The sequence below is a fragment of the Apium graveolens genome, chromosome 7 (assembly GCF_009905375.1).
Source record: "Apium graveolens cultivar Ventura chromosome 7, ASM990537v1, whole genome shotgun sequence".
In the NCBI taxonomy this organism is placed as follows: domain Eukaryota; kingdom Viridiplantae; phylum Streptophyta; class Magnoliopsida; order Apiales; family Apiaceae; genus Apium; species Apium graveolens.
Window position 1 is genome coordinate 74,665,110 of NC_133653.1, and position 72,089 is coordinate 74,737,198.

Sequence of the window (72,089 nt, forward strand, 5' to 3'; positions counted from 1 at the left end):
AAAAGTGAAGCACTCCACCGGTATCCACCAAGAAAACGACGTTAAGGAGGAGGAGGTGGAGAGAATTTGGTTTTCTAAAAACTTTGGGTTTTTGGGGTTCGAATAAAAATAGGGTCTATAATAGTATATTTATAGGCAAAATTTTCAGCTGAAATTTTCCCATAAATAATATTATTATTATCCCATTTATTATTCTCATTAATAATTAAAACACCTTTTAATTATTAATCCTTTTTCTAAACACTTTAGAAATAATTCTCTCTCTTGATTTAATTTCCAAAATTAAATCCTTTAATTAATAATATTAAGAACTTTTCTTAATTAATTTATAATCAATTAAATCTCATTTAATTAATTATTAAATTTTCCAATTAATTATTTATTTCATAAATAAATAATTATCAGCCATTATTAATTAATTCCTCCACCATTAAATCATTCTCTTTTTATGGTGTGACCCTGTAGGTTCAATATTAAGCTGGTAGTAGAAATAAATAATAATAAAACTATTTTATTATTATTTATATAAATTCTCTAATTTATTAAATATGATTAATTAATTAATCATATTTATTCTACATCGTGAGGGATACTTCTCAGCATATCGCGACTATCCGGATAATATGAATTTACTGCTTAGAATACCAAAAACATATTCAGTGAATAGTTACCGTACAATAAACTCCTTCTACCCTACAATGTCCCGATTAAATACAAAGCATGAATCTCGTGTCTAGCCTATCTAATTCAATCACTTGCTTACCGTTTACTATGCTTAGTTCTATGCAAATTAGAAACTCCTTTCTAATTTCATTCACTCTGGCCAGAGATTCCTGAACTAGCATAAGTGGATCAGCCTTGAACATTCGCTTCCTTCACTGGAAGGGGTAGATCCTTTATTGATCATACACTATCTTCGTGTACAAATTCCTATACCCAGTAGAGCCCTAATAATTGTCCCTGGAGATTAAGAACTAAACCAAAGCATAGTTCAGTGTACACAAGATGACTATGATGACCTCAAGTCTAAAGATACTTGTACAACTATCACTATGTGAACAACTGCTGACACGTGAGTGAACTCCATCAGTTTTTCAGCTGGGCGAGTCATGTTCAGTGAACTTATTCTATAATAAGCACCTACATACTAGCTATAGTGTCACCACACAAATGTCTATGAGAACAGACATCCTTTATAATGAAGCAAGCATAGTATGTACCGATCTTTGCGGATTATTAATTACCAGTTAGTAATCCTACGACCATGAACTATTTAAGTTTAGAGTTATCATCTTTTAGGTCTCAATATTATGATCTCATCATAATCCATAAAAAGCTTTACTCTAAACTATGGTATATCTTATTTAAACACTTAAATAGATAAAGCCCGTAATAAAAACAAAACAAGTCTTTTATTAATATCAATGAAATCAAAACAGATTATATAAAAGTTATTCCTAAATCCTCATACATGATTGGACTTAGGACATATTCCTTTCAGTAGTTACATTAGAGTTTCACAGTCGGAGGAAAAAGTAGTACATTTTTCGGAATAAATATACTCACTTCTGTATGTACTTCTTTTTACGTTTGTCAGGATAACAATTGGTTGCATATCAAAATTGTCTTCAAATAATTCATTTAAATGTGCAATATGATCATCCCATATTAAAACTCTGACATTTAGCCTAAGATGAACACAGAGATAAGAGTCAGCTTGTCTAACATGATTGCATAAAACATGATTTTTAAAAAAATACCTTCCATTAGACAGCCTAAAGCGGACCAAATTCCTAACACCAAAGATGGTGTACAAAGTTTGCACAGGCTGCAACTCTGATATAACTCCAATAATGTCTGCATACGGGTTTATGTACTAAAGTTATGCAGATTTAGAGCATTTTAAAAATTAAAAAATTATATTGAGTGTTAATAGTAATTGACCTGCAGATCTGGAAGGATAATGGTTTGGTATTGTTGATCCCTCAATATCAAAAAGATCTTCAAAACGAACAAAATCAAATTTATGCATTGGAATATAAGGGAAGTCATCCAGTATATGATTAACAATAGTTGACTGCTTAAAAACAATGGACAATGCCGAAGACACAGGTCTCAGGATCCCTGTTGCTTCTATCACTTGAAAATTTTGCACCGCATAGGTGTTTCCTTCATGTACAACACTATGAAAAAGATTCCAGTCTTCCGGTTTAACAAATGCATGAATATGGTAGTTCTGAAAAATGAACGCATACTGTTAACTACAAACTTGTTTTGACATAGTACAAATATTAAATCTGTAGAAGGAAAAGTTATACATCTGCATCAAGAAGGAGAAGGTTGAATCCAATGAAATCTCCATTGTTTGCGATTGACGACCATGTTCTGGTAACCCTAACTCTGACACGCCAATTAGTCCTTGTTGGAAGAATTGATGTTAGGCCGTTGAACATCTCTGAAACAAAAAAGTTTATTATTAGTAAATAACTTATAAACAATTAGAAATTGAGTATTCAATACATGTAAAATTTACAGGCATCTTAAATTAACCTGGAAGAAGGATACGGAATAGGTTAAATGGTTCTCTACTATTTCATTTATAGTGTAATCCTAGACAATAAAATGACCACTTTCAATCAATTACCGTGTTTTATGCAGCCCATAAGAAAACTTTTTGAGATAAACATTACCTTGAATTTGATAAGGAATTTGTAAATGAAGATATGCTTTATAAAACTATATTACCGGGAAGATGATGTGCTTTATATGAGTACATGTATCTAAATTAATATGGCATTTAAAAAATAAATCTATGCAAAGTAATAGAATTTTAATCTGTTTTGTATATTATCAACAAAGGCTTATGGGAATTGGATTATTTTTTTATATTTTTTTACTCTTTCTTAATATCAAATTTGAGTCAAATTTTTCTACGGGACTCGCCTAATTTGTATAGGTGAAATTAACACAAAAATAGATTATGTTTTGAGCGAGGTTTAAAATTTGAACTACAGAAGAATACAGAAAATCCAATAGCATTCACACCAAATTACAACACTGAACCTGGTGTTGTATACTACTCATTAGTAGAACATAACATGATATAATTTGTTTTATGTAGTAACTTAGTTCTATTCTAATGATGTGTTCAGTTAGTATTTTATATAGATGTCAGTGCTTACAAAGGCAATGTACTCCAAAATGTGTAATTCTATGTTCTGTTCAATGTATACTCACAAAAAGACTAATGTTTGTTCCTACATTACTTGCTGACTGGAGATCAAACTCATAAACATAAAGGCAAAATAAAAAAGCTAGTCATTCTTGCTATTTTCTCTTAAAATATCAGTACATACTAATAAAAAAATATTAGAGAAACAAACAAATTGGTCCTGCTGAAGAAGCAAATGAGAAAAAGTAAAGATATTATGTAGAAAAACAATAGGTTTTCTCAGTAATCAAAACCACTAATTATTGAGTACTGGTAAATTGTAAAAAACCTCATGAAATACTACATTAATTGTGTAATTATTCGATCTTCCTGAGTCGCCTTCAATCAGAATCTGAAGTCCATCCGGCGTGGTTACTCTTGAGACAGCAACATAGAATTGCCCATGTGAGAAAACGGGACGTGGAAGAAATAAACCAACGCGTTCCAGTGACTGTCCTTGACTATTGTTAATTGTCATGGCATAACAAATTTACAAAGGAAATTGAATCCTTTTGAACACGAAAGGCCATTTGGTATCGGTGGGCTACATCTCAATTCTGGGAATTAAATGTTTTGTGCCAACATGAGATCCTGTCAAGATTTCACACTCAACACTATTTTTCAAGCATTTGGTCAGTATCATCCTCGTACCATTGGAAAGTCCATTAATTTGGTTCAGATTTCTCATAAGCATCACCACAGCCCCGACTTTAAGATTCAACTCATGTTTCGGGAGGCATGTCATATTTATTGAATTCAAATATTCAATTGGAAAAGAAGACTCATAGTCATTCTCACCATCTCCGTATACATCATCTATTGAATCTTGACTGAGAAATGTATGTGAATTACCTGGAATCAGCTCCAGCAGGTGACAATTGATATCGTCAACAATTGCGTTTGTAGGCATAAGAATTGCTCTTTCTCTAAGGTAAGTTTTCGAATTCATGTTCTTGGTAAAATCCGGATAAGTGACATCAATTATAGACTTTACAGAATTGATGTAATTCTCAATTAAATACTGACTTGGTATGCGAATCTCTGGATTAGAATATTCTTCATCAGGATGGATATTTTCAACTTTTCCATCTCCAACTTCAAGGACCCATCTACTGAAATCAGCAATTTTCTTATTCTGGGACTCAGAATTACCAGAACCCAACCGCATATTTGTTCGTAGAACAAAAACTTTACAAAAATCCCACAATCGAGACTGGTTCAATGATGCATTCACCACTTCACCCCTTGACGCTTTAGGAATAACCGACAATGTCTGACGGAAATCACCACCAAAAACTACTTTAATACCTCCAAAAGGAATTTTTTTTCTTCTTGGATCGACAGATGACATGATGTCCCTCAAAGATCGATCAACAGATTCAATCCCATGCTGATATTGCATCGAAGCTTCATCCCAAATAATTAAGCTTGTCTGCTTCATCAATTCAGCGATATCACTTCCATGTTTGATGCCAGCTACAGAACTTTGGTCCAATTTAATGGGGATCTGGAACCTTGAGTGGGCGATCCTGCCTCTAGGTAGTAAAACTGCAGCAATCCCAGAAGATGCAACAGGTAAACATATTTTACCTTCACTGCGCAGCCCAAAATATAGAGTTTTCCACAAGTATGTTTTGCCACATCCACCGCTTCTGTAAACAAAAAACATTCCTCCATTTTTACTATTGACTGAAGAAAGTATAGAATTATATACTTTGAGCTGGTCAGAATTGAGTTTTGAATAAGGAATATCATGTTGTATCTTCATGTCAGCCTTATCATATCCAGTCTCTTCTTCGATGAGACGGTTGCATAAAATTTGCAAAAACCTCTCTTCAGGATATGGCATAGTGGGATAATCATGTAATGACTTCCCTGCCTCATTGAGCAACTTCTCCACACCTGAAATTGCAGAAAAGTTAATGTTATTTGAACATAATTGATTTGATTAAAAATGTACAAATAAATAATAAATATTCAAAAGTCTACTATTTGAATTACATGTCAAATTTTCACAAATCACTTATTATTGTCTTTTATTTAATTATAAATTTCTCTTAAAAATAATTTATAAGTAGAACATAGTTTTGATGTCAAAATTTAAGTAAAATATTATCTATATAAAAATTTAAAATTTAAAATTATATACAAACATACTTGTGCATTGCACGAATTCTAAATAAATATTCTTTAAAAAGTACATCAACAAAACTGATATTTGTAAAAATTAATTTTAAATTAGGCTCTTTAAAAAGTCAACAAACACCAAAAAAATTATTATTTTTATTAGTTAGTTTGTATAAATTATTTTTTACAATTATTCAACATACATATATAAAATTATATATACCAGACTTAAATATCTATGATTTTAAGTTATCAACCCCATTACATATATGCTCTTCATAATAGAGAATCATCTGCATGATATTTTAGTTAACCGGGGCTGAAGCTAATTTAAGAGAAGATGTTAATGGTGAATTTTTGAAAACTGTAAAGACTGCCTGGGCTTAAGCTCACCCCAGCCCCAGTGACGGTCCGCCCCTGGTTATTTCACCACATGCATCATTATGATCAAATTAGCCTTAACTTCCATAGTTTACATGTAAGACTATTGAGTTATATTAACCGGTAATAACTATATAAGTATAGCAGATAGAAAATAAATATAGTAAATAACCATGTAACAACAACAGTTAAAAAATATAAAGTGTTTCTGAATACCGGCAAGTGCATAGTTTTCGATTTCAAATGCAGAAAGAGATAGTTCCTGGTTTCCAGGTTCTTTCCTTCTTGAATAAAGAATATCGTCTGCCATACTTGCCCAATGAGTTTTCCATAATTTTCTTGGATCTGCCAGTGGACAGTTCGTCAATATATGCACAAAAAGAGCTCTAAGTTGGATAGGGAAAGCAGTTTGAGAGTTTTCACGAAGCGCATCATCCCATTGGTTATCATCCTTGAGGAGCCCGAGTGAATCACATGCCTCCTTGAATGTTCCATAGACCCTACCATCAACTTTGCGTAGGTCAGAAAATGAAGTAGCACCTTTATTACGCATCAAAAGCATATACAAATAAAAAGCATCACCACTTGATGCATGAACTTCAGATAATCTCCCAACAACTAAACCTCGTTGTCTCTCTTTCCAACTGCATGAACGTGGCTGCCATGTAAAACCTTTAGGAAATTCCTAATAGGTGTACTCTCTAGCAGAGGGAAATGTTCTATTTGCAATGAACCGAGCTTCGAGTTTACTCTTTCGGGCACTTGCCTCTGTCGCAATTTGTTCCAGATTTTTTTTTATTAACTTTAAAACATACAGTCTTCGCATCAGGCATATGAACTGGTAGTCTCTCAACAGATGGCATTCTATAGTGAATGTCGAAGCCTAGTAATCTCCAAGAAGCTTCAGAGGCACAAACATAACGTCCATCGAGATAGTGTTTAACCTCATCAACTGTCTTCACTTTATCCTTGTTTTTGTTAAAGGCACTGGTTCCTTTTTTTCCTTTGTAACAACATTGTGGCATTGTCGTGACCCTTCAAACAGTATTTGAATAAATATTTTAAGGATCGTGAACTATTGCAAACCTCCAAATTGATATGGCATTGGAATCTAATCAACAAATCCCTGTTATAAGGAACAACAAATTGATTGTCAAGTGCATTTTTTTGTTTAACAACACTCATGTTCATCTTTCGCCTGCGATACACCGGAAATCCACTATCATCGAAGAACGTGTGGCCATTATAACTACAACATTAAACGAATTTATGTCAAATTTTGAGATTTCTAATGTTATATGATACAACACATAAGAGTTTATAAGTACCTATTTGGAAAATGACGCATACATTTTCTATTTGACATGCATGGCGAATAGGAAAAATCTTTTCCGCATGGACCATGCATCATGTAATTTTTTATAGCATTGTATCCAATAGGATCAGAATCTTTATCAGGAATTTCAGCTGAAACTAACTTATCAATATCTTCAGTATTTTTTGGGCGATCATCTGGATGCAACCATACCAACATGTGTGCGTGCGGCAGACCACGCTTTTGAAATTCAATTACGTACATGACTGACATAAAACATAAATGTGACATGTTAATAAATAGAATAAACCATTTCTCAAATTATGCCTATACTATTCTAAAATAGCTGTGAACAATGCTTAAGTTTGAATAGGAACATACGTCCAATACATTTTCCAAAGTAGTTTTTGTTTTTTATCAAATCCACCAGCTGGTCAAGTTTCATCTTAAAGACCCTTGCAACAACATCCGGAGCATCAACTACATCAACCCTTGGCAAATAATCAAGCATGCGTTGTATTTCGGGCCATTTTGTATTGCAAGTCATTGTAAGGAAGAAGGTTGGATGACCAATTGACCGACATATTGCAAGAAAGTCCTTAAAATATTGGGACATATAACATTTTGACCCAATGAATGTAGCTGGTAGAATGATATTTTTTCCAATATATGACGGATCAGTATCACCCTTACGTAATGAATCACGTATGGAACTATATAAGTCCGCACGTATGGTTGTTTGATGGGTTTTAACCCAATCAAGCCTGTAGTGCTCAACAGCAGTAAAAGCATCAACAATATATTGTTGCCATAGCCTTCCACAAAGATGGGGAGTCAGTGCTGCATAAATTTCAACCAATATAAAAACACGTATTAAATTAAAAATAAACGAAATATGATACATGATTTTTTATACATGGTTTAGAGTTATGTGAATATGAATTATAAAAAAAAGCTGAATTTATTACCTTCAGAAGGCCTTATCATGAGTTTGTATGAATAATATTCACGCAATGAAACAAACTCTCTGTGCTTGGTAGGTTCAAATTCATCTGAAGGCTCTAATACCTTTTCTGGACGTCCACCTTGCTTTGCTTTTAATTTGATTTCCGGGTGAAATCCATCATCACCAAAGGGAAACATTACTGGATATTGAAGATGCATAAAATGTCTATTAGTCTCGTAGATCCTCTTCAGCTTTTTATTTTTTGTCTGGACAATTATATCTCTCCAATGAGCAGCACTGTCAAGATCACCCACAATCAAGGCTCCTACCTCATTTGATGGTCCAACAGGATTGGGCCTTCCAGATGCTGAAGAGCTGGATAACAATTTTAATGTCATTTCCTCGGGTTCATTGTTCTTGAAGCGGTCACGTGTCATGTGAAAACCATGAACTAATGTATTATGCTCATTCAGCATCATTAAAAGACCATTTACGATATCAGGATCTGTACTATCACTTCCGGGAATAGCATTTTTTCTGTTCTCTACTTCATGATCAGTATCATAGACATAAAGTTGACAGTATTTGGGTGTCTCACCTCGCACAGGACATATGCTTCCAATAAGATGGTAATTCTGACCATGAAGTATAAATGTGTAAGGTGCTCCTCCACGGTTAATCCTGTTGTCAACTTTACCACCAAGAGAGGTGAAGGCAGACAAAGAATTGTAAATCCTGATAAGTTTCTTGTACCGATTAGTTTTAGGACCACCAGATAGCAAATTAGCTAAAAAGGGAGGCGGTTGCCTTTCCGGAGGAAGTTCCACCTGACCGTTTCTACAACAAGATGAGAATGTGGGACTATGATATTTTGTGGATTTATTATTCCTCTCCGCATTCCACATGACTGCTTTACATCGAGGACATACTTTATCTGGTGAACCAATATCCATGTATCCTTTCCACATATCTGAAAAAGTATGAAGTTGAAGATTGTTAGACTAATGTAGTTGGTCGGGAATGTGTACTATTTTGGTATTCTTAAATATATATACACCTTCATTTGGTGCATAAGGTCCATAATAATCATCGTCACTCAAGTATTCATAAGGTATTGCTGCAAGGTAATACAGAAAATTTGAAATCTTCAAAATTTTAATGTTAAAAATAAAATAGTACTCTCGAATTGGTAATGTGTAGGGTATATCAACTTAGGAGCTTACAGTCCACGTCTTCATCATCAGAAAAATCTGTATCTGTAACAATGGGTGCGTTAATTAAATTTCTGCAGTGTATTAATGTTTACATACCAAAATAACCATATTCAATAATGATGCGGTTACAAAAAAATCTACCTGTTACTGTTATATTATTTTCATCTGCAGCGTCATTAAAGGACTGCAACAAATTTTTACTGTGTGAAACAGAGGGTTCACACACATTATCAGGTAAGGTAGAATGTTGTATGTTGCTGGTTTCTGCAAATTAGAAAAAAACTCAGATATGTGCAATTCACAGTTAACAACATTCAGATATGCATATAGGCTTTTCGACTTACCATCCACTCGAGGCGTGTTGTTACCACTGTATTTGTTCAGGACATTTTCCACATTATCAACACCGGCTGAGAGATTGGTAAAAAACAAATAACATAAAAATATATATAAAAAATTATCATAGCATTTAATCATATTATAATTTTGAGGATTACATTGTTTTGATATTTCTGATGCTGGCATCTGCCATATTAATTTACTCCCTGTTGTAACTGCATTGTTATTTATCGTGGATGTGCTTCCCATACCCAGACCTGGTTTGCTTAGAGAAATGTCTTGCGAGTGTTTTTAAGAAAAAACGTTATTCAAAATTAGGGACATTAATAGGCATATGTTAATTTAAACTACTCATACATAGTAGATGGGATACCTGATAAATTGACACTGGACAACCTCCTAGATGACGGAGAAGACATTTCTCTCATTATATTTCTTTTATCACTTCCAAATGTTCTTGTATAAAGGTGATTCGAACCTCATTTTTAAAAAACATATCTATATGAACTATTTAATCACAAACAGTTAGAGTACCTGCAAAGAAGAATGATTGGAGGGTACTGAAGGATGAAAATATATTTGAATAATCATTTATATTGGTGGTCATTCGTAATCTGACATGTATTCCTTACAAAAATATACCTGATACGTCAATAGTGGACAGCCTCCGAGCAGAAGGAGATATCAATGGTACAGGGACATTTCTTTTTTCACCTTCACATGTACATGTCAATGGTGAGACACATAAGTTAATATCAGGGAACAAAATTTTCCTTAACTTTTTTTTTAAAAAACAATATTTTTTCTTGTGACCTCCATATGTTTTAGAGGAAGAAGAGTTTGCGGGCCGAAGCAAGGAAGTCTGGGTCGTTTTTGACGTGAGTTTGACATTACCTAGCATATTTATTAAGATTTAAATATTATTGTTAGTCTAAATTAAATTAATAGGAAACAGTAAATATGGAAAAAGTTGTATAGTAGCACATCATGAGTAGGAAAATTACCAGATCGATTGAGATAATTTATATTGGAGCCATGTACTGAATGATTATGGGTTGGTATAGACGGAAGTCTTCTCTGCCCTGTGAATCATAAGCTTATCAACTTTGCACAATCATATTTGATTAGTTATGATTGGGATTTAAAAGATTAAAATATAACCTGATATACTTTTACTTGCAAAGTGTGGAGTCAATAGAGAATCTGGTGTACTTGTACTATATTGTGGGTTTGCTAAGATAAGGTTTCCAGATTAAAAGACATTAGTAAGTATGATAGTAAGTATAACTTTTCAAGAAACAATAATTTAATTTCAGTGATAGAGCTTACATAAAGCAGATTTACAGGTTGAGTTACATAACTGCGGCGTTTTATCTTTTGAAGATGATGGCACTAAAAAACAGAAAAAAATTCAAGTAAATAAAGTTATTATAAAATATTGATAATTTAACATTTCCATAAATGAGTTGTTGTGTTTGTTGAAGAAGTTCCTTTGTACCGGAATATAATTTAATAATCATAAAGAGAAATTAGAAGAATCAACATTATTAGAATTTTAACGACTAACAGTAATATAAAGAAATAACTGTGAAAAGTTGGCTTTGTTTGGAAAATAGGAGGAATATTTTCTGAATTGGTATCCTCTCGACATGTCTTTGATGCAGAACTGCCAAACTTCTCAATGGGATTCATATGCCTTCTAAGAACTATATAATCATGTGTAATTAATTCCTTTGACAAAGGTAATTTTATGTTAATTTAAAACATAGTGTAAGTCGACGGTAATAGAACATAAAAAAAATACCAGGTTATTTTGATGTAGGAAAAATTTGGTTAGGAAATGATGGACATTTGGACCCTATTACAGTACGAAATAGCAAGGTGTGAAAATGAAATTATCAATGCAAAAGAATTTTAGAATTGTAAGATAGCACGACAATTACCCGAGTCTGAGTCGTCATTTGACAAAGGTAAGTATTTCATATTCGCCTCAATATGAATTGCATGTGCAAAAGCATTATGATCCGAAGAAAAAAGTGGTTGCAGCGTATATCCTATCATACACAGAAAGAAACCATGTAATTAATCAAGAAGAACAGGTTGTTCCGTCAAAAAATTTGCGAGTAAAACTTGGTTGATTAACATTTCCAGAAATGAGATGAAGCTTTTGGTGAAGAAGTGATTGTCCACCAGATTCTAATATAATAATCATATACACAAATGTATCAATTGACAGTAGAATGACTCTCCTATTAAAAATGTAATGTGTGAATAATGTAGAGGACTAACTGTGAACAATAAGATCTGTTTGGAATATAGGAGGAATATTTTCTGAAGCGATGTCTTGATGATGCCGGTGAGGTGCAGCACTACTAAAGTTTTCAGGGGGATTCATACGCCTTCTCAGAACTGTATAACCATTATATGATTAATTATTTGAGAAATATGGAACTCGATGCTAATATAACATAAAAAATATACCAGGGTGTTTTGACGTGGGTGAAGGTTGGTTAGGCAGCGATGGACGTTTTGACCCTATTATTATGTTGAAGCAAGGGAGCATACAATTAAAAATATAATTCAATACAAATTTAGACATTATTAAAAATAACAACAATTGAAGAGAGTACGACAAGTACCTGCCACTGGTAATTCATAGGACAAAAATAACTGTTTTCCAATCACTTGAGTTTGATTTGCTTGTGCAGAAGCATTTTGATCCAAAGAAGTAAATGGTTGCACCGCAAATCCTAGCATGGTAAAGAACAAACCATAGAAATTAGACAGCATGAATAGGTTGTTCAAAAAACAATGTTGGCAGTATGACTTACTTAGTTTGTTAACATTTCCAGGATTGAGTGGAGGCGTTTGTTGCAGCTCTGATTTTACAATTAAATCACATACCAAGTCAACATAAATACAATTAAAATAATAACATGTATGTGAAGAACTAACTTTGGATATCAGTTGATGTCCGTATGATTGGTTGTATGTTCTCTGAATCATTATCATGTTGATGCGGGTGTAATACACGACCACCAAACTTCTCAATGGGATTCATATGCCTTCTGAAAACTATGTCATGATATATAATTATTAACTTTCGGAATACTTTGAAAATCAGGTTTGTTGTGCCATGAATATATACACAAAGGAAAAAAAAGGACATAATCAACACATACCAGCTTTAGTCGATGTAGGAGAAGAATGATTGGGCAAAGATGGACGTTTAGAACCTATTGTAATACGAAAGAGAACAATGTATATCAACATAAAAGTGTGTGGACTTGCAATTTCAACACAGAAAGAGAATAGGTGTCTAACTAACCGGATGGATGTGCAGGTGGTTCATAATCTTCTTTTTTACTATTCATTTGAAAAAATCAGACAACTACTAATAAAGTTCACCTGAGAAGAAACAGCAAATAGCCCATTGATTGTGATATAGAAATGGATACACATGTCGATAACGTAGCAACAAGATATATTTGATTCCAAGAGATTAGGAGCACGAATTACGGGGATTTAAATTTGAATACACGCGCTGACATAAGATAGATGGAAGGTGCGATGATGAAGCCAGTAGCGGCTAAGTATCGGGTAGGGGCTGGGTATAAGTATCGGGTAGGGATTGGGTCGGATAAGCCCGGGAAAATACCAAAAATGCCCCGGATTTAGGGACAAAATAGTAAAAGCCTTGGTATCTAGCACTAGCAGGAATTTAGTTCTATGATAAAGCAAGTCTCGCAGTATGACCAACCAAAAAATATGGCGCATGTACTATGGATTCGCTAATATTAAATCGTTTGTTCATTAATATTATATAGACATCGAAATATAACAAAAAAAAATAATAATAATTGTCGCGACTGTAACATTTAAAATTTAGTGATCCCAATAATAATGGTGTATTTGATTTGGGAGGAAATTTTTTATAGTCGGAATTCAAAAATTTGGATGTCATAATGAATAGCACATCAACATTTTAATTTAAAACAGGGAAAATTCTATTACTACTAAAAGCACGAAATTTGGTCATAACAATCATTCTATACTTCAATTACACATATAAAAAATGGATTCAAAATTAGGGGATATTTGTTTGCTGTGGGATACAAATACCTTGTCCCATTATAAATTTGTGAAATATTATAATCTTATATTTGAAAAATGAAAATTTAATAAAGCAATATACATTGTAAATTAAGTGAAAATAACTTAATTTGACTATGTCTAGAAGTTTGTGTTATTAATTATTGCAACTATAACATTTAAACTTTAGTTATCCAAATCATAATGGTGTATCTGATTTTGGAGGAAATTTGTGGGGTTTTCGAATGAAAATATTTTGAGGTCATAATTATTAGCACATCAAAATTTCAAATTAAAAAAGGGAAAAATCTATTACTACTAAAAGTCCAAAATTTGGTCCTGAAAAATTATTCTATAATTCAATTACACGAATAAAATTTTTGTATCAAATTTGGGTGCACATCTATTTTGGGTGGGATATAAATACTTCTCTCGTCATAAATTTTACTTAAACACATAGCCTAACCAATTTATTTCCAAATCAAATGAATTAACATATATGACTGTTGTGATATAGTGAAAAAATTGAAAGAATTTTACAACTAAATGAATAATGGCTAATCAATAATAAGAATTATATTACTACTAAAAATATTGTTATTAGGGTTAATTACACTTTAATTAACCTTATAAAAATTTTAATAATATTTTGGTAGGAATTTGTTTTAGGTGAAATTTAAATACCTTCGATAATCATACATTTGAGAAATATTGTAAACTATTGTTACAAATGTGTAATTTTAATAATTTAATATTCACTTTCAAATAAGTGCACAATAACATAATTTTGCTACGTTTATAAAGTTGCAGCCTTTTTAAATTCAGAAACTTTAAAATAGATGATTTCGTTTAAATAGTCTACGAAGTAAACACATACCTTAATTATTTTCAATTTTAATCATTTAATTAAGCTTAAAATTAAATCTAAATTATATAGATTAAGAAATAATTGAACATAACAGAATTTTGGTTCAATTGAGTCTTTAATACGTAATAAATGATAGCAAATCGAGAAATTATTTAAAAAAAGGATAAATCTTGTTTTAAAGAAAAACAATTTTAAATACCACGATTAATCTTAATTCAAGTTTTCTTGAAAGTATTTAAAATATAATAAAGGTTTCCTAACATAACGTGTCTTTAGGGAACATTATTGTGTAAATAATCTTACACCCTCAACGTGTGTCATAAAAAGGTAATTTGATAATAAATTATTATAACACAACAATATTTGTTAATCAACTGTCCTCTTATGCTTTAATTAATAAAATTTAAATTATGTAACATATTCTCGTTGGTATTTGATTTAGATGGAATTACAATACCTAATCTCCTCGAGAATTTGTTAAATATTATAATCATTTATTATAAAAACTTTAATATACGTGATTTCATTAAAAAGGACTACGAAGTAAACAAATAACCCAATTGTTGTTAACTTTAGTCCTTTGGTTCAACTTTAAATTAAATCTATACGGTACTGAGTAAGAAATAATTACACATTAAGAAATTTTGGTTCAATAAAGAACATAAGTATTAGTTAAATCGAAAAGATTAAAAAAATGACTTCAATGATACATTAATCTCAATTGTGGCATTTTTCAACTAAATGCATAACTTCAAATTCAAATCCCTTAATTTCAATTTATAACACAAAGATAATGGATCATCAATGGGCGTTTTATAATTAAATTACAAAAATGAAAACCATGTACCATATTTTCATGGACATTTGTTTTCGGTGTAATTTATATACCTTCTATAATAATAACTTTATCAAAAAAAATTATCTTATATTACAAATATTTAGTTTTAATAAACCATATTACATTAACAAATAAATGCACAATATTCCTAATAGGAGCACTTGAGAACTTCATGTTATATTTTGAATATGGTCTAGGAAATTAACACATAACATAATAATTGTTATTTGTAGTCGTTTTGTTAAGCTTTAAAGTGATACCAAATGGTGTCTAATTAAGAGTAAGATTATTATTACTAAAATACATAGGTAAAATCAAATGCATAGGGACTAATCAAGAATAAGATTATTATGCTTTATAATTATTACTATAATATTTGTTAAATATCATAATCATTTGTTACAAAAGCTTTAAAATACGTGATTTCGCTAAAAAAATATATGAAGTAAACAAATAATCTAATTGTTATTAATTTTAGTCGTTTGGTTCAGTTTTAAATTAAATCTAAACGGTATGGAGTAAGAAATAATTACACATTAAACAATTTTTTATAACATAGAGGTAATGGATCATTAACGGACGTTTTATAATTAAATTACAAAAATGAAAACTATATACCATATTTTTGTGGACATTTATTTTCGGTGTAGTTATATACCTTCTGTAATAATAACTTTATCAAATATTTATAACTTATGTTACAAATATTTAGTTTTAATAAACTAAATATTCCTAATCAGCGCACTCGAGAACTTTATGTTATTTTTTAAATATGGCCTAGGAAATTAACACATAACATAATAATGATTAAGTAAACAAAATAAAATAATGGTTAAGCAAACAAATACTTTGTCTAAGACTCATGTTTCCTAAGTAGGACAAATCTCAAAGACGTATAATAACAACGTATATTAAAAATAATACCTCTGCACAAATTGGTGTTGGAAAAATTTAAACTCGTACAAATGGATGAATAGGATAGAGGTTGCCTTAATGCAGTTTTGGGCAATGTTATAAAAATTGCTAAGCGAATCGGTCAGTCAGAGATTAATCAGAATAATTAGTCGAATGGTTAATTGATTGTATTTTAATATTATTATTATTATTTGTTTAATAAAAATTTTATATTAATATTATTAACATTAATTATATTATATCAAATTGTCCTACAAAATTTGAAATTTATTATTTTGAAGAATGAATATTATTTTAAGATATCAATTATGTATGATAAAAAACATTAAAATAAATTAAAAAAGAAGATAAACAAAAAATTAGAGGAAAAAGCCATAAATCTACGTATCTATATTGTGAGTGTGAAAGGAATAAATTAATTGAAAATATCCACCAACTACCTTACTCGTACAATATAATAGGAGTAAGAGTAATTTTCTATCTTGGTATTCGTGCTTTTGCCTATATATCTATTACTATTTCTATATAGCTACTTTTTTGTCACGCTCATCGAAAAATACCGTCAGAGAAGAACACCATTCACAGGAAGCAAAACGACCATCTTCATTTTAGGCGATTAAGTTGATTTCACCGCCTTTGACCGGTTAAGCCGCCTAAGACCAATTTTGACCGTTTTTGCCATAAAATGCCGGAGCATCCGATTACCCAGACCGTCTTTTAGCACTGGTTTCAGATGATGCATGGCAGCAGTACTCTATTTATTGAATGGATCTCTGGACAATGCACCAGTTGTGGTCATTGAACTGTTTGTCGAGTTAGGAGTGCTGAAAAATACACATTCAGTATGTAACCACATTTTAAAAAATTACTAACTTACAATTAAGAGTACTGACCGGGCCTTTTATGAGAGCGAAAATTTGAGTGAACATGAGTGTTTTCATCTTTCCACCAAATAAGGAATTTGTTAGATATTTGAAACATCAGTAACCATTTAAATTAAGAATATGGAGCGAGGTATTACCTCTACCAACATGTGTCCTAGCTTGTATCACTTCCATTCCACTTGGTTAGTGGACAGCTGGAGCTAGGGTGGTCCGATTAGATAAATCGATTAATGGTACTCTTAATGTAGCTTGAGTTGAGGCGGTTGCAGGGGTACGTTGAGATCATAAATCTGCAAAAAAAAGAGCAAACATTTATGAAGGTGACTTATGTAAGGCTCTGTATAAAAATTAGTTCAACAAATGAAGATCACCTAATTACTCTCTCATGCAATTGTCCAGCTTCCTTAGTTTCTTCCAATTATTACCTGTTATATCCAAAATTTGGTATTAAATTGACTCGGGTCAAACACGGGCTAGTTACAGTCACACTCGGCATTGCGTTGTGGGAGTTAGGACGCGTCCAAGCCTACAGGACGCGCCTACTTGAGAAGGGATATGTTACGAGGTGGGGAGAGTGCATGGTCAAGGAAGGACGCGTCCAGGCGTTATGGACGTATCAATGTTTATGAAAGTACTTGGCAGATGAAATCTATGGTGATGGACGCTCTAGGACGTGCCTTAAGTTTTAGGACGTGTCCTGTGACTTTACATGTTATAAGAAACGATTAAAGCAGAGTTGGATTTATAGGACGCGCCCACTTGGTTAGGACGCGTCCTGTGTTTGATCTATATACTTTTGATGTTGAATTCAGGGCAAAGCTTGTATGGAGAGGAGCAATGGAGGTTATTTTTACTAATGTATTTGTTGCAGGTACGCTTTGAAGAATTCCCTCCTTGAGACGGTCAAGGAGGGGGATGTCCGTGAAAAGCTTGAAGGCCTCCAGGGGTATGCCTGATGATTGAAGGCCTCCTCCTGTATTCAACGGGTGTCCTCGTTGGGGATGTGGGGTTTACTTTGGTGTGTGCTTTGGGAGCTCTGTTCTTGTATTCAACGGGTGTCCTCGTTGGAGAACTTTGGAGTCATCCTGCACTTTGCACCCAAGAGCTTGGGATCACCTGTCCTGTTATCTGGTGGGTTATCCTCATTCGGGAGACAGGGACGCGTCTGGCACTTGGGGTGAACCGTGGCTATACCTGCGTCCGTAAATCAAGGGAGATAGCTGTAGCGGAGTGTTATCCTTGCGCAGGGAGATGCACTATCCGTGAAGTCCTGCGATTACGGACGAGCCTTGGGCCTTCGCGGTTGTGCCTCATAGTTGGACATTCCTAAAGCTAGCGGAAGATGGATATCGGATGGGCTTCTACTGGGCTTAGGAGTAAGAAGTCTAAATTCATTAGACTTCCTGTCCTACGAGAACTACGTCAGGCTTGATCCCTATATAAAGGGTACGTAGGCACATTGAGAGGGTAAGAAGTTGAGAGCTGATAAGAGAGCCACCACTTACTCTGATCAATCTCAGCCTAAAACAACCACAATCAATTACACACCGCTTAAGTTTCCGGCAAAGAACCATCGTCACAGATCTTAGTTCCGGCGAGAAACCTCAATCTTTGTTGTTACCAGATTCCTCCGTCAACAAATTGGTGCTAGAAGGAGGGGCTGCTAACTAAGGTCACAATCTTAGGAGGAAAAGATGTCTTACAATCGTGATAGAAGTTCTTATGATGGAAGTGACAGCAGGTCTGAAGGAGAAGGCGGGGGGCATTATACTCGCCATGAACCTTACGTTCCCAGAAATATGGCGGATCCACCAAGGGCTCCGGATGTAGGGGGGACACCTCCAGTTCTCATCAGCAACGCTGATATATTGGAGCAATTATATTGCATGGGGGATACTCTTAACAGCTTTAACTCAAGAATAAACACGGTGGAGCGTCGAAAGACGAGGAGAGGTCGCCGTTTCCCCCGTCATGGTCATGCCTTGGGGAAAGCCTCTGTAGTTGAAGGAGATACCTAAGGGAGCCGGGAAACCCGCGAATCACTCCACGGCGTTTGGAGTATTCGGATGATGTAGAACCTATTGTGGAGCTTGCAGATGAGGACACTGAAGGTAGAGAAAGGCCACGCCTAGGCAACCAGGTAGTACCACACCCGCATAGGTCCGGGCGTACGATGGACGAGCGTCGTCGTACGGAGGACACTCAAAACCAAGACGAGGGAGGAAGGGATCTTTCAGCCTTGAAAAGGAGGCTTGGCATAAGGTTGGAGGACGACGATTTGAGGATGTTGCTGGTAGAATGGCAAAAGGAAGGAAACGCCGGAGAAGCGAGGCCCTGTGATACGACGCGTGTGCCCCCCGCATTCCAAAGGGATGACGGGATGCGGCACCGCGAGCACGAGCGTGCCCCTCCGCGAGGAAGGCCCGGGAATTTCTACCGGAGATATCAGAGAAATGGACGAGGAAGAATGGGATATCAATACGGAAGAGCCCCTTACAATGGTAGGAGAGGTGGAGCGCACTCCGCTGGAGAAGCCCCCGCCGTTATTCCCGTAGCTTCCCACAGCGTTACTGGTAATGGGTTTGGGGCGCGTCCTCATGACCATGACGACGGGCGAATTCAAATAAGAATGCAGAACAATGATGAAATTCCGAGACGCGGTCAAGATGAACCTCGCGTACGGGAAAATATCCAGGACCAAAATGGTAACGCGCCACCTCCGCAGCCTCAGGGTGAAGGGCGGCGAGATCCTCCGCCACACCCGGGGGGTAATCAAGGGGAATTTCAGCAAGTCGCAGAACAACCCCAGCAGCCTAATGTTCAAACCATTCCTGGGGTAGGGACGTTTAATGTGAACGACCTTAAGAGGTTGCTCAACCATCTTGAGGGAGGAAGAGTGACAGCAACTGCGCAAGCTCCTTCTCCTTTTGCTGCTGTTGTGAGGGAGGCGCAATTGCCCGCGGGATACCGGAACACAACCAATGACTTGCGTTTCCACGGGAACTCTGATCCTGTGGAATTCTTGGGGCGTTTTAACATTGAAATGGATGTATATCAAGTACCTGATTTGGCTCGATGCCGTCTCTTGGCAGCCACTTTCAGAGAAGGCGCTCAGCAGTGGTTCCAAAAACTTGGTCCAGGTGTAATTACATCCTGGGAACAGATGAAAACTTTGTTTTTGACACAATTCCAAGCCGCGGTGAAGTACACACCACCTGTTACCACGCTGGCTAATGTGAAACAAAAGGAAGGAGAAAGTTTGACTTTGTATTTTAAGAGGTTTAACGCAGAATCTACTTTGGTGAGGGGTGCAACTGATGAAACGTTGAAAATATTGCTTATAGCTGGGTTGCGTGTGGGGACGGATATCTGGAAGCACCTACAAGGGAAGGACCCTGTATCGTTGGCTGATGTGCTTGCGCAGGCGGAGTCGTTCAAAGCAATCGAGCAGTCGCTTGCAGAAACAAAAAAGAATGACAATACCTATAACTCCAAGGGGCGATCCAAGAGAAGGGACAGATCCGTGAGCCCGGATTATCGGCGAAACGCCAGAAGCCCTAACAGGGTAAATGCTGTGAGCTCGCGAAGAGAATGGAGCCCACCATCGAACTACGAGAGAAGAGTCAGCAATTATACACCGCTGGCAGCGTCCATTGATCATATCTTTGAGGTAAATAAGGATAGGGGAATCTTCAAGAAGCCCGACCGTCTAACATCATGGCAAAGCAGAGATAAAAAGAAGTATTGTGACTACCATGAGTCTACTGGCCATGACACCCACGAGTGTCGTCACCTGCGGGATGAGATTGAGGAATTGATCAAGGCTGGACACCTGGGAGAATGGATTGACAAGGTGAAGCGACGTAGGGGGCTTGATGACAAGGGTAAAGATGAAAGACAGCCCCCGCGGGTGGAGGATGTTGAGAAAATAGCAGAGGTCAAGTTTCAGAGGGCCGGCAGTATTAGGGCAATTTTTGGAGGACACTCTTTCGTTGATGATAGTAATCGAGCACTGGAAAGAAACGCGAGAGAAGCGAGACATCCACCGCTCACCAACATCCACAGCTTGGAAGACAGACCCCCGGAGGTCTTTAAGGGGGAGTCCGCTGATATTACGTTCAAGGAAAAAGAATCTAGGTGGGTGCATCATCCTCACAATGATGCGCTGGTGATTACCATACTTATTGGGGCAATGAACGTACATCGAGTCTTCTTGGATAATGGGAGTTCTACAAACATCTTGTACTACAGCACCTACAAAAAGCTGGGGTTCCCAGATAGCGACATGTATTTCGAAGATGCACACGTCTATGGCTTTACTGGGGAAGCCGTGAGAGTTATGGGTTCGGTCAGGCTTCCCGTCACGCTCGGGGAAGGAGCGTTGTCGGTTACTCAAATGATAGATTTCAAGGTGCTAGATTAGGATTCCGCGCACAATGTGCTGGTCGGCAGACCTTGGTTGCGAGCGTTCAGGATGATAACATCGATACACCACTTGATGATAAAATTCCCAATGCCAAACGGAGTTGGCAGTCTGAGAGGGTCACAGTATGAGTCACGCGACTGCTATCACAAGGCTGTCAAGGAATTTCGCAGAAGAAGGTATGAAGGGAAAAGTCTCCCATTTGAAGATATAGAAGATATTCATACAAAACCAAGTGGAGAGGTCCATGCCCACTATTTTGTTGAAAGCCCCGGAAAGGAAGAAACCAATACCTCTGGAAACTCTTTTTTGATGCAGGGACGTGTTTCGGAAATCCGTAGCGTAGAAGAAGTGGTGGTGAATCATACAGAGAAAATCATACAGAAAGAGGTTAACGGGGAAAAGTTGGAAGGAAGAAGTGAGATTTTGCAAGGTCTCGGCAATAACTTCAAGGTTGATGCTCCTCAAAAGAAGGATGCGCTCTTGAATGAAGTTGAGGTTGATGCTCCTCCAAACGAGGACGCGCCCTCTTCAGCTGCGTTGCACAAAGATACGTCCCGTCTGGAGGTGGATGCTCCCACTCAAGAGGACGCGCTCTCAGATACAAAAATGGAAGTTGAAGACCCCCGAGACTTTGATTTCGATTTGGATCCCAGGATCCCTATGCCCGCCGAAAAAACGGGACCAGCCGAAGACACAATATCCATACCGGTTGATAAAAGTGACCCAAGCAAGGTTTTGAAAGTGGGGTCCCAGTTAGCTGATGAAATGAGAAGAAGTCTTGCCTGCTTCCTAATTGCAAATCTTGATGTTTTTGCATGGAGTCATTCAGATATGATAGGAATCGACCCAGAAGTAATGTGTCACCGTTTGAATATCCTTCCGAATTGTAAGGGCATGCGTCAGAAACGCCGCCCGGTAAGTGGAGAAAGGGCAATAGCATTAAAAGAAGAAGTGGACCGATTGTTGGAGGTGGGGCTAATCAAAGAATCCTTCTACCCCGAATGGCTTGCAAATCCGGTATTGGTGAAGAAACCGAATGGGAAGTGGAGGACATGTGTGGATTTCACGGATCTCAATAAGGCCTGTCCAAAGGATAGCTTCCCGCTGCCAAGAATCGATCAGTTGGTTGACGCGACGGCGGGGCATGCGTTGTTGAGTTTTATGGATGCATACTCCGGTTACAATCAAATTCCGATGTATGGCCCCGATCAAGAACATACATCCTTTATTACGGACAGGGGGTTATACTGTTACATAGGAATGCCGTTTGGTTTGATTAATGCTGGCGTAACCTACCAGCGGTTGGTAAACATGATGTTCAAAGATCAAATCGGGAGAACTATGGAAGTGTATGTGGATGATATGCTAGTGAAATCTGAGGTGACGAGTGACCACATCAAGCACCTGATGGAGATGTTTAATATTCTGAGGAGGTTTCGTATGAAATTAAATCCGCAGAAATGTGTGTTCGGCATGGAGTTGGGCAAGTTTCTCGGGTTCATTGTCAACCACAGGGGAATTGAGGCCAACCCTGCAAAGATCAAGGCATTATTGGATATGAAGTCGCCCACCAATGTGAAACAGGTGCAGAGTTTGACTGGGAGAATCGCCGCGTTAAATCGATTTGTTTCCAAGTCGTCTGATAGATGCAAGGAGTTTTTTAAGGCGATTAAATTAGCTGAGAAAGACTTTGTATGGACGTCAGAATGTGAAGAGGCTTTCAAAAGAATCAAAGAGCAACTGGGACATCCTCCCATGTTGTCAAATCCGTTGGATGGGGAAAATCTAATACTGTACCTCGCAGTGTCTGAATATTCGATCAGTGCAGTTCTGGTAAGAGAGGAGGATGGGCAGCAATCACCAGTGTACTACGTTAGCAAGCGGTTACACGACGCTGAAACTCGCTACACAAATATGGAGAAACTGGTTTACGCCCTAATTCTTGCGTCAAGAAAATTGCGGCCGTATTTTCAAGCCCATAGAGTTGAAGTTCATACAGCGTACCCACTGCGACAGGTCCTGTACAAACCAGAGTCATCAGGCAGAATGCTGAAATGGGCTGTGGAGTTGGGACAGTTTGATTTGGAATATGTGCCTCGAACAGTGATAAAAGGGCAAGCCTTAGCCGATTTCTTGTTGGAATTTGATTCTGAAATTGATGATAAAGCTTTGGTAATGCTACATCCACCTCATGCCGAGGAGTCTTTGGAAGAGTTTCCGCATCCTTGGTGGATCTTGCATGTGGATGGGGCGGTTAACAATGGAGGAGCAGGTGCGGGTATAGTACTTGTGTCTCCGAAAGGTCACCACCTGATGAGCGCAATTCATTTCAAGTTTTATGCAACTAATAATGATGCGGAGTACGAGGCGCTGATTAATGGCCTGAAAATCGCTTTGGAAATGGGGGTGCGAAAGTTAATTGCAAGAAGTGACTCAGAGTTGGTAGTGAATCAGGTGAATGGGGGATTTCAAGCGAGAGGCCCGCGAACAGAATTATACTTGAGATGTACACAGCGCCTGATTGGAATGTTCAAAGAAGTTAGATTAGAATGCGTTCCGCGGGAGAAAAACAGTAATGCGGATGCTCTGGCAAAAATGGGGTCGCAACAAGAGGCTGTATTGTTAGGATCCATCCCTCTTGAAATCCTGGAGGTTCCTAGTATCCCAGAGATAGAAACTATGCAAGTGGATGAGGCTCCCAAGGAAATATGGATGACGCCCATTCTAGCTTACATTCGCAAGGGAACACTCCCCGAAGATAAGTTTATGGCTCGTCGACTCCGTTATCAAGCCGCAAGATATGTGATATACGATGAAGTCCTATACAAGAGAGGGTTTAACCAACCTCTGCTCAGGTGTGTTGAAGAAGAAGAAGGAAATTACATCCTAAGAGAGGTACATGAAGGAATTTGTGGCAATCACTCGGGGGGTAACTCGTTGGCAATGAAAGTGTTGCGACAAGGGTATTATTGGCCCACAATGAGAGAAGATGCTACAAATTTCGTCAAGGCATGTGATCGCTGCCAGCGCTTTACAAACTACTCGTCTATGCCGGCTACACTCCTGACGCCTATGGCAAGCCCATGGCCGTTGGCCATGTGGGGAATTGATCTTATCGGAGAATTACCGAAAGCTAAAGGAGACGTCAAGTATGCAGTGGTTGCGGTCGATTACTTTACTAAATGGGCGGAAGCTATGCCACTGGCTACTATCACCGCAAAGAAAATCAGGGATTTCGTTTTCAACTCAATTGTATGCAGGTTTGGAATCCCTTACAAGCTTGTTTCCGATAATGGAAAGCAGTTTGATAGCAAGGAGTTGCGACAATTATGTGAGGAATTGAAAATCAAGAAGGAGTTTGCAGCGGTTTATCATCCTCAAAGTAATGGACAAACAGAAGCTGTTAACAAGATAATAAAGCATACCCTCAAAACCAAGCTGGAGGAACGTAAAGGGAATTGGCCTGAAGAACTCCCGAAGGTGATGTGGTCATATAACACTATGCCACGATCTACTACGGGAGAAACGCCGTTTATGCTGACTTACGGCTATGAAGTTATGGTCCCCGTGGAAGTCGGATCGGGATCACTTCGCAGAGATTGTTATAGGAAAGAAGATGTTGAGATTAATCAAAGGCTTCATTTAGATCTCTTAGAGGAGACGAGGGAAAATTCTCAGCTAAGGCTAGCGGCGTATCAGCAACGCGCCGCAAGGTATTATAACAAGAAGGTAAAGGGACAATTGCTGAAGGTGGGAGATTTGGTACTTAGGAAAGTGATGCCCAATACAAAGAACCCCCAACATGGAGTGTTTGGAGCTAATTGGGAAGGACCGTACAGAATAAAGTCTATCTTGTGGAAGGGGACTTATCACCTTGAAGATATGCACGGGAAGCTAGTTCCGCGAGCTTGGAATGCGGAACATCTCCGAAAGTATTATCAGTAAGGCGTGGCTTTGGCCCCTTGCATATTTCTTTTATCATTTTGGTTTATGCCCAGTTTATAGGCTAGAATTAAATAAATTCCTCCTAGCCTAGGGGGGTAGTGCATGTACTACTTACCTTGGGACTAGTTGAAGGGTCATTTTTTAGAAATAATTTCCCCACAGAGCATAGTAGCCGTGGGACTGGTGCACTTTTGACATCAGAGCGCATTATAAATAAAATTTTGAAACTTTCCTAAGGGATATTTGCTCAGTTTGCTTGGTCTCATGACGCGTCCTATATGTAGGACGCGCCTTAAGCTAGGGTTTTATATAAATGAAACTCAAGAAAAAATGTACTATTTTAGAGGACGCGCCCAAGTTATCTTGGTTTGATGCTCCTTTAGACTGGATGTTACTGTGATATTGACAACATAAAAAAAAAAGAAAAAGTGCTTGTCAAAGACGCGTCCTGCGTGAAGGATGATTTATTTTGGATCAAAGGTGAGGCGCGTCTTGATTGATAGTTCTATGTGGATGTTAACTGAAGTAGTGGCTGCTAAAAGGAACAATAGATATTGAGTAAAAATGTAACTAGGAAGTGTACTATTTCCAAGGACGCGCCCAAGTAATATTGGTTGATGCTCTTAATTTAAAAATAAAAGCAAGTCCCTACCATAAAATATTTCTAAGAGAACATTAAGGCATGACAAACAGTTAGGACGCGCCCCATCGTGCCTTGTGCATTGGTTAAACACACAAGTACAATGTATTGCCGTGCTCATGCACTTTCCAAAACAAACAAAGACGCGTCCAACTAGAGAGGACGCGCCCACAATGGATATTTGCTTGACATGAGTAAAAATGATAACAAATTAGTCAAAGGCGACACACCCTAAACACCAGGCGCGCCCATGTAAATGATTGAGAAAAAAAAATAAAAGTGCAAGTGAATGTTCAAAAATAGTCTTTACAACTTGCAAGGCTTCAAGGGGCCCACACCCTTAAATAGTTCAAATACATAAAAGATAAAGGACGCGTCCTAAGTAGGAGGCGCGTCCTGTGTCTTGTCTTGGCCTTCTGCAGGGGGAGGCTGAGTGTGAAGTGGGGCAGGATCAGGGGACGCGTCCTCTGCTTCTAAGCCCAGAAAAATCCTCTTGTTCTTGATGGATTCTGCGGCCCTGACCCTGAAATCATTTACCCATATCTGGGTATCTGCATCAAACTTTGAGAATGTATACTCTGGATCATTGGCAATGAACCCAGAGCACCATTCTTCAAATCCAGCCTGGAAGCCGTGCTGATAAACCAGTTTTTTCTCCTCTGTCCATCCATGCAGCCTATCATCATTCAGGGTGTCAAGCTCCAGCTGCATGGTGGAATTCAGGACGATGATGCTGTCCATTTGCTTCTCCATTGCGGAGACATTGCCTTCCAACACAGCTTTTTCCATCTCCAGACGCGTCCTCTCCCCCTCCAGGCGTCTGAATTCAGCATCTTTTTCTTGGGTAAGCAGGGCAATGTGTTTTTCCAGAGATTTGACCTTGTCTTCGGCCTGGCTCTTTGCAGTGTCTGTAACAGCAAGACGCGCCCTAAGCCTGGCAGCCATGTTAGCGCAGAAAATGATTGCGAGCAGAACGAGAGTTACTGTCCATTTTTAATTTTAGTGTGGGACTTCACTAGACAACTTGTTGAGACTAGAGCAGAAAATGATGTTTATCTGGCATTTGTTATTTTCTCCATCTGGTACGATTTAGTTAATTATAAATATTGGAATTACAAAATGAAGGATGTTCGCTGGAAGGTGATGCTTAAGGTGGTGCTTGGAGCTGCAATGTTTTATGCGAAAGTGGAAGATGCTTCAATAGTTTACACAGTTGACTATAATATGACACCTGATAGGTATCTTGGAGCTACACAAATTGATAGGCTGCATTTTGACCTTCTTAAATCAAAGTCAACGTATGGTATAACAACACTAGATTCGAAATATACCAGGAAAAGAGAATTTCTCAGTGTCGTTCGTAAATGTCTTTCCAGTAGAGGGAAAGTATTCATCCGTACAATTTTTCTTGGTCAAGCTCGGGAACGTTGTACAGTTTTGGAAGATTACTGGGAGAGAATGAGTTTAAAGGTCCCGATATACTTTTCTGCAAGATTGACTTTTCAAGTTAATATGTATTATAAAGTTGTCATCAACTCGACGAGCCAAAAGGTGAAAGATGCGTATACCTCTCGAAATTCATTTGATTTCAAACATGTTTGCAGCTTTGAACGCTCCATGATTAAAGCTCCCGAACCCCGTGTTCTCTTTGCTACACCTGGAATGATCTGTGGTGGCTTTTCACTTGATGTTTTCAAGCACTGGGCTCCGTATGAAGAGAGCCTTATTGCGTTTCTAGGCATGGTGATGACGGACCACCTGACTTTATGTGTTGACCATCTTGTTTCACCCGAATCACTGCAATCACTACAAAAGGTTGATGCTCCTGAACCTACTCAAGGTTCTTGTAGTAAAGTGAATGGTTCATCTAGCTTCCCCATTAATATAGATGAAGAGGGAGACAATGGTGCTGCTGGTGAAGAAGAACCACTTATTCAGACTGTTGAATGTCGAATCTGCCAGGAGGAGGATAACATCAAAAACCTGGAGGTTCCTTGTTCTTGTAATGACAGTCTAAAGTTTGCTCATAGGAAGTGTGTTCAACGTTGGTGCAATGAGAAAGGAGATATTACCTATGAAATATATCATCAGCCTTATCAGTCTGGCTATACTGCTCCCCCTCCTCGTGCTGAAGACACCACCATTGATATCAGTGGGGCTTGGACAATCGCTGGTAGCCCATTAGAGTTGCACGACCCTCGACTTCTGCCCATGACAGCAGCAGAACGCCATCTTTTAGAAGCTGGATATGATGAATATGATGATTCAGATGCCAATGGAGCTGCATTTTGCTGCTCAGCTGCTCTTATTCTTATGGCTCTTCTGTTATTGAGACATGCTCTGACCATAGGAGATAGTGATAGTGATGATGATGATGCATGTTTCGAGTCGAATGACAAACAGATTTCCTGACTTTCACCTTGAGGACAAGGTGAAATTTTGGGCCGCCGGTATTGTAATGAATCATGAAGCACCAAATATAATAACTTATTCAAGAAAAAAATAGAAGGGCAAAGAGGTCAATAGTGAGGCAAGGTCAACACAAACAGTCAAAGGGCAGTATGGGGATTGAAAGAAAGAGAGCAGTAATAAGAGAAGGGATTTGGGGGAAGTGAAGTATCGATTGATTGTATTAGCTTTTATCTTGTCAAACCCTAGGAGTGCATGGACCTCTCGAAAGTCCTGCTATCATATTAGTACTGTACTCGTTGTTGTTCTGATTTCAAGTAGTAAACATTTGTGCTTGTTAGTTCATATTACATTGAGTCAGTTCATATCATGCTCATTGCTTGGATAGGGAATTTACCTGCTATTTCGATGCTGCTCGATTTGAGGCTCTCAAAAATTCATTGTTGACAAAATTCCGCAAATGTCTGAAATCTTTTTCTTTTACATGTCCCTAAGCTTTCATTAATTACTTTTAATAGACTGTAAGATTATAAATTTGCTTACTATTTCTTTACCCTGTATATTAATTAATTTCGGTGTTTTTGTTGGGTCATTATAAACACAATAATACACTTTGACTATGATGATTTTATGATGTCCAAGAGAATATTTAAAAGTAATTGTTGGTTATTAAGTTTGCACCAATATTTGTTTCAATGAAATTTCGCATTTGGCTATTCTCTACTTTTTACTATTTATGCTTGCCTTTTGTAAATAATTTACCTTTTGTGATGTCCATGCCGCAGAAAGACATAAATGATATCCCCAGACATCAAAGATCTCTAAAAGAGGAATGTCCCACAGGGTCTCCGTAGTTCCAGAGGACGGGAGGAGTCTTAAGTCGACATTTAACAATGAAGTATGTATGAAATTCTCCTTTTCTATGATTGATGGTGGTAATTTTATGATATCTCAAACCCATGATATGCACTTTGACACAATTTAGTAATGTAGTAATAATGCCATCTTTTTTTAGACTTGTCAATGTGGTCATGCTGTCATACTGATAAAGAATATAGATGATTCAAGGAATGGTATCGAACAAGTCAGGCATTGAGCTGTTGACTGGAGTTGCTCACGAAAAATGAAACTTATATATATTCCTCTGGTTTATTTAATAAATTTTTGAACCTTTAGACAGGAATTGTTGACGAGGCGTGTCCTCATTTTCGTGGTAGTCACTGAATTGAAACATTAGTGTGGTGTAAGAATATCTTTTTCGCATCTCCGTAGTCCATAGAGCTCACAGTTGAAGTCCACTTCTCAAAATAAATGTAATTTCCATTCTTAAGTCAGATTTCAGACATATGTAAGTTGGAGTTTGAAGTTTAAAAATTCTGCCAGCCCTGTCTGCATCTAATCCTCGACCCCTTCTGCATTGGGGCGCACACACACACACACTTACACTTCATCAAGCAATTCCAAGATTTTGATGGCTTGTTATACTCTTACAAGGTTGAATTGCAGAGTCATTTACCACCTATTTCTATAGGTTATAGATCCTGTGTTCCATCAACGGCGAGGTAAAATTTCCTTCGTTTAAAAATGACTATTGTTTACCAATCTTTTTAAAAAAAGGATAGAGGCACGGTTATCTCATACGTGCTCGGCCTAGAACTTATGTCAATTCCTGATATATTCGAAACTAGCGAGTATCAATCGTATCTAGCGTGGTGCGTTGATTAGTAGTCACATATAACCTAACAAGAATGTTATCTCTAATGCAAATAATGTTCAAGGTAAATGTTAGTTATATTAAAGTTTCTCTACTCGCTTTGCTCTGAACCTCTGATGAATTTTTTTTTGTTTACCTTCTTTGTATTTTTGGCAAGGTCAATTACAAAAAATCTATATACTAATGGCTAGCCATGTATTTATGAAGATTATAAGAATCCTTAATAAAAAATATGAAAATCCCATAAATCAGCTCTCTGATGAATTTTGTTTGAACGTAGGTGGTTGTATTTTCTGACTAAAAGTCGATACAGTATACTGAATTTGAAAGGTTGTATTTACTAATATAGACTTCTCTGTCAGTCTGTACATTTTTGAAGCAGCTATGTTCACAGTATTGTTAGAGCATATATTCTTGTACATACTAAACCTCAATTCTGGAAAAAAGAGCATATGAACTGTGTGTGTATGAACTTGATATTTTGTCTGAGGAACATTCAGGGCACTTCGACTTCTGAGTGAGAACTTGATGAATACCTGCACAATATCGGAAACAAAAAACCAGAAGCAATAAATTATAGTTCCTAGTAATAGTTTACTATAGATTTTTTTAAGAAGTCAGTAAATACAGAACGATAAAGGTTTAATAAGTTTGCAATTTGGCAATCATGTGAGGAGCCCATGCCTCTGCCAATAAGAAACACACAAGAAGTCCCGGGTGGAGGGTTCAAACTCGTAGAAAGAAGAAAGATATATACGGCAACTCACATCTTTCACAAAAGCTTTGGTGGCAGCAAGGTATTATCACAGCCTCCCTTATATACTTGGTGCAAATGAGACATCTAAGTTCCGATGGTAAGCAAGCATTTTTTTCTGCTAAATCGAAGAGGTCAATCGCTTTTCTGATAACAATTTTTATAAAAAAAATTGTCAGACCTCTGAAACATAATAAATATAAAAATAATAAGGGCGGTAAAAAGGATAAACTTTTACAATTTCCCAGCTTTACATTCTCTTGGACTCTTGGTACCATCATTTCTGGTGGTAATTTTCCTTTGGTGCAATAATGACCAGAACCTACATTGGCATTGCAGCATGGTAAGTTTAGCACAAAAAGAGTGATAGAAGAATCACAAGGCATCATACCCACCTTTAGGGATAGCCTCAACAGGGTCATCAGCTTTAAGCTTTTGCCCCCCTAACCTGGACACCAACCATGCAATCAATCCCAAAAAACTTTCACTAATACTAAGTAAAGAGAAGGATCATATATCAGATCCAAGGGCATATAGATATATAAGAGATATGACACAATAAGACACTCTTCGATTCAAGGAAATATGAATGACGCATAATTAACTGAGAGTATCACATAATCATCAAGCAAATAATTAAATTATTAGCGATCTATATACACATCTACTTTAGGACAAAATATAAGATCTAAATAGAGGACAAAATGTGCTATCGGTTTAAGCAACAGTCAACTGCAGATATTGGAGGATGAGAACAGTAATACCTTGGGACTACAATATTTGCCTTCTCAGTATAGCAAATAGACTTCCTTTTTCATTCTAGATCATTATATGGGATGATTTTCTCAGGAATTGGACACAATTTGATACCAAAAGCATTGAAGTCGTGCATTTCTCCACCCTGCCAATATGAAGGCCGTCAAGATCCTTAAAGATAATTATAAGAATATCAAAACATTACTAAACAGAAGCATAGGGAACGAACGTATTGATATGATACGGAACGATCTAATCAACTTTATGATGATAAAGCTTAACACGTAGAGTTCACAGTTGAAGTCCACTTCTCAAAATAAATGTAAATTCCATTCTCAAGTTCAAAAATACTTTATTTTTAACTTGGCGATACAAATATCATTTTAAAATTTTAGACGAAAAATACTTTTTTAATACGCATTTTAAAGTTAGCTAACACTAATACGTATATTAAAAATGGGTATCTCGTTTTTATACAAAAAATATATTTGCAAAAAAAAAAAAACTGAAAAATGGGAGTAAACTGCGTATTACTCTTTTTAAAAAACACGCATATCAAAGTGTTAATATGTTTATAAATTGTTGTGTTATCTTAATAACAAGCCGATTATAATGTATTTATAGCTATTACCTATATTGTTTCACATAAGTCAAATATTATAACATAACAAGGTGTTACCCATATTGTTTCAAAAAAGTCAAATATTATAACATAATTAGGATTAAGATTTTGTGCCCGCTACGTGAGGTTTGGATAATATTTTTGTTCAAAGAATTGAATAAAATTGACAATGAGAAAAATAAATAGCCAGTACATGTTACATGCAATTTGGTGTGTTTAATTATTGTTGTTGATCGGAAAGTCAATATTTTATGTTTGTTGAAGAGAATAAATAAATATAATAATAATAATAATAATAATAATAATAATAATAATAAATTGATGATTGTTGGGAATTTACAAGGCTAATAATTAGTAGTAAAATTTACCGGAGCATGGAAATTGGTATTTAACGAAAAATGAGTACAACGTTTTTTAAAACAATATCTTCCATCATCAAAATTATGCAACAAAAATTGTGGTACAAAGTAGTAACTCGGCGTTTTAATGTGATTCTTGAACTAATTTTTTTGAAAATGAAGAAATTAAAACAAAAATTTGAACCACGCGTAACGGTAAATAAATTTGGATTATTTTATATTGTAAAATTTGGAAAGAAATTAATGTTGAACTGAAAAAAGTATCATTAGCAAAAAATTAGAAAATTATAGGATTAAAATAAAGTGACATTAATGTGAATTTGGTTGGGATGTTATATTAGGTGACCAAATTTTATTTTTAGTTGGACTTTGTTCAAAATGGGCTCTTTATGTAAAATTATATCTGAAAATGTAAAATTGTGCAGGTTTTCTTAAAACCACAATATATAATTGTTCACGCCCTTCTCCTTTTTTTGTAACATTCTAAGGCTGAGGGGCCGTTACTTTACCAGTTTTCCGAAAAACTTTGTTTAGAAAATAAAAAAATTTGAATGTGTTCAACTTGCATATTTTTTAACAGGAAAATTAGAAAAATGGAAAACACGATTTTCTGATTTATAACTAGGAATGAGAAAATTGTGGAAACAACTTTTTATTATTTTTTAATCTCAGAAACCAGAAAAAACCCACGGTTTAACCCAAATATCTTAAATTCACCATGTTCCCCACTTTCTAATCCTAATATACACATATTCACTACTTTTTTATTCACTACCTTTTTATGTAAGATATGCATAATATATTAATATATTGCTTTTTTATGAATCATACATGAATACATAAATATTATAATTAGTAATACAATTAATATTAATACATTTATTTTAAAATAAAGACAAAACAAATTCGCATAAAATTTAAAACTTTATATTAATGCAGTAATCACAAATAAATTGTTAACATAATAATTCATAAAACTTGATATAAAATACAAATATTGAAAATTATATAAATATAATTAAATAATTTAAAAATAAATTTTCATAATATAATTTTTGTTGACAATGATATTATTTACGATTGTTAATTAATTATATAATAGAATTATATATTTCAAATTGAGATGTATTCATATATATATTTTCTACTTTTTTATTTAAGTTAATATGAAACATATTTTCTCATTTTTCAATAATTTTCTTGGAAATAGAAAAATGAGAAAATTTTTAGAAAATTATAAAAAAGAAAACTGGAAAATTTTTCTGTAAAAACTGCCCCTTAAATTGTGGCTTGTATCTGCAAGTATTATCATTTTCTCTGTTGTATTCTTGGCTTTACCATTCTCCATATAACCCTAACAAGGCAAGAAGATCCATGTCTATAAATCTTAAAAAACTTACATCTCGGTCTATAATATATACGCCACGCTACTCGCTACTGTTAACATTTCTCAGATATAAACACCTCCGAAATACCAACTCTCGGTCTAAATATATCATTTCAAATACGGTATTTTACTATATCAATAATATTAACAAATACTCGCAACAACATATTTTGTTCGGTAAAACAATTTAAGCAGTATCATGCATATATTGCAGTTATTCAAAAACAAACACAACAAAACAGTTTTGAAAGTTAGGGTTTGTAAACTTGCGGGGAGTCCAAGATATGTTTTCGACTTCCACTCGTTCCGAGTTTTCTAATCAACAAATATCATAATCATAATCAATATTCCTAATCTCATCAATGACTTATTTTACTTATAAGTATAATACTTTACAATTGTCGATATTTGTCCTACTCAAAATAACTATCAACCCTTGGTCGCGACGGACGGTCAAAGTTGTAATCTAAAGTTGACTTTACCGAATGTTATTATTACGCGACTTACACTCTAATATTTTTAATAAATCAAAAAATTAATATTTTAATACGAAACCACCTCGAGGAGCCTCTTGAGTGTTTTTAATATTTATCATAAAATTTTCATTTGAAAAATATGAATTTAAATATGAAAAATATTTAAAAAAATTCGTTAACTACAGAGTTTTACTATTCATAACACCTTTACACATAACACATAAAAGGTTAACACCTTTATACGCTTTGATTGACGGGAATATTATTGGGATTTTGCTTAATTTTACATCTCAATTTTACATCTCTCAAGTACAATTAATTTTAAGATCGTTGGATTTGCTCTAAGACGAAAAATGAACAGTTTGATGGTATATATCATTCCTAAAGTCTTTAGTGGCAGCCTCACCAATCCTGTATGGAATTTTAATCTTTTGGTTTAGGGACAAAGATAACATAGTTATACCAACAAGCAACAAGGTCATATCTTGATTTGGGCTTTTAGAATTCTTTATTGCTAAAGGTGCTAAGAGCATCTCCAATAGTCTTTTAACTTGGGTCTTAACTTGAAATTAGAGAAGGGAGATGATTCTTTTTTCTCCAAGAAACTCTTAGTAGCTCTTAAATTTTTACTAAAATTCTCTTCTCGCTCCTCACTTTTAAGAGCTTCTTTCCCACTCTTAAACAATATTATAGTATTATATATTCATGAAAACAATCTCTTTCTCTCTCCACTATCTTTTGTTCTATATGAATTCAACTTCCATTTAATAAAAAAAAATTATTTAAGAGTTCATTTAAAGAGGATTCTTGGAGAATAACACACATTAAGTTAGCAAGAGCCAATACTATATATTATATATAGAATAGAGATGAGGAGTCTGTTGGAGATGCTCTAACAATGTACTTTTTGTCAGTATCAGCACAAATTGACAATATATTTTACTCACCTCGAGTTTATGATACATTTATATATATATGAAAACACGTCAACTCTGCAATTTGGAAATTTCGATTGAATCCCATGTATGCTTAACAGATCTCTAAAACATCCAGCTCAGATGTGTGATACACCAGTCAAAGCCTCTGTTGACTTTCGCTACAAAAAATAGGAAGGACGGAGAAGTCATTTCACACACACCAAATCAACACTGAAGGTCCAAGGGCAAAAGAGGAAATAAAATAGAAGAGAGGAAAAGGGATATTAGGGAGGGATGACCTAGATTATTGTTATGTCAAGAAGATTGTAATTTTGTTATTTCATTTTATCAACTTGGAGAGGCTGGGCTCTCGAACATTAGTAGCTAATATTGTTTGATCTATCAAACGTGTCTTTTCTTCTTTAATATTAAAGTAATATTACTGTGCGTTTGTGGTGTATTTTATAAGTGTGAGGTTGAGCCATTTCAATTGGTATCAGAGCACTTGAATCTGATGGGGCCACCGATGGTAGCTCAAAGGGTGGAGACGGTAGCTCAAAGGGTGGAGTTAATAGAAGAGAAGCTGAAAAATCTGGAAGAGGTGGTAAAGGGGATGGTATCAACAGCTGTGGAGAAGGCGATGGACGCGATGCGACAATCCTTAAGTGAAATATTGATGGAAGGCCAGAATATGACGACGACAAGGTTGGGTTCAGAAATAGATGTGGTGGCGAGTCGATTGGAAGGTCGCATCAGTCGAAGTAGAGAGTACCAAGAGACATTGATAAATACCATGAGTAATGATCAACTGAAGTTTCAGACGAAGATGCGGTCAACAATTACTGGGCTACAAACACTATATCCATTAGCTCCGGGGAAGGCCGAAATGGGTTTGCATCAGGTAGCCTCCTCTTCAAAAAATGTTAGTTCTATTATTGTTGGGTTAGATGATGGAATTAAAAGTGGTATGGGTAGCAACACTATTATGAACGGACTGGGTATTGGAAGTGGACCTGTAAATGGGGGTTTTAGTGGTGGAGGATTTACTGGTGTAAATGGGGGTTTTAGTGGTGAAGGATTTACTGGCGGGGGACTCACCGAAGGGGGCTATACAGATGGAGGTTCTAGTGGTGGGCCTGATGGTGGAGGCGTGAATTGGAGATATAGGAAGTTAGACATGCCGGTGTTTGACGGGACTGATCTCGATAGTTGGATAATGAGGGTGGAATGTTACTTTGGGTTTTATCATCTGAATAAAAAATAAATGTTGGAGGCTATCGTAGTAGCTATGGAGGGTAACGCATTATGGTGGTATCAATGGGAATTAAAGAGGCACCCGATACGACGATGGGAAGACCTTAGGATGTTCATCTTACGGCAGTTTTGTTCGGTAAATGGAGGCTCCCTGTATGAGCAATGGTTGTCAACAATACAAACTGCATCTGTGAATGAATATATGCGTAAGTTTATGGAAACCGCAATGCCATTGGATATGTTATCTAAAAAAATGCTATTAGGTCACTTTATAAATGGTCTCAAGTCAGAAATAAAGGCAGAAGTGAGGTTGCTTAATCCCATTACATTGAAACAAGCTATGGAGTGTGCTATCAGCGTGGAAGAAAAACATAGGGTGATATCAAGTAGGAGGTGGAATGGGGGATCTATAAGCATATGTGGATACTCAGGGTACAGTAAGGGGTCTATAGTGAGTGTTCCTTATTCATATACCCCTCCAACAAGCCCTACAATGGTGCGTAGTTGGGGAGTGAGGTCCCCTGAATCTCAGAATTCAGTTCAGTCACCACGTTAAGCATCAAGTGGGATGATGAATGTTAAAAAATTGACTGGTAAAGAATTACAAGAAAAGAGGGCTCAAGGTTTATGTATATGTGTGATGGTAAGTGGGCTGTGGGGCATAAATGTACAAAAAAAAGAATTGAGTGTGATGCTGATACTCGAAGAGAAAGAAATGACAGATGGTGAGGACAATGATACAATTTCCCTTCCTCAAGAGGACCTGGTGACAGAGGTGTCCCTTAACTCAGTTGCGGGTTTGTGTAATCTTAAAACATTAAAGGTAAAATATTTTACTGAGAGTCACGAGGTCGTGGTCATGATCGACCCCGGGGTAACCCCCAATGTTAAATCCGTAATCAACTGTATAGGGGGTGAATACAGTTTATGCAAATAATTCGACAAAGCTTCAATAGACTCAATACTTTTTATATTAACATATAAAATTTGATTAGAAACGTATTCTCCCAAAAGGATAAACATATATCCTTGAGAGCTGCTGGATTATGCGAATGATATAACAGTGTTCGCGATTCTTATAACATGAACCTAATCTGTGCTTTATATAGAGCACAACTACACAAACAAATAAGGAATCCTATTCTATTACAATAAGGAAACATATCCATATATGATTGCTTCTGAGATAAAGTCCTTCACCGCCTTGAATTCCTTCTTTCCTTTTCCTCCTCGAATATCTGCTGAAGTGACAAATCCTGATGACATCATCTGCTGATCATCAAGTACTGATATAAGTACTGATGAAGTCATTCTTCAGTAAATACTGATATAAGTCTTCATAAGAACTTCTGATAGTTTATGTCCATATATCATCAATTATATCTAACAATCTCCCCAACTTGTGCATTATGGAAATATGTACAAGTTCCTATTGATGATGCCAAAACTATCTAAATGCAGTAATCAAGTAAACATATTCATTCTTATTTCAGTGAATATCAGACTTTACTCTTCATTCTGAACTCTAACACAGTCTGGAAAATCTTCAAGAAACTTCCTCAGCAGATTTTCTTCCATTACATCCTTTGTTTGTGTTCCTTAAGTTCATCTGTTGATTCATCATTCTGATAGATGGCAGCTCTGTGATTATGTAACTTTGAATTTCCAAGAGATAGATCATCCAGCTCCGGAAACCCAATTTTCTTTCCATCAGGATTAAAGGTTAAAACTTTAGTTCCTAGACTCATCTCTATCTTGGCTCCTCCAATAGGCATATCAACAGCATATTCAGTTTGATCAATGTACTTTGGAATGTAGTTAGATTTGTAAGGCATTCCTCTATGCTTTAACTGTATCAGGTTCTTTATGAATACAAACCATCTGACAGTTACAGAATTAGTTACCATGAGAATTGTAGCAACAAGTTCCAATTCCTGCCATGGTTTGTCTCTTAACTGTTCTTGATTCAACCTTAAGTTACTCCCAGAGTCCAGAAAATAAATTATTTTCTCTTCAACACAATCAATAACAATTTGTACTGATATGATCTTCTGTAAACCTTTTCTACTTGTTCGATATTTTATCGTACGTTCTAACCAACAAAGCCTACATTTCCTTACACAACAACGGGAAGTCAATGTGGAGTATCAGAAATGGACAACTAAGCTTTTAGGGTTCGACTTTGAGATTCAGTTCAAGTCAGGAACATCAAATAGAGTTGCCAACGCATTATCGAGAAAACATGTGAGTGACATTGCTTTGGACGCCTTGATTACAATTCCAACCATTTCATAGGAGTTGATAGATAAGGAACTGCTGCAGGATAATGATATTCAGCTAAGACTCAAGAATTTACAAGCATGTGATAGCTCAAATCCTTGGTTCTGTGTCGGAAATGGAAGATTATTGTACAAGGACAGGGTAGTGATACCTCAACACTCTTCTCTTAAACCCACCTTGCTGAAAGAATATCATGATTCACTAATTAGAGGTCGTGCATGGGAATTGAAGACTTACTTCCGGCAAGTGACTGATTGGTATTGGAAAGGAATGAGACGAGACGTTACTGCTCATGTGCAACGCTGTGTAACCTGCCAACAACAGATAGTCTCACAACAGTTACCATCGGGGCTGCTACAACCATTAAACATTCCCTTAAAAGTTTGGGATGAGTTATCTAGGAACTTTATAGAAGGTTTACCCATGTCAAAAGGAGTAAACACTATATTCGTGGTAGTTGATCGATTATTGAAGTATGCACATTTTAGTGGCCTTTGTCACCCTTTCGATGCTTTCTATGTAGCCTCTATTTTTATAAAGGAAATTGTTCGCCTACATGGGTTTCCTACTTCAATCATTTCGTACAGGGATCGAATATTTTTAAGTACTTTTTGGAAAGAGATTTTAAAAATTCATGGGACTGAGTTAAAAAGGAGTACGGCTTATCACCCGCAAACTGACGGGCATACCGAAATTGTGAATCGAGGACTCGAAACTTATCTACGTTATTTCGTGGGTGACAAACCCAAATCAGGGGCCCGATGGCTGCCATGGGCAGAATATTCATACAACACATCACCTCACTACTCCACTAAATTGAGCCCGCTCAAGATTTTATATGGGCGTGATCCTTCACATGTTATTCATATTGGTAAAGACCACAACCCAGTTGACAATGTGGAGGATCTGCTTCAGGAGAGAGATGCGATCTTGGATGAACTTCACTTCAATCTTACGAAAGCCCAGTTAGTGACGAAGCAGGCGGCAGATTCAGAACGGAGAGACGAAACATTTGAAGAAAGTGATTTTGTATACTTAAAAAGGCAGCCATACCGCCAGAAATCTTTAGCACAACAACCTTATGAGAAGCTAGCAACCCGGTTTTATGGGCCATATCGCATAATCCAAAAAATAGGGAAGTTTGCTTACAAATTGGAGCTCCCAGAAACTGCCAAAATTCATCATGTATTTCACGTTTCACAGCCGAAACGCTCCATTGACGAGGCCCCAGTATCCTCTCTTGTTCCAGCATAAATGACAACAGAACTAGAAGTGGAGGTGGAACCTGAGGACGTATTGGAAGTGTGATAAAAGAAGGAAGAATACAAACCAGGCTAGAAGATTTGATCAAATGGCGTGACCCTCCCCTGTTCGAAGCTACCTGGGAGGACGTCGAGGTATTCCAACAACAATTCCTTCTTTTCACCTTGAGGACAAGGTGACTTTTTGGGGCCATGGTATTGTGATGCACCAGTCAAAGCCTCTGTTGATTTTCTCTAGAAAAAATAGGAAGGACAGAGAAGTCATTTCACACACACCAAATCAACAGTGAAGGTCCAAGGGCAAAAGAGGAAATGAAATCGAAGAGAGGAAAAGGAATATTAGGGAGGGATGACCTAGATTATTGTTATGTCAAGAAGATTGTAATTTTGTTATTTCTTTTTATCAACTTGGAGAGGTCGGGCTCTCGAACCCCAGTAGCTAATATTGTTTGATCTATCAAACATTGCTCTTTTTCTTTAATATTTAAGTAATAATGATGTGCGTTTGTGGTTTATTTTATAAGTGTGAGGTTGAGCCATTTCAAGATGTCGTAGTTTACATGTCCCTAAATGACTCCTAAACTATTGCAATCAGATGAGGTTTGTGATGTCATAGTTTACCCGAGTCCCAGTGTACTCTTTCTCTCGGATTATACTTGATTGAATTTCTAAATCATTACTTGGAAACAAAATATGAGTTCCATAATGCTGATAACCATGGTGATGCCGTCTTTCTACTTAAGCTCCTTTTCCTAGACTCAAATTGTTCATGACTGAGCATTATTTTTCAAGTTACCTGAAAATCTTTCAGGGGTCTCTTACATAATATTATAATGTTTACCATCTGTATAACCTGCATATCACTGTCAAAGTAGACAAAAAATATTTATCTCACTTCCTTGATCCCCTTCGAGAATATCTCTTAAAAATATCACTTATTTTAATCGAAGAGATCTCTTAATCAAATATTAATTAGTTTTTTTATTTCTCCTAGTAATTGTATTAAATTGTTCCCATAAATTTATGAGTATAATATTATTTTTGTCAAGAATATCTGAATAAGGTGGATTTTACTACTTCCTGTTAAAAAAATTATGAGTACAATTTCGTTATGTGTCAAGAATATTTGAATAAGATCACATAATAACACTTTTTCACAACGATTCCATTTTTTAGTTTTTATTAAAACTGCTCATCTAATGTAATTGACATATTATTGTCATGTCTTTTAATGGATTCAAATTCTACTAGTTTTAAGTGAAAATCTCATTTTTATGAAGTATCAAAAATAAAATAAAAATAGGAGCAAAGTCATTCGATGTATATACTTTTTTGATATTGACTTAAGAAAAACTAATGTGAGTCATCTAATTTTCTAATGCATGTTATTTTAGTCAAAAAAATATATTGTCCGAATACCTTAACCAGTATTACGTTAGAACGTCTTTGATGCAGTGATATGTCATTGGCCCTGTATCATAGAATGGGGGAAAATTCCACAGTAACTTGGCCCCTAAATATTTTGGACAATAAGAAGCGATCTTTGATCTAACATGTGATATGTTTTTATCGATATTAAATAAGTTGTTTGCCAATAATTAAATTAACATATTAATAGCTACCTAATGGGTCAGTAACAAAAGATGTTTGTATAGTATATGTAATGTGCATGTTTGGATATTATGGATCATTTTTGCTCCTCTTTAGCTATTCAGGTAACATCCCACATCGATAAGAATATGAGTAATTGAGGCCTTTATAAATAAAAGTCAACAACTAATGTGTATCAAATCGCTAGCTTTTTCAGACTAGCATTTGATGGGTTGTTGTGCCCGATATGTATTCAGTTGTGGGCTTAGATGTTATAAATGGTATCAGAGCTTTGCCTGGCTGGAAGTGCAAAGGCACTGCCCTGGTTTCGTATGTGCGTTTGTGAGATCGACGAGGACGTCGATCCTTTAAGAGGGGGTGTTTGTAACATCCCACATCAATAAGAATATGAGTATTTGGGGCCTTTATAGAGTGAAGTCAACAACTAATATATACCAAATCGCTAGCTTTTCCGGACTGACCTGTCGTGGGTTGTTGAGTCTGGTATGCATTCGGTTGTGGGCTTGGATGTTATAAATGGTATCAGAGCTCTTTCCGGCCGGAAGTACAAAGGAACTGTCCGGGTTTCGTATGTGTGTTTGTGAGATCGATGAGGACGTCGATCCTTTAAGATGGGGGTGTTTGTAACATCCCATATTGATAATAATATGAGTATTTGAGGCCTTTATTGATAAAAGTCAACAAATAATGTGTACCAAATTGCTAGCTTTTTCAGACTAACCTGTGGTGGGTTATTGAGTTCGCTATGCATTCGGTTTGTGGGTTGGATGTTATAGTTCGGCCCAATATCGTTTCTCTTGACCTTTCGCTCTTTTTCACGTTTCTCTCTTTCAAATCCGAGTATACTAATTTTAGTATTTTAATTAACTTTTGAATTTATATTGATATATATATATATATATAATTATTATATACAATTTTTTTTACTTATAAGTTATGATTTATCAAATATTTTACCAACATAAATATAAAATATCCAATTATGACATATGTATAATTTATCTTGTAAATGTAATAGAGAAATTTTTTCCTCCCAACCCTTGTAATTTTATTCAAGAGTACATTGTTTTATAAGAACTATGTATTTATGCTTATGAATCAACTGAAAAGTTCTTTTCCTAATGTGTTAATGTCTACAGATGTGTAAACTTCGTCAATCGAAGTTATAAGCCAAGAAAATGACTAATGATAGGAAATTACTTATTTAGTTCTCAATCGATACAACAATAAAACTTCTTGAACGAAAAAAAGGTAGAGATATACATCATACATACTTCAGTGATACAAAGAGGAGTTTTTGTATTATAAGGCTTCATATGTGTTTTCTGTAATATTGTAAGGTCAAAGTGTTCTGAACCCTATAAATAAAAAACATTATATGTATACAAAAATAAAAGAACATAAAGAACTATATTTATGAATAAATAGAATAAGAAAAAATTAATAATCCCACTTCCATGATCCACTTGTAAAATATCTTTTAAAAGTATCACTTATTTTAATAGAATATTAATTAAATACTTTTTGATATCTTCTCATAATCGTATTAAATTGAGTAATTCTACTTTAAAATAGTATAAAAATAAAATTAATTTATGGAAACATTTATATTCAAAGCAAAATAAGAATTTTGGAAACAATTTATTTTTTGTTAATAAAAAGTTGCTGGTTAAAAAAAGGGTTTTCGGAAAAAATACAATTTTTTGAAGTTTATTTTTTACAAAAATACGAGTTTTTTAAGTTTTAATTTGCAAAATATGATTTTTCAACTTTTTTTTTGTAATAATACGATTTTGCATTCCCGATATAAGCAGATGCAATCTCAAATGGAACCAAAAGAATTTCAGCATTTTTTCATAAAATATTAAATAAATTGCATATGTGGTTGCTTTTGGTTGTAAATTGTAATTTTACCATTATTTTCAAAAAATAGTAAATCGCAAATAATTTATTTTTTTTGTAATTTCTAAAAAAATAGTAGATATGGAGAAGATGTCGGAGAAAATTATCTCGTAAGTACGAGAGCTAAGTTCCGTATCTGAAAGATAAATTTTAATTCCCAACAGACTAATCAACATCAGCTTAAAACTCCACTTCAATAAATTAACCTATTTCTCATGAAATCCTAGTCACCATCCACCTACTTAAACATACTACTATAGTAAAACCTCTATTCAATAATATCGTTGGTACAAAAACAATATTATTATAAAAAAGATTATTCTTTAGTATATTGTTAGGTATGAAGTGCAACACAGATGAGAGGAGGGTGAATGTATTTTCTTGATTTTTGATTAACTGTGATAGGTTTTGGCTTATGGAACAAAACAGTTGAATGAATTTGTAGTGATAAAATACTAGATGCAGACACACAAGCAATTTATTATAAACTCACTTGATTTGTATTAGATCAAATTTTTCTTTCTACTATCTGTGTTCTTGAAAATAAGAACTCAACTACCTCTCTCGAGATAATTACAAGATTTTTCTAGATCTTTTTATTACAACTAAACAAAGGACCCCTGATATTCATTATAGATCAACATGCACAGTTTACATAACTTGCACTAAAATAGACTAACATATTTTCTAAAGCTTATTTGTCTACTTCCATTTCTAGTTGATAAGTGGATTTTATATCCACTTGGAACGCTTTATTACAAGCTTAAATTGGTGTTTTGGACTCAAGTTGTTGGTATTTTGATGTGTTTTTATGTTATTGCATTTCAGGTATCAGTTAAATGAAGAAAAGAGCTTTTAAAGGAAATATGATGAAAAGTGATCAGAATTGGAAGCCAAGGCCATTGTCAAGTTGTAGAGAATCTCAATAGCTTCGCGTGGGCAGTTGAATCGCCTAATTCTGACGAGTAGAACTAAAGTTATGGTCAAAACAAGATTCATCAGAATATTTTCCCAGTCAAGCTGAGCGCCCCCTCAGCAGAGCTGAGCGCGCGCTCAGAGCGCAGGGCGCGGCTGGTCGCTGATTTCGCTGAAAAAGCCTTTTGTGAGTGGAATTTGACGATTTTAGGGGTCCAGGTCCACTAGGGGCGTATATATACTTAAAAAAAAAGGTTTTCATCATCCGGGAAGATTGGGATACCAAGGAGAAGACCTAGAAGCACAGAACAACTTCGAAAAAGAAGATCTTGTTTTTAACTTGTGATTCTTTGAATTAGTTGTAACTTTGGATGCTCATTTTCATTTTTGTTGAACCTAGATCTCGTTTATACGTACTTTGATTATTATTTAGTTTATTAAGACCTTGTTTATACCATGCTTTCATTGGAACCCATGGTGACGATGAGTTCAATTATGGGTTAATCGTTGTCATGGGATTCTAGCGGATTTACTTATGAATTTCAATAATTAATTTGTTTCGATATCTTGGTGTGTGGTGATTGATTAATATCCTAGTATTGGTTGTGCTTATTCGTCTTATGTGCGTAGCTAACATATAAGATAGCGTGTTAATCTCTATTGAAGCGACAGTGAATATAGAGGTTTAGAACTTGCCATGCTAGCATAGGTTCTTGTATGTGTATACATGATTCGTAGGTAACTCTAACCGTTTTACTTGCCCTATGTAATCAAGATAGATAACTTGTGCTTAAACCATTATGTTGTCAAATTCTATAGACATATAGGGTCTCAATATAATTGGTGCCTATTCAGCTTCTATCTCTTTTGTGGATGTCTGGTAGAATGGTACTCGTACAATGAAAGTTGGCGTTTATCAGTTTCGTGTTATCTGATTAGTGTCATCATCATCACATGCTAAGGTTAAGAATAATAAGGCTATTGAATGAAGTATTTAATGAAGTTAGAATCCCATGTTTGTCATATATAGTAATTCAACCTCAATTCTCTTAGTTAATGTTATTTAGTATAATCTCTTAGTTTAATAAAAACCCAATTTGTTATTTGTCTTAGCATTGAGCGATAACCATACATTGTTGCATAGGTGCATAAATTGAACTTAACCTAAACCAGTCTCTGTGGGAACGAATCTGATTTATATCTTATACTACTTGCGAACGCGTATACTTGCGTGAATATTAGCGCGTGTTTTCGCCCTAACAAGTTTTTGGCGCCGCTGCCGGGGACTCGGTGTTAATTTTTAGTTTATATGCTTGTCATCAGTGGTCGTTAAAGTTCACTGACTCGGATTCTTTTACTTTCACGGTTTATTTGTTTGTGTTTCAGGTACTCATTACAATGGGAGATCCAGCAGCACGAACGAAAGCTTTGATGGATTTTTCTCAACCCAAGATCAATGACATTCAATATAGCATTGTCAGGCCAGCTATCACAGCTAATACCTTTGAGATCAAGCCTGGAATAATTCAATGGGTGCAGAATTCAGTCCAGTTTGGGGGTTCTCCAACGGAAGATCCCAATACGCACATTAGGGATTTCATAGAGATCTGCGACACCTTCAGGTTCAATGGTGTTTCTGAAGATGCTATTAAGCTGAGACTTTTCCCATTCTCTCTGAGGGACAAGGCTAAGAGCTGGTTACACTCTCTACCAGCTGGTTCGATTACTACTTGGGAAGATCTTGCTCAGAAGTTTCTTACTAAATTCTTCCCTATGGCGAAGACAGCTGCAATCAGAAACGCTATCACTCAATTTGCGCAGCAAACGGGAGAATCGCTAAGTGAAGCTTGGGAGTGCTACAAGGAGATGCTTAGGAAGTGTCCTCATCGTGGAATTCCTGATTGGATGATCATCACTTATTTTTACAATGGGTTGGGAGCACAGTCCAGACCCATGATTGATGCAGCATCAGGCGAAGCATTATGTGCAAAGAGCTATGAGGAAGCTTATGATCTAATTGAACTGATGGCTGCTAATGAATATCAGTATCCAACCCAGAGATGTCCACAGGGCAAGGTAGCAGGAGTTCTTGAGGTGGATACAGCTACGGCTATCACTGCTCAACTAAAGGCGTTGTCTATGAAGATCGATTCTCTGGCTAACTATGGTGTTAAGCAGATAACCAGTGTTTGTGAGCTGTGTGCAGGTCCGCATGCGACAGAGCAATGCGCTATATCTAGTGACTCAGCTCAGTTTGTGAGCAACTTTCAGAGATCGCAACAGCCAGTTCCTTCCACTTATTATCCTGACAACTGGAATCATCCTAACTTCAGCTGGAGCAACAATCAAAATGCGATGCAACAGCCATTCCAGCAGTTTGCAAATAAGCTATTTAACCCTCCTGGTTTTCAGCAACAATTTACACCAAGACAACAACTCCAACTTCAACAATAAACTAATGATGCAGGTCTATCTTCGAATGAAAAATCTGAATTGGAGGAGTTGAGGCTTATGTGCAAAAACCAGGCTCTTATATGCCAAAGCCAGGCTGTTTCTATCCAGAATCTGGAGAACCAAATAGGGCAAATTGCTAATGCCTTATTAAATCGACCACCAGGAACGCTTCCTAATGATACAGAAACAAATCCAGGCAAGAGGGAAGTTGAAGAATAGGTGAACACCATCACCTTAAGGTCTGGAAAGGTCGCAAGCCCCCAAGTTCAGCAAGACGAAGAGCCTGAAAAATCTCAAGATTTAGAAAATGTAGTTGTGGCTGAAGAAGATGTGCCGAAGGAAGTAGAGGTGGAATCAAGGAAGACTACTGTGGAACACACTCCTCCTGAGGGTAATACAGGGGAGAAACAGATCTATCCTCTACCTCCTCTCCAAAGAGGCTGCAGAAGAAAAAGCCGGATAAGCAGTTTGAGAAGTTTTTGGAGGTGTTCAAGAAACTTCATATCAACATACCTTTCGCTGAAGCTCTTGAACAGATGCCTAGCTATGCGAGGTTTATGAAAGGTATTCTCTCTCGGAAAGTAAAGCTCGATGACTTAGAGACCGTTGCTCTCACGGAGGAATGCAGTGCTGTGTTGCAACAGAAGTTGCCTCCGAAGCTTAAAGATCCTGGAAGCTTCACTATTCCTTGCACCATCGGAAACTTGTCATTCGACAAGTGTTTATGTGATTTAGGAGCTAGCATTAATCTGATGCCCTTATCTATCTTCAAGAAGCTTGGTATGCCTGATCCGAAACCAATATACATGTCATTGCAACTAGCTGACCGTTCCATCGCTTATCCACGAGGTATAGTGGAGGATGTCTTGGTCAAGGTGGATAAACTCTTCTTCCCTGCTGACTTTGTAATTCTTGATTTCGAGGAAGATAAGAAGATTCCTATTATCTTGGGAAGACCATTCTTGGCTATAGGCCGAACTATGATCGATGTGCAAAAAGGAGAGCTTTTGAAGAAGGTTTACGATCAAAAGGTCACTTTTAATGTGTTCAAGGCAATAAAGTTACCCACAGAAAAAGAAGAGTGCTTTAAAATAGAGCGGGTCGACTCAGTTTTTGAAGATGAAGGAGGAGTAGAGCAACTGCAGGTTTTGAATGCACCTCCGTGGGAGAAGAAGTTGGATATGCCATTCGATTCTCTTGGGTTAGCAGAGCTGAAAATTTCTCAAGAGCGTTTTGAACCATTTACTCAAGAAGCTCCCATACTTGAGCTCAACCGACAGCCAAATCACTTGAGTTATTCATTCTTAGGTGCACCCCCTGACAAGGGGTTGGGATATATCTTTGATGATGTAAAGGGTAGTCGAACGGATCCTCCAGTGCCTATAGAGGGTTCTTCTCATGTGCAACAGGTAGTTGATAGGACTGGTGTTGGTGATGAGCAGTACAGGCGAGTAACTAGGCGTATGGAGGCCATGCACGACATTCACCGTCATTTTGCTGCAGATTTGACACATGCTTTCGGTATTGTTGTTCGAGACACTGGTGGCGAGGTTGATTGGCCACCTGATCCTCCACCCGAAGAGGGTGATCTTTCCGACGACTAGGTATGCCTGAAATCCTTATTATTACCTTCAATGAGGACATTGACAATTTTAAGTTTGGGGGTGATAATGTAAGGATTAGTAGTGTGTGTCCATATAGATTCATATAGATTCATGTTGCATATTTAGTTGTAGTTCATTCATATTTTTGTATGATTGTTCATTTAGGACATATTTGTTTATTTTTATGTAATTTCATATAGTTATATTTGCATGCATATTTAGCATGATCCCTTAAGATGAACTATGATATTTGATAAGTTGATGATGATTTCAGTGTGGTGACGATGAATAGAGGGATGTTTAAGTCTTAATGAATTTATTTGCATGCCAGAAACAAATATTTTCACAAAGTCTTATAGGGTTGCTTTTGATCTAGATCATGATCATACTTGTTTGTTGTTGAGATTTAATCACTTGGTTATATTTAGAATTTGTGATATTCTCGTAATGACGTAAAAACACTAATTTTTTTTATCTGGAGAAAAACTTGGATTTCATTGCTAGTTATTGTAAGGCTAGGTGTCAAATGGCTAGTAGCCGGCTCATATTTTTATGAGTAGTCTAGGGTTGAATGAGATGGAGCGAAACACACTCATTCAGAAATTGTTGAAAAAAAAGAAAAGAGAAAAAAAAAGAAAGAAAAAAGAAAGAAAAAAGTATATGTTTATGCATAATTGATCAAGAGTGAGCTCTTTAATACTCGAGTTATTAAGTTTTAGGGGACTTTGTGCCTAGTGACCTAAGGCTTTTATAGTCTGGGATCCACTAACCTAACGCTCGCTACATGGGTATTATTGTATAAGTCTTTTAGGACCTCATTCATTGCACGATCAAATAAGCATCTTTGCTATGTGTTCAATAATAGTGTGAATCCTTGTATAACTCTAGTAGAAAGGAGGTGTTGTGAGTCATAATGTGTTTATTGTCTATTCTGTTTATAAACTTTTGATTGTTTCGATGATAGATAAGTTATGGTTATTGATCTAGTATCGAGAGTATATCTGTTAAGCATCCACACACGCACGTTTCTGGTTTGTGAGTTGGTTTGTGGGATTTATTCGAACTCTGTTTCAAGTTATTGCATTCTTAGAGGCATTGGTTTATTCATTTGGTTATGGTTATTCTGAGGGGATCGATTGCATTATCATTTAGTTGCATTCACATAGTTGCATTCATGCATTAGGTTTGTTTTATAGTTTTGAGTCTGTTTATGCTTGAGGACAAGCATCGATTCAAGTTTGGGGGTGTGATAAGTGGATTTTATATCCACTTGTAACGCTTTATTACAAGCTTAAATTGGTGTTTTGGACTCAAGTTGTTGGTATTTTGATGTGTTTTTATGTTATTGCATTTCAGGTATCAGTTAAATGAAGAAAAGAGCTTTTAAAGGAAATATGATGAAAAGTGATCAGAATTGGAAGCCCATGCCATTGTCAAGTTGTAGAGAATCTCAATAGCTTTGCGTGGGCAGTTGAATCGCCTAATTCTGACGAGTAGAACTCAAGTTATGGTCAAAACAAGATTCATCAGAATATTTTCCCAGTCAGTAGCTGAGCGCCCGCTCAGCAGAGCTGAGCTCAGAGCTGAGCGGGCCGCTCAGGGCGCGGCTGGTCGCTGATTTCGCTGAAAAAGCCTTTTTAAAGTGGAATTTGACGATTTTAAGGGTCCAGGTCCACTAGGGGCGTATATATACTTAAAAAAAAGGGTTTTCATCATCCGGGAATATTGGGATACCAAGGAGAAGACCTAGAAGCACAGAACAACTCCGAAAAAGAAGATCTTGTTTTCAACTTGTGATTCTTTGAATTAGTTATAACTTTGGATGCTCGTTTTCATTTTTGTTGAACCTAGATCTCGTTTATTCGTACTTTGATTATTATTTAGTTTATTAAGACCTTGTTTATACCATGCTTTCATTGGAACCCATGGTGACGATGAGTTCGATTATGGGCTAATCGTTGTCATGGGATTCTAACGGATTTACTTATGAATTTTAATAATTAATTTATTTCGATATCTTAGTGTGTGGTGATTGATTGATATCCTAGTATTGGTTGTGCTTATTCGTCTTATGTGCGTAGCTAACATATAAGATAGCGTGTTAATCTCTATTGAAGCGACAGTGAATATAGAGGTTTAGAACTTGCAATGCTAGCATAGGTTCTTGTATATGTATACATGATTCGTAGGTAACTCTAACCGTTTTACTTGCCCTATGTAATCAAGATAGATAACTTGTGCTTAAACCATTATGTTGTCAAATTCTATAGACATATAGGGTCTCAATATAATTGGTGCTTATTCAGCTTCTATCTCTTTTGTGGATGTCTGGTAGAATGGTACCCGTGCAATGAAAGTTGGCGTTTATCAGTTTCGTGTTATCTGATTAGTGTCATCACCATCACATGCTAAGGTTAAGAATAATAAGGCTATTGAATGAAGTATTTAATGAAGTTAGAATCCCATGTTTGTCATATATAGTAATTCAACCTCAATTCTCTTAGTTAATGTTATTTAGTATAATCTCTTAGTTTAATAAAAACCCAATTTGTTATTTGTCTTAGCATTGAGCGATAACCATATATTGTTGCATAGGTGCATAAATTGAACTTAACCTAAACCAGTCTCTGTGGGAACGAATCTGATTTATATCTTATACAACTTGCGAACGCGTATACTTGCGTGAATATTAGCGCGTGTTTTCGCCCTAACACTAGTGTTAACATATCTATACGAAAACTACTAGGTCTGTGACCCTCCTTTGTCCAGTTCATCTTGGCCTTTGATCTTGTATTCTTCAAGCTGTATTTATAGGCTTTCCAATTTAATGATAAAATTGTTTGTTGACTGATAATCTTGGATCTTCAAGTTGTCTGTATTCTGAATTCCAAAGTTATTTGTCGAGATCTCTTTTGTTGTGTACAGATGTCACATATCGATAAATAAAATGACTTACCTATATCTCAAGTTCTCTACATAGGCTTTTGACTTGTCGAGGTCTCTAGTTCCTTACAAGTAGAATGACTTGTCAATATCTCTAGTTCTCTACATAAGCTTTTGAATTGTCGATATCTCCAGTTCTCTATATGAGGATTTGACTTGTCGATATCCCTAGTTCCTTACATGAGTTGACTTGTCGATATCTCTAGTTCTCTACAAGGACTTTTTGACTTGTCGATATCTTCAGTTCTCTACCTGCAGATTGACTTGTCGGTATCTCTTGGGATATCTCTACAAGTCATTTTATACTTCTTGACATACATCTCTGCATTCCTTGATATGTGACTTGTCGATATCTGACTTTAGACATTTTTCCTAAAACAACATTATTCAACCCCAAACTTCTAGCCCGCAAGGATTGGCTCAGTTGGTTAAATAGGGGATAACTATCCTCTTGGTCATAGGTTAGAATCCCACGGGAGGAGAATTTATGATTATGCCTCTTGAGCCAGAGCCTGTCACTTAAATATGGTTTACCTTAGTTCACGTGGTTTGCATGCTATTGCGTGAGCCCGTGGAATTTACCCAAGGCGCACCCGAAGGATAGCGGCTGCGGGTTCCCTACGTTAAAAAAAACTCCAAGCTTCTATACTTCTCTTTGAGGCATGATCATGATTGATCTTCTTCCAGAGTTTATTCTTTAGTTTGATGGATGTTCATAGAAAAATCCTCCAGTCTAATCTACTTAGCATTTTTACAGACTCAAGAAATACAATTACATAATACAATTGGATTATCATACAACTTATCCTTAGGGTTGTCAAGATGACTTAGTCTTGTTATATACATGCATGTCTTACACAACAATCTCCCCAATTTGTGAGAAGATTACTTTTCACATATTCATGCCTGATAACAAGTCTAACCCCAAGCAAAAATTAAAGAAAATAAGACTAACAAATTTACAAAGTACAACTTTTATACAATCTTGCAATTACATACAGAGTTGAGTTTACATGATCATCTGAATTTCTCATAGCCTGGTTGTTCTCTTAGGTTTTTGAGTCTGACTAGACATTCAAGTCCTTCAATAATCTCAGTTCCTCTTAGAGTTTCTTCCAGTTTGAGCCATTCACTTAAGGAGTAACTGTCTAGATGATTTATTCTGTACCTTGATAACTTGTAAGTGTTGATATACAGAAACACACCATTTGGAGAAACTCCGTTCAACTCCTTAGCCTTTAGCTCATTAGACCTTTGCTCAAGCATCTCAATTTTCTGGGCATATTTACTTTCACTTTCTTCCCTCTCAACCTTTTCCCTGGCATTTCTTTCATTTTTCTCTCTCACCCTTTCAGCTAACTCTGCCTTCCGCATTCTTGTAAAAGCATCCCTTGCATTCATCAAACTGATCACTCTCTCAAGTTCTACAATGGGGTAGTTCTCAATGCCTTCTTTGTTTAACAAATTGAAGGTGCTATCCTTAAAGTAAATTCTGACTTCTCCCAAGGATTCAACACAGACTTTGACTATTTCTTCAGCTAGCTGTGAGTGGTAGTCATCACCTGTTATATTTTCTGAGATTAGTAGAAAGTCACTTTGATTAAAACAATTCCAAAGTGCACCAACTTCAACTTGAATTCTTTTTGGTTTTTTCCCGGCAGACTTGAAATGAGTTTTAGTTGGAGGTTTGAATAAAGGTGTTTTGGAGACTTTTTTTAAGAAATTTTGGTTAACTGTGAGATGAATTTTGAGTAGAGAGTTTGCAGTAGGCTTGTACATGTAATTGGGATTTGAGGTTTGGATATTTTGAGATAGTGTTTGGCTAGGTGTTTGAGTTGGAATTGGAAAAGTTTTGGATATTTGGGTTAAAGGTGTTTTCTTTGAGTCTCTTCCATCTCCTCCATCCTTTTTCTTCTTTTTGTTGTCATCTTTTCCCTTCTTTTTGTCATCTTTGCTAGACTTCTTATCCTTATGACTGCCACTACCTTTACTGACTTGGATTTGAGCCAAAAGATTTGTGTTCACTTTTCTTTTGCTCATCATCATCCAAGTCATCATCATTTTGATTTATTTGAGTCCTTGGTAGCATAGTGTTTGCACTCTTCAGATATGAAGCAAAAATTTTGATTATCTCCACATCCTCATGAGTTTAATTCTTCTTAGTCTTCAACTCAGTCTCTATGGTCATCATCAGCTTCTTGTTGCCCATGACACAATGCTTTGGCAGTTGGAAGTGTTTGCATCTTCTAGTATTGGGGAAAATATGGATCACTCCTTTACTTAGATATAGGTAGGCTTCATGGAAAACTCCTATATGACCATTTTAAGTTCATGAAGCAAAAAAGTGTCCTCTAGACTCATCACCTTGACTTTGTTGATAAATATGTCCAGTTCAGAGGCCCTTCTTGATTACGGAAATGAGAGGGAGACCTGCATGCACCTATCAACACCAAAATCATTTACATTCACAACCACTCTCTTTTCCTTGAAGCTTTGTCTTGTCACCAGTTCAGTCTCAGGAAGTTGATGTTGTGGTCCACAACCTTCTTGCAAGAAAAATGATTGAAATTGAGGGAGACTCTCAGGTCTTCAAGAAATTCAGCAAACTTCTTGTCTAGGAAGGGCCTTCAGCTGCCATCTTGAGTCTTTCAAATCCAATGCCATCACCCATAATTGCTTCTAGGGACACAATTTTCTGCATTTAAAATTACTTTTGGGAGTCTATTCGGGACTTGATGTCCTGCACCTTTGATCCGACATGATATATTCTTATCAACTCAGCTATACACCTTTGATCCGACACGATATATTATTGCCAATTCATTTCACTTAAGTCTTAGATATTTAATAAGTTGTTTACCATTGGTTAAATTGACATCTATCTATTAGATATCTAATATTGCAACATCAATTTTTGATGAAACATTTTAATAGGGGAAATATTTGATTCGAAATTACTATTTGACACTTGTATTTTGACAAATGTTAAAAATATTGTTTTTGTTAGGAATTGAACCCATGACATCAATGTAAAAATTAGTTACTTCAACCAATTGAGCTATAAGCCCAATTGAACATACTTTCATAACATTAACTATTGAGCCTCATTGTTCAACCTATATTTAATTTAATATTTGTAATAATATATTCTATATAAAATAAAATGATTGTTAGTGTGTGCCCTAGAGACACCACTATTATGCTTATGTTATGAGACATTTGGATTATTAATTATGATTCTATGGATTATTCTTTAGTAATTTATTGTATCTTTATTTTTCGTGATAAAATGTAAGAGTAATAAATATCCTTGGAATATGATATGTAAATCTATATCTCTATGTACGTGACTTAGAAATGAGATTATGAGAATAGTATTGATATTCCTAAAGGTCCATAGTCAAGTATTGTTGTTAAGGGATGATAAGAAATACGTTGAGACTAGTGTGGTTGTTGACTGATGATCACATCCATTGTTGTGCAAGACATGCCTGTACTTTAACAAGACTAAGTCAAATTGACAACCCTAAGTAAGTTGTATTGAAATCTAAGTTTGCATTTTGTATTGTAATATTTAAGTCTGTAAAAAAGTAAATAGACTAGACTAGGGTATTTTTTTGTAAACAGTCTCAAGCCTAAGAATATGCTCTGGAAGAAGATCATGCCTCGAGAAAGTATGAAGAAGCTTGGAGTTGAATAAATCTGTTTAGTGAAAAACATTCTAAGTCAAGAAGTCTACAAGTCACATATTAAGTGTTATAGAGAAGTCATTCGAGAACTCCAGAATGACTTATCGAGAAGTCAAGAAAAGCTTATTGAGAAGTCTCAGATATATCAACAAGTCAAATTGAAGACATGAAGATTGGAGATATCGACAAGTCAAATTATCACTAGAGATCTCAGAGATATCGATAAGTCAAATATCACTAGAGATCTCTGAGATATCGACAAGTCATTTCAGCACTAGAGAACTCAGAGATATCGACAATCCAAATTGAAGACATGAAGATTAGAGATATCGATAAGTCAGTTCTACATGCAGAAATTTAGAGATCTCGACAAGCCAAATTCTCTTATAGAGAACTCAGAGACTTCGATAAGTCAAAAAAACTATAGAGTGATGAGAGGTCTCGATAAGCCATTATACTTATCGAGATGTCAAGTTCTCTATATACCAAACTAGAGATCTCGAGGTAAAACTCAAAGTACAAATTGCAGACCAGTTAAATATCCAAGATTATCAATCAACAAACAATCTAATTAGTTGGATTGACAAGTCTAGAAAAAGCAGATTGAAGAGTACAAGATCAAAGGCCAAGATTATCTGGCAAAGTAAAGTCACAAGCAAGTAAGATTAGCAAAGATACACTAAGCCAGAAATAGAAAGATTTGGTTATCCAAAAATAGGGTTTAGTACATGCTATTGCATGTTGTGTAAAAACTAGTGTTTACTATTCTATAAAGTAAACACTGGATGCTTTATTTTAGTAGTAACAATTTAGATCATAAATCTTGTATTCTCTCAAGGAAGAAGCTAAGCACTTTATTAACAAATATCCTAGAAATTTTTTACCAAGACATTCTTAATTTTAATATAAAATTAAATGAGTTTTGAAAGATCTGTGTTAACTATTTTATCTGTTTAAATTTCAGTATTAACACATTTCACTACAAGGTTTTAATTTACTTTGTTCATCACCATAAACAATTCAAGAAAAGCAGAAAAACACAAAAACACATTCACCCCCCCCTGTGTTTAATTCATTACCCAACAAGTGATATTAGAGTAAAATATGAAAGTAAACAGATTCAAGATCTTGGAAGAATGAATACACAGAAAATCAATAGCATAAAAATCCCTACATTTGATAAGACTAACTACACTCTATGGAAGAAGAAAATGTTGCTGTTTGTCAGGATGGCCAATCCACTATACATTCAGATTCTCAAGAATGGGCCCTTCACTCTTATGGTAAGAGTTGAGGAATCTACATATGGAGACATGGTCATTCCAACTAATTGTGCTCATAAAGATCCTTCAGAATACACTGAGCCTGAGAAAGAAAAGTCTCCCTAGATAGTGGCTTGCAGCTGATCTTAATAGAGTTTCTAAGTAGATCTGGGAAAAGATAGAGATAATTTGTGAAGGAACAGAGGAAGTTAGATCAAATTAAAGAAGGATGCTGATTTCACAGTATGAGGGTTTCATGGCTAAGCCAAAAGAAAGCATTACTGATGTGTTTGAAAGGTTTAACAAGCTGATTAATAACTTGCAGCTGCATGATAAATATTATGAAGCTGAAGAAGTTAATGTAAAGTTTTTTGCTCACACTCCCTGACCATTTGGAACAGAAAATTTCAACAATCATAGAAGGGAGAGACTTGAGCATATTAACTCTGGAAGTTCTATATGGAATCTTAAAAACATATGAATTGGAAATGATTCAAAGGAAATCATTAAGAGCTGGTCAAGGGCATGTTGTAGATGGTTCAAGTGCTCTTATTGTTAATGAAAGCCAGACTACTAATGATGAGTCAAGATTTCAGACTCCAAGTGTCTCAACTAATGAGCTTAGAAATAATGATTCACAGGAACAAGTCATACTGGAATTGGAAGAAGATGAGTTCTACACCCTAGATGAACTTGATGGGCTAGATCAGTCGATGGCCTATATGACAAGAAAGTTCTCTAACATTATAGTAAAGAAGCCAAGATTCTTCAAGGGAAAAGAATAATTATTCAACAAAGACAGCAGCTGGAAAGGAAAAGGGAAGTACACACCTGATAGAAAAAATGGCTACAAAACTGGATCTATTGATAAATCAAAGATAAGGTGCTATAACTGTGATGAGCTAGGCCATTTTGCTACAGAATGCAGGAAACCCAAGAAAGCAAAGAAAGACAAAGCTTATCTTGAACTGGAAGCAAAGTATGAAGCTCTTCTAAAAAAACAACAAAATAAAGCCTATATTACAGAGGGAAAGAGTTGGGATGATTCTGATAATGATGAATATGAGGAAGTTGGAAATTATGCATTTATGGACTTGGAGAAATGAGAGTCATCCTCATCAAAGACACAGGTACCCACTCTTACCACTATTGATTTAAATGTGAATCAATATAAGGAAACTGTTGAAAAGATGAGCACAAAAATGTTTCACATTCATACAAGTGTGGTTGCTGCTAATGAAGAGGTTAGCAGACTGACAAAGATAAATGTGAAGCTTGAAAATGAGAAATAAGAAACTGAGTTGCTGATGGTAGAGCTTGAAGCTATGAAACAAGAAAATGCATTCCGAAGAACAAGCTCAAGTGTGCAAATGAGATTGAAACAGTGTTAAGGGAGAAGCTAGAGAAGAATTGAAGTTAAATTGAAGTCCTTCAAGAATGCATCTGAGTTGGTTGGATTATATCATGAGAAACAAACTATGTGCTAACATAGCTATTGAATTTGATTATGAGGCCTTGAACAACAAAAAAAAGTTGCAGATGATAAAGACAAGAACATTGTTACTGAAGATGTCCCAATAATACTGAGAAAAGTTAAATCACCTATGTTCAAGGCTGGAGAAATTAACTTCAGTGAAAATGAGTTAATAATCAAACAGGAGCTAGCAGATGAAGATGCTGCAAAGACAAATGATGAAAGCTTTCTTGTTACTGAAGTTAAAATGAAGCTCATGGATAACCAAGATTCCAAGATACCTGTAAGGAAACAAAAATTAAAGATACAAGAAAGAAGAAGAAGAATCGAAATAGGAAGATTGGGATAAACAAAAGTAACAATTTTACTTATGTTGCAGAAGCTCCAAGAAAGAAATATGAAAAGTGTGGCTCTGTGAATCACCTAACTTATCTTTGTAAAAAGATGGTTAGCAAGCCAGTTGAGGGAGCCTGCAAGTATAATGAAGCCAAGACAAATGATCCCTATTCATTTTGTGATAAGTTTGACTGCATTCCCTGTTATCTAAAAGTAATGAAAAGTTGCCATAAGCTAAGAGTAGATCTCAAAGAAGTCAGTATTGGATCTACAACTGCAAGGGAGAATGCACAAACATCTATGAATACTATTCTTTCTGAGACTTCTAACTCTACTTCGACTAAATCAGTTAACAAGAAGAAAGTACCCAACACTTATTGGGTTGCTAAACACACTTTAAACTTATTGTGTGCAGGGCAAAATAAAGAAGGTCATAGGGATCATAGACAGTGGATGCTCCAGGCATATGACAGGTGATAAGGCCCTGCTATCACAATTTGAGGAGAAGGCTGGCCCTTTGGTGACCTTTGGAGACAACAACAAAGGATTCACAATGGGATATAGCAAGATTGTTTCTAGAATTGTTGTCATTGATGATGTAGCATTGGTAGCTGGTCTTGAAGTAAATCTTCTCAGTGTTAGCCAGTTTGCAGACAAAGGTTTTAAAGTTCTATTTGACAAAGAAGAATATATCTTCATCAGCAAGAAAACCAATGAAGTTGCTCTAAAAGTACCAAGGAAAGGAAACTTGTTTATTGCAGACTTGGACTCAACAAATGAGGATGGAATTTGTTGCTTCTATATCAAGGCATCCATAGAGCAAAGCAAGTCATGGCATAAGAAACTCTCACATCTAAACTATAAGGCAATCAACACTCTGGTCAAGAAAGAGTTGGTGAGAGACATGCCAAAATTAGAGTTTGCTCAAATTGAAGTCAGTGAAGCCTGTCAGAAAGAAAAAAATGAAAAGATCAAGTCACAAGCCAAAAACTGTGAATTCCATAAGTGCACCATTGCAACTTATTCATATGGACTTGTTTGGGCCAGTAAATGTCTTATAAATTTCAAGAAACAAATATGCACTTGTGATGGTGGATGATTTCTCAAGATATACTTGGGTAGAATTTATGCACTCTAAAGATGAAACTCCACACATCATAATTTAGCACATAAAGAAGATAGAAAAATAGGATGAAGATCAAAACTGTGTAAAGAGATTGAGAAGTGATAATGAGACAAAATTCATAAATGCAACATTAAGTAAATTCTGCAAAAAACAAAGGCATTGTTCAAGAATTCTCTGCTGCTAGAACACCTCAACAAAATGGGGTAGTTGAGAGAAAGAATAGAACATTAGTAGAAGCTGCAAGGACAATGCTGCAAGCTGCCAACTAGTTTTTGGGAAGAAGCTATTAATACTGCATGCTACACTCACAACAGATATCTCATTAACAAGATTCATGGAAAATCACCTTACTCAATCATGTCTAAGAGAAAGCCTACTGTAAAGCATCTTCATGTGTTTGGAAGCAAGTGTTACATTTTAAAAGACAACTCTGTATATGTGCAAAAATTTGACTCAAAGGTTTTTGAAGCAATTTTTCTGTGATATTCATTGGAGAAAACTGCCTACAAGGTCTATGTAATTGATCAAAAGAAAATCATGGAGAGCACATATGTGACTTTTAATGATGACAAGTGTCAAGGCTTGGAATGCCTTGATGATAATGAAGCTGAAGCCCTTGCATTTAAAAATCTCAACATTAACAGTGATTCTGATGAAGAAGTTGAAGTCAGTGCACAACAGATGATGAATGAAGAGACTACTGAACAGGAAAATCATGAAAATGGAAGCTCATCTCAAACACCTGAATTTGATAGCACAAACTCAGGGGGAGAAAGAGAAGAAGGATCTACTAGTCATACCAATAATGAAGAAAATGATGAAGGCACCGGTCAACAAACTCACACCAGAAAATGGGATTGGAGTCACAATCCAAATGAAATAATTGGTGTCCAAATGCTGGTGTAAGGACTAGAAGTGCAATTGCTAATGAGTGCCTACATGCATGCTTTCGGTCTTAAGTAGAGCCTAAGAAAACTGAAGAAGCTCTAATGGATCCTGATGGGATGTCTGCCATGCAAGAAAAGTTTAATCAGTTTGAAAGAAATAAAGTTTGGGAGTTAGTTCCTGCACCAAAGAACAGAAGTGTAATTGGAACAAAATGGGTGTTTAGGAACAAGATGGATGAAAATGGTATAGTTATCAGAAACAAGGCAAGGTTGGTTGCAAAAGCTACTCATATGAAGGATGAATTGATTATGATGAAAATTTTGCTCCAGTTGTAAGACTTGAAGTGATATGAATTTTTCTAGCATTTGCTGCACATTCAAATTTTAAAGTGTATCAAATGGATGTCAAGAGTGCCTTCCTAAATGGTGAGTTAGAATAAGAAGTTTATATGCAACAACCACCTGGCTTTGAAGATTCAGAATTTCCAGATTTTGTGTACAAGCTACTCAAAGCTCTATATGGACTAAAGCAGGCACCTAGAGCTTGGTATGATACATTGTCATAATTCTTACTTAAACATGGTTTTACAAGAGGTACCATAGACAAGACTCTCTTCTACAAGAAGCATGGTGATGATATAATCCTAGTTCAGATCTATGTGAATGATATTATCTTTGGTTCTACAAATGAAAATCCTTGTCAAAGATTCTCTAAGCTTATGTAGAGTGAATATGTAATGAGTATGATGGGGGAATTAAGTTACTTTCTCAGACTTCAAGTCAATCAAAGAAATGATGGGAACTTCATCAGCCAAACTAAGTATGTTAAAGATTTATTGAAGAAGTTTGGTATGGTTGATTGTTCACCCTCTTCTACACATATGTCTATAGCAACAAAGTTGGATGAAGATTGAAAATGCAAAAGTGCGGATATTTCAAGCTATAGAGGAATGGATCATTGCTTTACTTACTGCAAGTAAACCAGACATCATGTTTGCAACATGTCTATGTGGAAGATTTCAAGCCAATCCAAAAGAATCACATTTGATGGCTGTGAAGATAATTTTCATGTAACACCCCCAGATCCGGGGTCGGGGATCCGAGTCGTCACGGTCTTTCATTCCACAATACCACTTCACTTACTTAATAAAAATAACCTTATGCTGTGACCCCACACTAACACACACCACAACCCGTTATAGTCTCAGAGATGAACATCAAAAAAATATAACCACAAGTAATTATATTCCACAATTATCTGCCAATACACCTTAAAAGGTTTTCTGAATAGATTTACATTTTATTTGCCATTATTACAATTCATATTATACATAAGTCTGGTACATCAAAAGTTGAAAGCCTAGCCTATTGGTAGTTCCTACCTCAGCTACAGCAGCATCAACGCTTCCAGAAGACTGCCGAACGTTTTCTAACCTCTTGCGAATCGGGAGCTTGGTCCGGTTCATCTTGTCTATCTGATGTTGTGTGATGAAAGAAGAAAGCAAGGGTGAGCAGCAAGCCCACCAAAATAATATGTATACTGATTAACAATATATGAGCCTTCTCATAGTACTCATGAAAGTCTTGGTCAAAAGAAATGAACCAAGTTGATATCTTAATGCGATGAAGTCGCAAAATATTCAGTATATATATATATACATATATACTTTTCAAAATATTGGAAGTCCTCTTCCATGCATAATATACACAAAGTCCCAGTGTATAACTGTATATAAAAAAAATATCGTTGCAAGGTGATCTCATATATCTAACCTTGTCTCAACGTTTTTCTGAAAATCTTTGTCATTCATAAGACAATTATTAATTAGATATAAGTTTAAAAGATGAAGTTACCAAATACTTCACTACACTTATATCATTCCCAAATACTACTTGAACTACCACCGTTCAAGTTATAATCAATTTCAAAAGTTCATCCCACTGATGATACCACAAGATAAGACTTGAATAGATTCAATCTTTGAAATATTATTGAATGAAAAAGTTATGAGATACTTTATTTAGTCCTGATATATATATATCCACATATATATATCCCTTTAAACATTTCCTGGAACCTCTGTTATGCAAAGTATGAACAGAGTTTGAAACATCCAATGAATTTTGGAAAGGAAAAGAATTTTGGCATAAACCCGATATCTCGCTGATCAGGCAAAGATACCAATAAGTAACCTTTTCTACTAGTAGATGGACGAATTCCCCACTGGTCATCACCCTGGTCATAATTAAGACCTATGCTGGACTGCCACTCAGCCACCTATGCATTTGATGGACTCCCACTGAGCCACTTACACAATAATAGACCGTACCTCGGCCTGTCGCTTATGCCGACTCAATGAGAGGGGCTTACTTCCCGAACGTTGGGCAAGTAATCAATTCATTTACCAAATCTGCAACCTTGTTACGAGTATAAAATACACCACAGAGCCGGATTTCCCAGGTTTTGAGCGAGTATTTAAATCCCCTTTAAAAAGGAAGATCTTAAATATAAAAATGAGTTTTGGGATCCGCTCTGACTTTTAAAAATCATTTTGAAGACTCGAAAACACTTTAAAGAGTGTTTGGAGTAAGGCTGATTTAATGAAGTAAATCAGTCCCCAGAATATTAGAAAATATCTGAATATTATTAATTAAATAATATTCCCATAAAGAATAGTCTTTATAAAAATAATTGAAGTAGATGTATTAAAATTTATACTTGAAACGAGTATTAAATAACCAAAGATATACTTATATGAAAGTATTATCTTTATTTGAATAACCGAAAATAAGTTTGATTATTTACACCTTATTCTTTAATAAAATAAAGAATATACCTCAGCAAATAATCGGAGTCATAGATCCTCAAATGAATATTCAAATAATATTCAATAAATAAGATACGCTGAGTCATAATACCTCGAATGAATATTATAAATAATATTCATTAAATAAAATAAAAGAGTCTTAAGTCCTCGAATGAATATTCAAAATAATATTCATTAAATAATATAAAAGAGTCTTAAGTCCTCGAATGAATATTCAAAATAATATTCATTAAATAATATAAAAGAGTCTTAAGTCCTCGAATGAATATTCAAATAATATTCAATAAATAATATAAAAGGAGTCATAAGTCCTCGAATAATATTCGAAATAATATTCAATAATAAAATAAAGTTTAAAGTTATCGAATAAACCTTATTCGATTAATAGTTTGGAAAACTATAACCATATATAAATAAATATATATATATATATATATATCCATATCCATATATATACAAAATCTACTCGGGATCCTCGACTCCCGGTTTTAGAAAATATTTTCACCTTTGGGTCCCTATACTAAGGGTATACGCAAATACCGCTTATCTCTAGCATAGGTATTATGCAACGAATAAGCATTTGAACCAACAGATATATATTTCAAGAATATGAAACAGGCATGCATATATACCATATCGCATGCTACAATATATCGCAAGAATTTGCTAAATAACCAACATGCATCTATCGCAAGATAATGCATATACAAGTGTATATATCACAACAACAGTATAACGGATAGAATACTTGCCTGAGCGACTGGGGGTTACGAATGGCTCGGGACGAGTCTGGTAACCTATAAACAACAAGTAAGTTGGAATTAAACCAAAATCACTTGTAATTCTATACTTTAACTAACTTAGACTCTAACGCTTGTTTTGCGCTCACTGATTCGCTTAAGTCACTCGGGTACCCTCGGCTCCACCATTTTTAATAATTTAACCTTTACGAGTTTTAAAGCGATTCCTTCGCGAGTGACTTACCAACTGCCTAAAACACTTACCATAAATGTTTCATGCATTAATTAACCCTTTTTGGTCTTTAACCTACATTCCAAAGTAAGGCGAGGGAAAAAGTTTCGTTCGCGAAACGCCGTTACTTGAAACGGTCGTTTCTCCTAAACCGTAAATCGGAATCGAACGAATCTACATATCAAAACGAAGCTCGTAACATGAGCTATCTAAACATGGCAGTGGTCACAATCTAGCAGGGGGTTCTCGGGTCCTAATGCTATGCACAAAAACAGTCCAAAGAAAATCGGACATTACGACGGCTATGTTTACGCGATTACCAATATTTATACCACTCCAATTCTTTACCAATTCACTACAAACCACCCAACCATCATCAATACATCAAACACAACTTATATCAAGGCAAAGTCAGTCCATAATCTCAAGGTTTTCCAACTTATTCAACCACAAACATGATCTACTAATCCATAACTTAAGATTCATTAACCATTAACCAAGATTCATATCCAAAATCACCACAAATCCAACCCAACTATCTAACATACATGGATCTTGCTATACATACATGGATATTTCTATATAGACATTAATCCATCCATAAACTCATCAAAACTCAAAGTTCAAACTATAAGTTAAAGGTGAAAGTTGTTTATACCTCCTTGAAGCTTCCTAACACAACCCAAGAGCTTTGAATGCCTAAAAGAACCTTGATCCTTGCTTGTATAACCTTAATATTTCATAAAAATCCAAGAAAACTAAAGTTATTTCTTGAAGGTTACTATTCACCATCTTCTTCCTTGATTTATAGAAAAAGATTGGCTTGGAATTAGAAGCTTAAACTTATAGGAAGTATGTAACTTAACTAGGAGAAGCTAGGATAATTACCTTGCTAAATAATAAGTGGTGGAGCTTGGATCTTCAAATTTTAAGAAATGGGCCGAGAGCTAGCTTGGGAAGAAGATATTTTTGTGTTTTGTTTGATGAAAATGAAATGATTTGCTTGGTTGGTTGATTTTTGTGTTGTTTTTGGTTAATGACTTAATTAACCTTGATTTTGTGTGGTTATAATTCAACCACACTTCCTTCCCTTCTAGGTCATGCTTGTGTCACCTTGCACATGTCATTATGCTCCCACTTGTCCACACCTTGTGGTTTGATGATGTCACAATCCCTGGCTTCTTGTACAAGCTTGTCTCTTGGTCACTTATTTGTTTTACGGTTCGCTTATCTTTCGTTCTCGTTTATCGTTTGAGGGATCATACCCGGGATCTTATTACTTAGGTTCCCTTAACCTTTCTCAATATATTATATTCCTTTTATGATCCTCTCCTATAATCCTTTAATTTCAATCCTTTTTATCCTGTTACCTTATACTCAATTCTCTCCGTATCTTGTGGATTTCCGGGAAAAATCAAAGTGTTCGGAATTGGATTCTGACGATCTTTACATACACTTATATACCACATAGAGTACTAATAATATCCCATAAGATCAATAACAGAACCCCTACATAGCGTGGCATGAAAAGTTTTCTCGTTCAGCAAAAACACTATTCATAAGGGTTTCAAAATTTCTCAAAAATTGGGGTTATTACAGTCTCCCCTCCTTAAAAGGATTCCGTCCCGGAATCAGATAGAAAACAAATGGGGATACTTTCTTAGCATTACACTTTCTAACTCTCGAGTCAATTTTCCACATTGTGGTTCTACCACCAAACTCTGCCTAGTTTGATAATCCTTCTCCTAAGCACTTGTTCCTTTTCACTCTATAACCCTTCCTGGTTGCTCCATATAGGTTACGTCGGGTTGCATATCTATGCGCTCATATGCCCCTATTTGACTGGCATCCGAATTATACTTCATTAACATTGATATGTGGAACACGTTATGAACTTGCTACATATTCGGGGTTAGGGCTAGCTTATATGCTAACTTCCCAAACGTCTTAATATATCCAAGGGTCCAACAAATTGTAGACTTAGCTTTCCTTTCTTTCCGAACCTCATCAATCCTTTCCAAGGGATACCTATAACATTACTAGGTCCCCTATTTCATACTCTTTATCCTTTCGTGTCAAATCAACATACTTATCATGTCCATCTTGGGCTACTACCAGCCGTCCTCTGATTAGATCTATCATATCCTTGGTCCTTTGGACTACTGCGGGTCCGAGCATCTTGCGCTCTACAACATCATCCTAACATAAGGGAGATCGACATTATCTTCCCTCAAGGATCTCATAAGGCGACATCTCGATAATGACATATGATCTATTGTCGTAAGATAACTCAATCCGAATTAAGTGATCATTCCAAATTCTTTCAAGTCTATTGCACAGACTCTCATTATAGCTTTTATCATTAGAGCTTCTGCTTCTCAATACCCATTCTTTTCCAGTTCGTAATCGCTATCACCTTCCGTTCCTAATATTATACTGGTCATACTTTTGCTCGCTAGCGTTCTATAACCCTTTAATAACCACGTCAACCTTAGTATCACGAATGTATTCCCATTCCGCATACTACCACCACTTTATTACTCCTTTTTTTTTCAGCTGTTTCTATTTTCCAAAATTTGATCAATCAAATAGAAGTAAAGGAATTTGTTGAGAGATCACTATGATCATGAACACTTGTTATATCGCATAGTTAGTACAGAAGGTGGCCAGCCTTTAGTACTTGACAAGCAATTAAACAATAGCTGGTATCCTACTAGGCTTCTATCACACAGATAGATAGTCATTCGGCAATACCTCCCCTTTCTGGAAGGGTTGTTCTTCTCAGCTTACATGAAATGAAAAGAAGAGAAAAGAACGAATTGAAGAGATTTGTATATATGAAAAAAAAATATACTGCCACAAAATATCTGGCTTGGAACCTACCTCTGAACTATAGAGGTTTGTCATAGGAGAACGAAACATATGAGTATTTATAACAACATCAAGTATTATAGCATCGTATTTCACATGCCTAAATATTTGCTATTCCGTCCATCATTCTATGGACCCATGCTCTTCCTCGAGCTTATACACAATTACCTTTGAAACTCCCTCGATTTCGAAAATCGAACCTCGGATCTCATTCTAGACATCATCGTTACTAGAGTTCTATGCTTGCACCGCAACCTTCCTCGTATAATAATACGACTCTCTATTGATAAGAAAGAATAAATATTCAATAGGTAGATACTCTACTTAATTAGTCTATCAATGATAAATTATACACTACCACTACCCGATTAGTGGTATTCAATCTCAACATCCATTCCAATACAACTCTCACGGTTGTAACCAGCTCATTACTCGCAGAATCATTGCTGCCTTACTATGGTCCACCACTGACCTACTGTCGTCATTCATTTTCCATGAAATCTTAATAACTAACCATACGGAGTCCATACATCTCGTATCTAATTCTCCTAAGGAGTTAACATAACCACCAATCACAATTCATGAAGAACACTCCAAACTCTGACGTACCTTCATGACATGAAGCAGATAAAAGTGCAGAAGAGTTTCAATCAAAGCAACGATAGCAGGTTAATACCATTTTTAATCATATTCCTTAAATAGAAGACTTAACTTAAAGGTTCGTCTAGTCCTTTTGAAACATGGTCCAGGCTCATTCTCAAGATAGTACCTTCTAAGATAGATAGCCCGCTCATGGCGATTACACGAATTAAACCTTTACCAACTACTATTATGGCTGGGTATTGCACAGTCATCAGAAGGAATGTCAATCTTCCAAACCATAATACAACCTTCACAGTTTTAACCATCATCACTGTATTCTTTTGGCACAAGCGCCTATAATTATCCTCTTACCTTTAAAGTGTCGGCCACCTCTTTGGCCTTTCCTGATAGTAAAATTTCCTTACAGTCAATGTCACTTTAACCATCTCCAAATAAATTTTCTACCTTATTTCAATCACAGCTTATGTGAAAATGCTTTCCTTAAAATCTGATGAGTAAAAAAAATCACCATTTTTCCATAAGTTATTGCCTCGGTCTTTAGAGGTTAATCACTGTCATGACTGACTCTCAATCATAATTAGAACATCTTTTATCTTAAGTCCTAATTGCCCTGAATAATTTCGACCATTACTGGTTCGATCCATACTTTCTCGTGGTTTAACACGTGCCCCACTTGGCAACATTATAATTACGTCATATTTCCTTTATCAACATTTATATTCTTGAAAATTTTGAATATTACCTTTCTCCTTGTAAAACCTCTAAGGTTATCCTTCAATCGTTCCTCCTCTATTCCCTAGATACAGGGCATATTAAAATACCATTTACTATTACTAGAACCATTGTCTAAATACTTCTGAAAAATTTCTCCACTGATTCTTAAAGGTTGTTGCTACATTAACCCATTCCAAATCATACTGTCAAAACTCATACTGTCCATATTAAGGGTGAAATTCCAACCTTTATGCATTCCCCTAGGATTCATTTTAAGTTACCGATGTTCTATCCTTAATTCCACCTTTAAAAGGTACCTGCATCCTTCCATGGATAAATCAAGTCATATATCCCTGATAAGGGTGTCTTATTCAATCATTCCCACCTCGATAGTCTATACCTAACTTCATAATAGCATCCTTATTCAAATTGAGGTCAATCCATATGGCCTCCAAAAGATAACAATGGTCATCCACTTTTCTTTCTTGATTTGGTAATGATAACATGGATGTTCTGGAAGATATTGGTCATGTTCAACATGAACTTCTTCTTAATAATTCCTTATTTACTTTTGTTGTTTATCTCAACAGTCATCTCAATGTTGGGATATCTTTCATATCTGGCGTCTCCCTTTCTGGGTATCATGCCACCGGTCTTACACTTTACCTTCTTGAAGGTCACTTCCTTCACCCAATTTTCTTAATTTCTTACTTTCTTGTCTCCTCAGTCTATCCGCGTCTCATTATTTATCCTTCGAATTATCTCAAGGTTTCCTCGAATCTTCCCAACTTACAGGGGATAAAATATATGTATCTCTTATACCTTCAACCATCAATTTAACTCATGGTGAATCACTCTCATCCGGACGATTACCTACTTTTCTATTTCTATTTCTACGAGTCTTTAGGGTTTCCTCATACCCAACTCCCTTATCATTCCTCAAACTCTCTTGCCTTTATATTCCTTTATCTTATCGTTATTTCATGAACCAACACAACATAAGCATTGATTTCAAACATCCCGTCATTCTGGATTCGTGTCTTCAGAACGAATCTTGATAACTTTTACAACTTAGATTCATAATTCATCATACTCGTCTGCCTTTGTTCTGGCTCTTAAGCTTTTACACTATCTCCATAACCTTGGGAAGTACTTTCCTGAAAACAATTGACTGAACTTAAATTAGTTTATTATAATCTCTTGCTCCGTGCCTTCCTTGGCCTTTCACCAGCGGGTGGTCTCTCTCTTAGGAGGGTAAGTGACAAAACAGTCTTTTGTGATTCGTCAATCATTCAGAATCTCAAATGATTCCCTATATTTCCTTTAGCCAGGCTCTTGCCTCGACTGGGTCAGCTTGTTCCTTGGAACTCTGAGAGCTTAGCGACTTAAAGGTCCTGAAAGAATTTCCTATCGTATTGCTTCCTCAAGGTGGTGGTTGGGAATAAAGTATAAGTTCTGTTTAGATAGGTCCATGAATTTCCGTATAGGAGTACCGCCTCGGGTCTCCTTTCCTTACTCGACTTTCTGTTTCCTTATTATGAAATGTTTCATCCTACTCCCCATAATCGGGGTCATCTTTTAATTTAAAATCCTCATTTTCCACTCCATTATGTCATGGGTTCCTTCTATCTTGATGGCGACCTCCCTGACTATCGCGTTCAGGGTTTGCTCTAAATCTTATTCCTCAACTATGGCTCTCATCTAAGTTCTCATCCTTACACTCTTGAACTTTCGGAACCCAAATTCTATAGGAATACCTCATTATTCCCTTATCATCCTTCTCGATATTAATCTTTTATCTAATTGTTGGCTCTCTACCTTCATTCATAACTTTTTCTGGCACAATATGATCTTTTCCAATAATTCGGGCTGTATTGCAATCTCAAACAGCTTTTCGGTACCGGCTCCGGTTACCTTCACTTCTATTTCCATTTTCTCAAAATCTCTTATAAACTCTCCAAAAGGCATTATCATCTTGAGTCTCTCCTTTTTACTAAGGGCATCAGCCACCATATTGGCTTTCCCCCGAATGATAAAGAATCTCATAATCGTAATCCTTGATTAGCTCTAACCACCTCCTCTGGCGTATGTTGAGCTCTTTCTACGCAAAAATGTACTAGAGCTCCTATGGTTTGTGTAAATCTTGCACTTCTCTCCATACAAGTAGTGCCTCAAATCTTTAGGGAAAAACTATTGCCACGAGCCCAAGCTCATGGGTGGGGATATCGAATTTTATACTTCCTTAATTGTCTTGACGCAGACGCGATTATCTTGCTGTGCTATATAAGAAGCACCCTAATTCCTTATGCGAAGCGTCACTTACAAATCACAAAATCTCATTTTTCATCCGGCAATGCCAACATATGGGCCGCCACCAACCTTTGCTTCAGTTCTTAAAAGCTGTTCTCGCATTTCTCTGTCTATTCGAACTTCTCAGTCTTATGAGTAAGCCGCGTTAAAGGGGGCTACTATCTTTACAAATTTGAACGAACCTCCGGTAGTGATCGACCAATCCTACCTCTGGTAGTTGACCTAACCATGGTCATCAATTCATCAGTGGCCCTTTATCCATTCTTGTCAGGATCCTCCATGGGATCCTCCTCAGCAACTATCCCTTCTAGGACAACATCCTTAATATCAACATCATCCGGTCCTGCATTAGGACGCTCTATTGGATCCACAATCTGATCTCCGGTTAGTAATAAAATATCATCGTGATGTTGCTCCTCAACCTCAGGGTTCGGAGTCCCGCTACCATATACGATAACGAACTACGCTCCTATCACGATATTTATAAGGGTTCCCATAAGGGTTTTAACTGTCAGTGCTACGTTAGGTAGCCCGACTATGAACTTGGCAAGAGTTCTTATTATCTTAGTTAACTTATTATCTTAACGTCCCATCATCTCTGAGGTTTATAACGCTTAGCTCTGATACCATTTCTGTAACACCCCCAGATCCGGGGTCGGGGATCCGAGTCGTCACGGTCTTTCATTCCACAATACCACTTCACTTACTTAATAAAAATAACCTTATGCTGTGACCCCACACTAACACACACCACAACCCGTTATAGTCTCAGAGATGAACATCAAAAAAATATAACCACAAGTAATTATATTCCACAATTATCTGCCAATACACCTTAAAAGGTTTTCTGAATAGATTTACATTTTATTTGCCATTATTACAATTCATATTATACATAAGTCTGGTACATCAAAAGTTGAAAGCCTAGCCTATTGGTAGTTCCTACCTCAGCTACAGCAGCATCAACGCTTCCAGAAGACTGCCGAACGTTTTCTAACCTCTTGCGAATCGGGAGCTTGGTCCGGTTCATCTTGTCTATCTGATGTTGTGTGATGAAAGAAGAAAGCAAGGGTGAGCAGCAAGCCCACCAAAATAATATGTATACTGATTAACAATATATGAGCCTTCTCATAGTACTCATGAAAGTCTTGGTCAAAAGAAATGAACCAAGTTGATATCTTAATGCGATGAAGTCGCAAAATATTCAGTATATATATATATACATATATACTTTTCAAAATATTGGAAGTCCTCTTC

The 72,089-nt window shown here is 36.1% G+C and overlaps 2 protein-coding genes, 1 long non-coding RNA gene and 1 other non-coding gene across 5 annotated transcripts; 2 read left to right on the forward strand and 2 right to left on the reverse strand.

The window, feature by feature from the left end:
• Positions 1-21,643: 21,643 nt before the first annotated feature.
• On the forward strand, positions 21,644-25,561 carry LOC141673755 (uncharacterized). Its single transcript, XM_074480497.1, has 5 exons — positions 21,644-22,573; positions 23,015-23,728; positions 23,891-24,208; positions 24,299-24,411; positions 25,555-25,561. Exons 1-5 carry the CDS (start codon positions 21,644-21,646, stop codon positions 25,559-25,561), a joined length of 2,082 nt encoding a protein of 693 aa, XP_074336598.1.
• A 1,545-nt stretch (positions 25,562-27,106) lies between these two features.
• On the forward strand, positions 27,107-28,900 carry LOC141672899 (endoribonuclease YSH1-like). The gene has a single exon (XM_074479593.1). It carries the CDS (start codon positions 27,261-27,263, stop codon positions 28,551-28,553), a length of 1,293 nt encoding a protein of 430 aa, XP_074335694.1. The 5' UTR covers positions 27,107-27,260; the 3' UTR covers positions 28,554-28,900.
• Positions 28,901-30,579: 1,679 nt separating this feature from the next.
• Positions 30,580-32,105, reverse strand: LOC141672254 (uncharacterized). Of its 2 annotated transcripts, XR_012555423.1 has the most exons (6): positions 32,004-32,105; positions 31,783-31,919; positions 31,414-31,466; positions 31,257-31,340; positions 31,032-31,165; positions 30,580-30,800 (listed from the first exon to the last, which is right to left on the reverse strand). It is a non-coding gene; the product is annotated as an uncharacterized LOC141672254 (long non-coding RNA). The 2 variants fall into 2 exon arrangements; XR_012555422.1 differs by lacking the exon at positions 32,004-32,105 and having other exon boundaries at positions 31,783-31,997.
• A 14,442-nt stretch (positions 32,106-46,547) lies between these two features.
• LOC141676248 (small nucleolar RNA R71) lies at positions 46,548-46,654 on the reverse strand. Its single transcript, XR_012556847.1, has one exon. It is a non-coding gene; the product is annotated as a small nucleolar RNA R71 (small nucleolar RNA).
• Between the last annotated feature and the right edge of the window lie 25,435 nt (positions 46,655-72,089).

Coding starts and splice junctions, on each gene's coding strand:
- LOC141672899 (XM_074479593.1), top strand. CDS start 27,261: ATGAAGGATGTTCGCTGGAAGGTGATGCTTAAGGTGGTGCTTGGAGCT.
- LOC141673755 (XM_074480497.1), top strand. CDS start 21,644: ATGCCAAACGGAGTTGGCAGTCTGAGAGGGTCACAGTATGAGTCACGC. Junction 23,729..23,890: donor AAATTGATGATAAAGCTTTG/GTAATGCTACAT, acceptor ATTCATTTCAAG/TTTTATGCAACTAATAATGA. Junction 24,209..24,298: donor TCCCTCTTGAAATCCTGGAG/GTTCCTAGTATC, acceptor TACATTCGCAAG/GGAACACTCCCCGAAGATAA.